Source organism: Vanellus vanellus (assembly GCF_965231255.1).
Source record: "Vanellus vanellus genome assembly, chromosome: 6".
Taxonomy (NCBI): Eukaryota; Metazoa; Chordata; class Aves; order Charadriiformes; family Charadriidae; genus Vanellus; species Vanellus vanellus.
Window position 1 is genome coordinate 58,277,974 of NC_138911.1, and position 71,152 is coordinate 58,349,125.

At 47.9% G+C, this 71,152-nt stretch overlaps 1 protein-coding gene across 1 annotated transcript; it reads right to left on the bottom strand.

Annotated features, from left to right (window-relative positions):
- Positions 1-4,024: 4,024 nt before the first annotated feature.
- INF2 (inverted formin 2) lies at positions 4,025-26,865 on the bottom strand. The gene is made up of 21 exons (XM_082485713.1): positions 26,457-26,865; positions 24,969-25,084; positions 24,269-24,428; positions 23,627-23,660; positions 22,431-22,572; positions 22,186-22,327; positions 20,662-21,654; positions 19,302-19,447; positions 19,154-19,215; positions 18,427-18,529; positions 18,257-18,342; positions 17,609-17,709; positions 16,235-16,305; positions 16,016-16,123; positions 15,075-15,145; positions 14,316-14,436; positions 13,583-13,747; positions 12,777-12,879; positions 11,766-11,924; positions 9,985-10,749; positions 4,025-5,299 (listed from the first exon to the last, which is right to left on the bottom strand). Exons 1-21 carry the CDS (start codon positions 26,848-26,850, stop codon positions 5,274-5,276), a joined length of 4,068 nt encoding a protein of 1,355 aa, XP_082341839.1. The 5' UTR covers positions 26,851-26,865; the 3' UTR covers positions 4,025-5,273.
- Positions 26,866-71,152: the final 44,287 nt, after the last annotated feature.

Here is a 71,152-nt window from a genome sequence, read left to right on the forward strand (position 1 = left end):
AACTGCCTGCACTTTTTGGCAGGTAGTGGGAAGGCAGGAGCCTCGGGATCTGCTGCAGATGGAGCCCGAACCAGCAGCAGCAGCAGCTGTGGGGTGGCAGACATTGGGGGAGACTGCGGTTAAGATCCCTTCGCCCCGCAGCAGAGTGGTGATGCTGTTCAACCAAGGAACCATGCAAAGGTGTATGTAGAGTACGGGGATTGGCTGGCAGAAGGTGGGTTGTAGGGCTAACTGAGGGCTTTGTAGAGAGTAGGGATGAACTCTTCAAAATAGAAAGGAATTTGAGCAGTTACTTTATTTGGGGCTTATATAGTTGAAGTGATTAGTGCCACAGCTTTAATCTTGGGATGTTTGCTAGGCTTGAGATATCTTATGGTTTGGAAGAGATTACCATGTTGGCTGTCCTTTTATCTACATGCTGTTATGCTGTGGTCTGCACCCAGACCTCTGCAGGCAGCTGTATGTGCCTTGTGGAGGTCAGCGTCTCTCTTCTGTCCTCTAGACCTCTGCAAGTGAAGTAGAGCAGTTGAAAGTAGCTGGAGGGAGAAAAATCCTTCTTTCCTCCTGTTGTCCATGGCATCTCTCCAATTAAAGAGGTATTTTAGAAAAACAAGCCATTTGTCTGTGGTTCAGAATGAGTTTGTAGACTGCTACTATGGTGAATGTAGTCACTACTGGGGCATAATCTTCTGAGTGTATGATAGCGGTTCACCAACGAGGACTAATGTATAGACCTGAAAGGGTTTTTGAGCTCCTACCACTCCTGTCTTTTTTTGAACTATGCTGGTTCTTGCTGAGCAGAGAATCATAGAAATGTTGGTTTGGGATGGACCCTGAAAATGGTCTTGTCCACACTCCCATTCAGAGGGCTATCACCACCACTATAGATCAGGTCAGCTATGGTTTAGTTGAGCTGTGAAAACCTTGAACAACGGAGACTAGAAAATATGGCAAAGTGTATAGAAAAAGTCTTTTGGCCTCAAAGGATCAATCCTGGAAATTGTATGCTTATTGGGGGTTTCATTTAGATTACGGATTCGAGTTGTGGGTTTCGAAGGATCACAGCAGCAGACACTATAGATCTGTTACCCTTTTTGCCTGTGCTGCCTCTTCTTTGGGCAAACCTCTGTGGTAGCTCTGACTTTCTCCATCTGTTGTGACTGATGGATTTGGTAATTAATTGTCACCAAGTCATGGCTAAACTCATTGCAGATCATGCTGTATGAAGCTGCATAAGTACTAAACAAACACATCAGGTTCTGCATGTCCAGAGCAGGGCAAACCGACCAGAACCGTAACGTAGGTGTCATCAGCAAAGACTGTTGATTCTGGAAAAACACTCCCAGCCTGTCAAAGGAGGTTATCTGAACTGACTTGATAGGGACTGACTGTCACCGAGTGATTCTTGTCTTCTGACTTTGAGTAACGTAAGCTGAGTCTGCTTAAAGTCTCCATTAGGGAAGAGCAGAGCTCCTGCTAATTCCTACTGACACCTGGCTCTGTGTGAGTTGTCACACACGGTTCTTGCAGGAGTTGTTCATGCCGCAGCAAAGAGAGCGTTGGAGTCCCTAATGTGAATTAAGGGCCAGCACAGCACGGCTGAAGGAGTGAGTTACACTTACAGTGCTGAATATGCTGATTAACGTGCAGTGATCAAATTCTCCACTGGTATTTAAGGTCTGGTATCTGCTCTACGTGAAGGAGTTGGAAATCTTTTTCTGTGCTATGGAGCTGCATTTCCATTGCAAATCCTGCAAACAATGTGGTTATTCTGCAAGATTGTCACTGTGTAGTAATTGCAAACACCTAGAGAGGTACAGTCACTATCAATGCCCCATTTTTAACCCTAGACATGGCAAAGCTGTTTTTCATATGCTGCCCACAGCTCGATTGTGAGGTGACCAAACAAAATGTGGTTCGTGATGGAGTTGGCTGATGACTATTTGCTTTCAGATACATTAGGTGAACATAACCCATGACTAACATGTTCACCCGTATTTCATGGCTGTGACTGTTACCACATAGACAGAGCGAGCTAGGATTGGTACAGGGCTGACTTTTAGCATTGGTGAGCTTGTATGTTGCACTCAGTTGACCGCTGTGTACAGAAAACCAGGAATATGAAGCCGTAGATCCAGGCTTTATGTTTAGACAGAATGAAAACTGGTTAATTTTGCTGAAACGGGCTCACACATTTTTATTTCAATTTGTCCTCTCTCTTTCTAACCAGAACAGAAGGTATTTCTCAGCCCCTTCTACTCTACTGAATGTAGGAGAGGGCCAAATGGTACGCTCAAACCGAAAGATATTAGCATAACTTTGGACACAGAGATTTCGGCCATGCTTTAAGTACAGTGCAATGCTGTGGTGGTGCTCATGTATGAGATATAGCTCCATTTATGCATCTCTGTTTCTTGGAGAGAAAACAATGGGGAGTTATTACTAAGCATATACAACAATTACATGCTTAGGTGCTTTATAGACTATGTGGAAAACATAGGATTTTGATGGACAAATTTTGGTGAATCATAGGTCTTTCCCATCCCCACAAGAGAAAGGAAACTTGTCAAGTACTTAATTTATTCTAAACTTTGAAATATTTTCAGTATTGAAATTAAAAAAAAAAAAAAGAAAAAAAAAACCCAAACAAACCCTGAAAATCCATCCCATTAAACATATCTGAATTCTGCTGTGAAATACTTGGAAAAGACCTGTGCTGATTTCTTCCACAGCTTCATTTTATCATATAGCCAATGATTAACTAAGAAATATGCAGTTATTTGGCCGTTAGAAACCTGTGGTGTTCACAGCCCGGTTTATGTCTTGGACTCCATGTGCAGTCGCTGTAATATACCACAAGAATTCTTTTTTGAGGTCCAAACTCACTGTTGGCATAAATGACACAGACCTGTTGAAGTAGCTGCAAGTAACGTTGTTTTTACCAGCAATTAATTTGGCCTTACAACCACTGAAAAATCTTCAGGATCACGAGCTTTATTTCAAGGTCATAAATGGAGCAAAACTGCACATCCCAGTTGAACATCTTTCTTTGACCTGCTCTGATTCTGTCCCCCTGTTGTTCTTAAATAATCACTATAATGGAAGCAGAGCTGCTCTGGAGTAATAAATTATAAATGGTGTGCTTCAGCCTGCTTACTGGGACGTGATTGTATAGATAATTTAATATAGTTTTCACAGATGACTGTGGAACAAAGAACCCGCAGCGGCTCTAAATAACCCCTTTCTCTGTAAACTCTTCGAGGGCAGTGGAAAGATAATGCCAAACGCTCTCTCTTTGAAGGCCAAAGTAAGAGCGCACAGCAATAAAACCTCGGGCTGTGTGAAAAGAGCTGCTCTCTCTCTAGGTGGAAATGGGGGTGGCTGAAAGACCCAGGTGGAGAAGTGGACACCTGCTGCAGTGTCTGAAGAGAGCAGCCTGCGGGGCATCGGGAGGTAAGGTTCCCTGGGTAACACCCAGAAAGACTGTTTGTTCCCACGTCCTGAACCTCCAAATGATGTTGTTTCTATTGAGAAAATGGTGGGGTGGGGAGGAGAAGGCTGGCTGCTCGCGGCAAGCCTGGGCTGCAAGCTCTTGCTGGAAACACGGAGGTTGCAAAGCCGCTGGGAAAACGTGTTTGATACTCAGATTTTTGAAGCCTGGGGTCTAATCCATGAGCAGAGAAGCTGAGTTAAAGAGAAAAAAGACTGACGCTTGGGTGACGTGCTCTGAGACTGGAATAAGGGGGGAAAAAAAAAAAAAAGGAGGGGGGACACACAGGCAAACCTGTAAATGTGATAGAGACAGATCTGCAAGTCAAACCTGGGGCAGGTTATGCGGTTCTGCCCGAAACGGTGGGGCTCTGCCTGCTTCTGCCAGTCGGGAACGGAATTTCAGCTGCGACGGGGCTGTGCCGCTGCGCGGGGTCTCCCAGGCTGAAGCTGCCCACGCATCTGCTCTCTTTGCTTCGGGTAACCGATTCTCAATACGCTCGTAGCGATGCTTTGGTTAAAATAAACCAGTGATTTAATTCTTGGTTTAATTTCTAACTTAGTCCATCAAAGTTTTCAGTGTTCCAAGGACATTACAAGTCCTGTTAAGCAAAGTAAAATAAGCTTTAGCCTGAACATTAGTCTAGCCACAGTGAGTTACCATATAAAGGCAGAGTTCTGAAACGTACCCAGCTCTTCCACTTGATTCCTGTTTCAGCACAGTATCACACCATAGATTCAACAACCATAGATCATTTTAAAGGGACAGCTATGTACAAAAGTATGATACAATGTTATTACAAAACTTGAGAAATAAAGCTCTGAATTTTGAAAACACAATACTGCACGTTCCCAGTTTTAAAGCAAAAGTAACATGAATCTACACCTTCTGCAGCTTGAACACAAAGACTTTTGAGTGCAAGCAGCTGACAATGGCATCCAAACCCAGAGATTTACTAAAGGATGAGCTGAAAATGTGTCCAATAGAGCAGTCTGGAAAACCTCTTTCTGGCGCTTTAACAGAAACTGGGGCCCTGGTTCTCCAAAAGCTGATGGATGCATCTGTCCGTGTGAGAAGACTACTGCAAGACTACTGATGAGCTTTAACTTTATTGCACATAAGCGTCATGTAGGAACCAGACACTGTTTATATGGCCATATGATTACTAAAATACATACCTTTTTTTTAACCCTTTTTTTAACCATTTTTTTCCCCTCTGTAACCAATTTCCCTTGCTTTAAATGATTGAGAGTAAAAATACATTTGTCTGATCTGTGTCTTGGACCTGGTCCAATATATATCGTCAGTGGGTGAGGAGAAGAGGGAGTAACACGCTTCCACCTGTGACGGTACAGCCACTGCTTAATTTATACCCTTAATTTAGTTGAGGCACTGCTATTTTTAAAATTTCTCTGAGGGCGAAACGCTTGCGGTCCTTTCTTGGGCCACACTCAGCTGTCGTTTCAAGAGGAGTTTGGCCTAAGAGCAGGTTGAAAGACTTGGCTTCCAGGCGAGCGGGCGAGAGGTCTGACCCTTTCACACCACCATGCACAGAACCGGCCCCTGTCCTCGTGGGTGCCCAGCGTAAGGCACGGGCTGAGGGTGCCAAAGTCTCCGGAGAGGCTCTTTGGGTCTTGGGGAGGAGAGTGAAAGGCTGCGCGAGGAGAAGCGGTGCGTCCTGGTGGGGCAGAGGTGACCATGATGGCGTTTTAGTGATGCAGAACCCAGCTCCTGGGAAGCTGGCAGCGCTCCGGGGACGTGCGAGCGGTTTCCTGGGCCTCTGTTATTTCTTCTGCCTTGCCATGACACCTGCAGGAGGAGGGGGAAATGCAAAATATTTGCAACTATAAAATGAAAAGTGGTGTGTTTTTGCATGTGTGTGTATCTAATGGTTGGGGTGCTACCAGGGAAACCAGTTTCATGTTCCTCAAATAACCTAAACCCAGGTAGAGCTAAATCTTTATGTACTTAATAAAAACCTAGCTTTTCCAGAACTGATCCTGACATTCAAGAGTTTGGGCAACTTTGCTTTTAAGCAGGGTGCTTGTTCAGTCCAACAGCATGAGTCTTGTGTTTTCCAAGCAGAATATCGGAATATGCTTCTAGATATTAACTTGCTGAACTTACTAAATCTAGTGGATTTAGCAGGACTGTCAGAAAGATAGGGCAGCACACTGTCAGTTTTAAAAGCCTATCCCACTCCATAATCAAAGCAAATATAATTTCTAATGACAGACATGAAGGCAAAGGCCATATAGGAAGATGAGCATTAGCTTGATGATCTTCTCATGGTCCATTAGAAAACTGCCCACAGACAATACTGAGTACTGAGTCTGCAGAAGGGGAGGTGAAGCATCTGGTTCTCTAGAATTAAAAGAAAACAACAAAAAAAAAAAAAAGAAGGAAAACCTTGACTCTCAAACCCTGCTGTGTCTTTGCAGGGGGAGGCTGATGTCTCACTGTGCCATGTGCACGTCATAGCTGCTGGCAGGCAGCGCCGTGTCCCCTCCTGCCCCTTCCCTCCCTCCTCACCAGGCTGCAGTCTTCCAGCACTGACCTACGCTCCCAGTTTGGTTTGTTCTCTTATTTTCCAGGGGATAAATCAAGTAGATTTGCGAGCAGGGAAATTGCCAAAGCCTGGTTGCTTAAGGACTGGTGCGTTCAAGACTTTCGTTTCCCCTCATCTTTCCACGTGACATATAGATGGGAGGAGAGGAAAAAGGGAGCAGCAAAACCAGATGTGAACATTTGTCTGCAGTGATTCACTCCGGTCTAAGACAAGGGAACTCAAACAGCACCTCTCCCGAGCCCAGGCATCTGCACAGTCCCTCCTCCGTTTGACTGTCAGCTTTTGTTAAAAAAAAGTAAGTGCTCTTCAAGCTCTTTTCAGCTTTGATTGGGAATGAGTTTGGATGTTACCGGGGCGCACGCAGGCCCAGTGTGACCGCCGGTGCCTTGGTTCCACAGGAAAACCAGCTAAAACATTTTTTTCAGGAATATGGAGATAATGTGGGATACCACTCTTTGGGTGTAAAAGCTGACTTTTAAAGGATATTGACATTAATACAGAAACTGTTGCATTACAAGTTACAGTCAAGGTGAGGGAATAGCTGAGCAGCTGATTACAGCAGTTCTTTTACTGAAATATTATTTCAGAGTCACAGGCTGTTCCTGGCAGCCCAGATCCTGCCCTTACTCTGCTGCTGTTACAGAAGCTCTAAAAACTGATAAGGGGATTGAGTCTTGATCCCTGCAGCTGGCTCTGCACATGAAGGAAGATTCCTGCGGCTTCACCGAGACCCAGCAACTTCCAGATCCAGCAAATCAGCCGGAGAGAGAAATATCCCGTACAAAAAAAAAAAGAACTGGTGCTGTGACCTGAACAGACCGCGTGTGCTTGGGTCAAAAAATAAAAGGTAATCTCTCTGCACAAACCAAAAAATAATCAGGTGGAACATCCTGGGACAAAAATATTGAACTTCTTTCGTGGGGCTCTCCCATCTGTTTGATGTCTCTAGGCTCGCTGAGGCTGTCACATCAAGAGGGACAGCCCTGAGCTGCGTTTGGCTGAGGAAGCACTGTGGCTGGAAACAAAGAGAAGCAAATGGGTTTTTGTTTCCGCTAATCTTGCCAAGGGATGTGAAGATGGGAGGAGAGTTAAAAAGGGAATTGCAGGTTTCAAGGTGCAGCTCATCTCTGCCCTCCGACAGAGCCACTTCCTTTTCCACTTGATGTAATCCTTCCTGTGGTACAGCAGGGAAAGGGCCAAGTGGAGGGCGGGAGTAGTCAGGACAGTCACTACCCAATTCATATCTCATTTTCTCTTCCTAGCATTGATGCTTCAGGTACAGGACCAAAAGCAACCCTGTGCGGAAATTCTGCCTCCCCAGGGGCCAGGAAGGGGCCAGGACCACCGGGCTGTGCGGGAGCAGGGCTCCCAGCCCCGGGCACTGGGGATGCTGGAGAATAAATACATTTCTTTCAGGAAATGCGACAGAGAGACATTTGACATCATTGATTCAGTTCATAAGGGATGCTCATCAGCATGGAAAGGACAACACGTAACTATGCAATTTCAGTACAGTGGGTGTTTCGATTGTTTCTTTTTCTTGCTTTTCTTTCCACTTGCTGGAAAAACAGGCAAAGCTTTGCAAATGAAAGTCTCATCCTGAAACGCCTTAAGTTTTCTTTTGAGGGGCAACTGTATGTTGCCAGCATCAGTAAAGGACGTAGGGAATTTGGTACACAGCTTCGCTAGAAATTGAGTTTACCTGTATTACTGCTTTTGGTGACAAAAGCCAAATGACCTAACCCCCCTCCCTGCCCCATCCCAGAAAGCTGCATGACTGCACATACGGAGTACGCATGCTCTGTTTGCTCCGATGGCCGAGTTTGTGTGCAACTCTGGAATTGAATTTGGCTTTGAGTTGGAGCTGGTATCTTGTCCCTGCTAGTCCTTCTCCCCAGGTCCAGTATTTTATTCCCTTTTCCTGATACTTTTATTTAAACGGTGCTATAGAAAGTGGCTACCCGCAAGCAAACAAAACGTTGCTCTTTGCAGGAGGTAGGTACTGAAATTGCATTTTTACAGTTTTTGAGAAAACAATGGGATCAAAGCAAGGACTTTGCTTATCACACGAAGCTGGATTCACTTGGTTAGAATAATGACTTTTAATTATCGGCAGGGAAAGGTGGTTTGGCTGCTGCTGACACAGAGGACAGACACGTGGGCTGCAACCCTGTGTCGAGGGGAGATCAGTTCTGACTCCACTCAACGCAAGATCAACACCCTGGAGCGTAAAAATCAGAGTAACAAATTTATTTTACATGTATTTGTGATTAGACACAAAGACAAAAAGCTTAGCTGATATGCTGAATACTGATTAGGTCTGTAAAGTCCCAATGCGGTGGTTAGTTCACATAAAAAGACCTTTGCAGGTTTACATACCTCATTGTACCACACAACCTTTTTTTGTTTTATTATCTCCAGTATCAGTCTCAACCTCTGCTTTTAAACAAAAGAGAGACACTAAATATATCTGATCATGGCAAGGCAAATGTAACAAGAGGGAACTTTTTATGATGAAAACATTGCCTAGTAGCAGAGACATTCCTAAGATGCCATCCCCAGATGTCCAGGGAGCCCCGTGGCTTTTACCGGGGGGGGGGGGGGGGCGGGGGGAGTTCCTTAAGCCAGAAATACTAATTTCAGATGTCAGGAAAGCGTCGCCACAGCTGGGAGTGTGGGGTGCTCCCGTTGCCGCAGCTCCTCCTGCTGTCTCCTGGGAAGCAAGGTTGGGAACCACTGCTCCAGGAAACCACTTCTGGTTGTGGCTTGTTTTTTAACTCGGGGAAAGTGGCGTGTTTAGAAACATAAATAACTACAACCCCAGGGTATGCCAGCATTATAAGGGTAAGTCCCTCTGTGGTAGATGCTCAACCCATGCTGTCTTTCTCAACAGTGGATATTCAAACCCTGTTTTCCTTTCTCCTTCACCTTCCTTGGAAGGAAAAGCATTAAACATTGATAAAAAGAGACTTCCACCATTTTCCTGCCCATTTGTTTGACCCCAGGATCTCACAGAAAATGGGCTTTGGACAGTATATTGCATCTTTCTATGGGCTGACAGACCCACGTGTCTTCCCTGAGGCACTTCTAATTTGGGGTTAAAGTACCCACCCAAGGGTGGCTTCAGCTCGGTAGAGTCTGAGGGACTTGGATGTGCTTCCCAGGTTTGGGACCGGCTGTGGACATATGCTATGAGGCAGAGACCTGGGTGGCTCCACACCTTCGGCAGCTGAGCTCTCTCCCAGCACCAGCCGGCCAGACCAGTGGGAGGGACTGGTCCATCTGGCCAAGTATGAGCCTTCACACAAGCATCAGCAAGATGCTCTTCTTTAATTCTTGGCTTTCTCCCTTTACCCTGCAGCGATGGCTTGAGGGCCTGACGTTCAGGAGCCACCTAAAGCACCCCTGGGGCAGGTTGTCAAGTCACTGCAGGTAAAGTGCTCTTGAAACGAGGCTTAGGAGAGGAAAAACCAAACAACCCCACGGCAGCACTAATGCTGCTGCCTTTATGTGTTTTTAAGTAGTTGAGAGAGGGCGATCGCTGATTAAGTACCCAGTATTAACTGCTCTTAATCACTGCTCTGGAGTCTAATGGAGCTCTTGTTTGCACATAACCGTGCCTTGTAGCTGTCTTTAGCACACTTGACAGATGTGCTTATTGCCATCTTTACTGCATATGTGTAATGGGCTTTTTAATTATTGATTCATCATTATCCCTTTATAAACTACTTATAAATGCCAAGAGAACAAACAATGATTGTGTTTTTCTTTTCAAATCTCTTTCAGGTTTAAAAAAAATAGCAGCACGGCTCTAGGGGGAGGGGGTGTTGGACCTCGAAGTGAGGAGGAACAGACATACACAAATATACGGGGAAGCCTCCCCAGTTTAACTCCGTCCTCAAAGGCTATATATGAAATAGGCTACCTGAGTAGCTTTTGCTGTGCCTCTTCTTCTTCCTCCGTTTCCCAGATGGCCTCTGCTTTTCCCTGTCGGTGTGAGTTTGCCCCGGGGGCAGTGTTGCCGAACAAGAGGAGTCGGTGGCTGGCTCCTCCGAGAAGGACTTCTCTTGAGAGGTGTCCAGCAGCGAGTCTGTACCAGGGTCTTCATTTTCCTTCACCATCTCTTTCGACTCTGCCCGATGAGCCTCATCGCAGGGAGCGTAATGAGCACTCCCAGGGTCAACTCCGGTCTCGCTCAGCCGTGTTTCTGGCTCCTGCACCAGCTTGTAGCTCTCCGAGCCATCAGCTGGGCATTCCTTCTCCTGGCCTTCTGAGATGGACCCATTGAGTTGGTCTCTCAGAGCAGTGCCCGAACTGCTGCTCCCAAACCTTATCCCTGCGCCTATGTTAGCAGCAGAGAAGGCAATGGAACCGCTCGTTGGGCTGGGCTGGAGGCTCGCCCAGCTCTCTGCTTGCTCCATCCCAGCACCTGGCGTGGGCTGACTGGCCCTGTCAGCCTCCACCAAGCTTACCAAAGGGCTTTCCGTCCGTGACGCTGGTGGCAAATTTCCTCCAGCATTGTTTTTAGATAACGCCTGGTTTGAAGCTGAGGCATTTGTAACATCTCCACTGGTCTCCATCAGGGCAGTGGTTGAGGGGGGAGTGCTTTCCAAGGGATGACCACTGTTGTTTTGCTTGGTCTTATCACCGATCTGCTTTCCTGCTGCTGGTGGATCCTTAATGCTTTTTCCTTTAAATAAACAAGATGCAATCAGCAACAGCTGCAGAGTTACACCTGGGATCAGCCAAGGTGTTTCTGCCACTGGAAGAAGCAAGCAGCTGCCTGTGGAGAGTACACTGACCCTAAAGCAGCTAAGCAGAGGCAGCACCATTTTATCTTCTCTGTCCCTCCCTTCCTTATACCTGCTGTGGTCATCAAAGTTGGACGCCAAAGCTCCAGCTCAGCAAAGCCCCTGCTCTGTTTTCAGCAGGTGTTTATATGTCTTTGCTGCCAACCAGCTGATTTCCATGGAAGCCCTTGGACTCATGAGGGTGCCTGAAAGCCTACGGCAGGAAGAGGGCTCTGCAAGGTCCGGAACCAGCTGGGACTGCTGGCTTGGTCTGTATGAGAACTTCAAAACTGCCCATCAGCCAGCTTAATCCTGCCCTTGCAGAGCCAGTTGAGGAGAGCCACAGTGCACAAGTCAGACTATGGTAGGCCAACGTCCGTGGATTTATCTAGCGTGCACTGACACCAGGGTCAAGAGACCAAAGAGAAGCTAAACCCATGGGCTGTCTCCTAACAAGCACCTAAAGGACTTGGGGCCTTCTGCAAGTAGAGTTTTCTAATCTTTTTTTAAGGGCTTCTTTAGAGTCCCAAATGTAGACTAAGACAGGGCACAGCAGTCTCCAAGGCAGTGACAAGCTGTGCTACTGAGACTTGATAGCACAGAGGGGACTCGTGGAGATGACACCAGCGCCCCATCAGCATGGTTCTGTGGCTGACCCGAGGGCTGTGCCTCTCAGAGGGTTTATCAGCACGGGTGCAGGGCCATGCTGCTCCAAACCGCTGCTAATTCTGGGACAGACCTGGCTGGCAACAGCTCAGGCCTCTCTGCTCCTCTTCTCCATGGCACCGGCTGCAAAGCCTCCTCAAATAAAATGCCCCAAATGCAAACGCGAAGGCTTCTTGCTTGTGTGCTTGGCTGAGGCTGAGAGGCAGATGGGAATGAATAGCTGCAGGTACAGTCGGGTCTGTGTCCTTACCAGACTGGCTGTCCTCCGGGCTCTCCGCAGGCAAGGTTTTAGGAACTGCATCCGCCTCCAGTCTGTTCTTTGTCTTTCTCAGCGTGAACCCTTTCCTTATGTCGGCTAGCAGCGCATCAATGACGCACACCTCCTCCTGCTTCACCACCCCCTTCTTAACTGGGATAGAGAGAGACGGGTGTTAAATCTGCCCAGGGGGTGGGGCAGAAGGAGAATCTGCAGTGATGCTGGTGCTTGGGCTGGGTACCTCTGTCCTGGCACAAGCAACCACTGGGCAAAAGCGAGGCACCGATGCCAGGACTGGGAGCAGCCCGTGCTCCGTGTCCCTGTAGCAGCGTGTCCCGGCTGAAGTCAAAGGGTTTACCCCAAAGTCTGGGTGCTACAGGCTGGCACCCGTGGCACCAACTCTGCCTGGACTTGTGCCTGGTGGTACCATGACCTTGAAAAGCCTCTTGTTTGCTATCCGTGTTGGTGGGGGCTTTTTGGGGGGGGAGGGGGGTGGGTGGGAGAGGGGATGGAGGGAAAATAATCTTGATTTTTCTCTCCTCTCAGCTTCTTCCAATTGTACTTTTCAATTCTGCCTTTCGTTTTCGTCCAGAGAAAGGCAGATTTAAGTTATCTGTAAGATTTTTGGGACATCACTAATCTTGTGCTAAAGAGAGTCTATTCAAGTGTATATGGGGATTTTGGAGGGGGGAGAAGTCAAATGTTTCTTGTTAGATTTGGATTCAAAAGTTATGTTTAGAAACCAAAAATGTTAACTGAAATGTTCCAAATTGATTTTATTTTTCTCTGCTGTTCAGTCAGAAAACCTAAAATTAACTTCTCTGCCCAGCTGCAACTGTGAAAAGTCAATTCTTAACTATGGCTGTATGACACCTAAAAGCCTTTAGTCAGCCAGCACCTGGAAACCCACAAAATAAATTACCGTTACTGGTCCATTAAAGCAGGACCAGCAAAGAGCTCCTATTGACTCCGTCTCTCTTTTTTGAAGCCCGTTCAGATACTCACTGACTTTTCCATTTTCTCCCTTCTGTCTCTTCCCCTCTTCCTCTTCCAGCTGTTTCTTCCTCTTCTCTGCTTTGGCAGCTTGCTCCTTTCTGTCCTTGTTTTCCTGCAGTGAGGTAACGGGGGCATGAGAAGGTTGGCTAAAAGTCTACTAGAAAAGCCGATGAAGAGAAAGAAGATCTGCAGATGGCTGCAAAGGAGGAAGAGAAATTCTGGCCTTGCCCTGCGCCATAAATAAAATGGGCATGGGGAGAAAGGGCTGTGCTGCCAAGAGGGTAAGAGGGAGAGCGCTGGCTTGGCCAGGACTCTGCCACATCCCACTATGAGGTAGCAATGCTGATGTGCCTACAAAGCTACCTACCAGTGTGCAGATCTTCTGCGTGAACTTTACCGGAGGCAAAAGTGGAAGGTACTGAAGCCACAATTTCCTCCAAACTGGTGGCTTTTTTACTACACGTCCCCTTTTTGAGTCTGCTTGCTCAGGCTGGAGCTAAGGGTTAAGTTTATGAGCCCGTTCCTCTAAAGCTTACGCACTTGACTCCAAAGCATCTTTGTGACTCTACAGCTGAAGCTGCACCAAAATTGCACATCACCAGCATCTGGGCCAGGCCAGGAGCACCAGCGCTGCATGAAGATGCACTGGAGCAGGGATCAGGCCCCCCTTCCCCAGGTGACCTCATGCCAAGTGCTGAAAGTAGGTGGCCATAACCAGCACCTTCCCCCCACCAGATTTGGGTGCCCATCCCACCCCTGTCTGTCAGAGCGGAGGCATGCACCAGTACTAGAGCTGCTCAGCATCACGTGCCAACCTTCAGGGCTCGGATGAAGAGATCTCTGAAGGTCTTCATGGTGCTAAATATGTCCTCTAAGGACAACTTGCTTGGGTCTTCACAGAGATAATTTGCAAGTTCTTCTCTCTTCCTTTCAATGGTTTCAAATTCTTCTTCCAGCTTTCTGGAGGCATCAATGCTATCCTGAAATGCATTTAATATACACAGTAAAACACCATCCAGAGGACAATATGTGAAGTGCACTTAAAGAAAAAAGGATGTTAACATACGAGCTTGGAGCAGAACTCTGGGCCCTGGCTTTTAACTGCAGCAGAGGTTATAAGGTGGGAAGAAACTAAGATCTGTAGACAACCTTTGCTCCCGGTGACTGTGCTGTGCCAGCTTACAGGGGTGGCTTGAGCGAGACGTGGAAAGCTGAACGCAAAGCTTAATCCCAAGAGAAGGGCTTTACTGTGGTGATCCATACAGAGGGTAAACATCTTCACTCAAAGCGAGGAGTCACACAACTGACTGTAAAGAACAGCTGGGACAGGGTCCTTAAGAAATGGCCTCACCAGAGATATCTAGGCTTGGGGTAGAGGTGGCAAATGACGACTCATGAGTTGTGTGGCATCACAGGCTGTTTCCAAATCTGAGAGCATGTCTTGTGGCAATATTTTCCACCCTCTCATGAGCTTCCTCGGCTGCATATGCACTGTGCACTGCCTCCGTGTGTGTAATGTGGGAGATGTAAGGGAGCTCCAGTACTGACCTGGATAGGTTTCTCATACTGTTGTTTCACATCGTCATTTGATGATAAGACTTTTCGCTGAAGCTCCAGCAACTTCTTTAAATTGGTACTGGACTCCGTGTGTATAATATCAAGATTAATTCTGAAATCACACAGAACCCCCCTGTTAGTTGTTGCTCTAGCATCCTGTGCTGACAAAAGAGAGGACAAGTCTGAGCTGGTGGTTTCTCTGTCCCTCTGCTTCCCACCACTTCACTGAGCTGAAACCTGAGCTCTGAACTCTATACAGTCCAAACTGATGAAAAACAGACTCTCCACAGCACTTACGAAAAAGCTGCCAGGTCTACCTACAACTTTGTGTATTGAGTAGATGAACGTCCCCCCCAACTCCACCTATTCAAAGGGCTGTTCTCCACCCTCAGACCTCAGCATTAGCTCACTTCCCCTGGTTGAAGGCACTTCAGAAATGCTTCTGGGTAGTTGGCCTACAGAAGCTCCTGCTATCACAAAGGCAGTGCAGATTTTGGAATAGTTTGGGAGGCAGCATTAACTGAGTGCTCTGCAAATTTCAGCCCTAAGTGTTGCCAGCTGTAGTTGAACTATTATATATTAAAGGAGTTTCAACATTCATCAACCAAATCCTTCGGTTAAAACTAAAAGTAAGATGTCATCTTGATAATGTGTTCTACCAGCTGTGTGTGCGCTAATTTCTGGTACATTGTTGATGTGTATGGGATTTATTTCTGTTTTTAATTTGAAGGAAGTGACACACAATTTTACCCTGCTGCTTTTGAAACATATTCAAGATCCTTTGGCAGTTCCAGTAGGTCCGTGTGGCTGTTTTCTACTTCCTAAAGCGGAAGAGAGAAAGAAGTATTATTTTCTGTGTGGCAGGACCTGAGAGGAAGCTGGGGGCAAGAGACATGGGCAGATGTGCCCGGGAAGGACAACTACGCCATGTCCTGCTGCCCCCCCCCTGCAGTTTGCTCTGCCTCGCAGAGCTGAGCCGCATTCAAAACAGGATGGCACGTTCAGAGAGGAAAGGCATTGTTTCCAGGCTAGAAAAACATACAAGAGGGCTGATTGTTGAGAAATACTCATAGTTTAAAGCAAAGCTGACCTGCTGCTGAGCTCTTCTACCCTCTTCTGAGGGGGTAGTTGCTGAAGCTACTGCCAGCTAAAGCGGGGCTTGAACATGCCTAACTGGAATGGAGGGACCTTGATGAATGAAGGTGGCAGAGCAGAGCATGGAGAAAAGAGAAAATACCCCAGCAATGCAGGGAATAAGAAAGCTCTGGGGGCTGGAGGGGAACAAGAAAAGCTCAAGCATAGCCGGGGGGAAAAGGGAGAGGCCATGGAAAGGCAGAAGGGCTGAATGGGTACAGACCAGCCAGGATAGCTTTGGTAGCCATGTGCTCTGTGGTTCGCAGCTGATGATGTGCAGATTGCACAAATATGAAAAAGGAAGTTCAGCCATTGCGGGGAAAGATGCTGGAGGAAAGCAGACCAAGTCTTAAAGTAAAGAGCTCCCTGAGTGGTGCCCACAAGTAGCCTCCACCAGCCTTAGTGATTTGAACGCTCTCAACTTGTGACACTCTGCGGCTGGCCAGGGAGGATACGGATAGGAGCGTGTGGCATTAACTGCAAGTAGAATAGGAGAAATGGTTCATCCATGATAAAATCCTCCTGCTTCCCTATTGCCCAGGACTTGGCAGTAGTACCTCCAGAATATGGTGGAGCAGCGTAATGCGGGTTTGGTTTGCTTTGGTTTCTGTTAGTTTGAGTAAAGTGCTGATTTTAAACCCATCGGCGTCGCCCGTGTGACTTCCCTACGACAGAAAGAAAGCAGATGTAACTCCTGTGTCCACCCAAATTACAACCCTAAAGGAAATCATCCATGTACTGTAATGGGGGGAGGAGAAGACAAAAGAAGTCCTTACATAGTTCAGAAAGTTTCCAACTTTGAGAATCAGTTGACAAAAGAGCGGCAGGCGATGACTGTTCAGAAGATCTGAAAAACATAAAGGACAAAAGCCTCTGTTACACCAGAAAATTTCTTAAACTGCATTGGAATTGGGCTTCTGAATTCCACCAAACTAAATCTGGTTTTTCAGTTTTGCAGCCCAATGGCCTGACCTGCAGAGAAACTGATTTAATTCCATGAGTTGGGCTTAATAGAAGTTTTTGTGACTTACGCTTCCTTCTTTCTTTACATCTGGTCTCTCATCCCTAATGGAAAATAACCTGGAGTTGGACCCTCCTCACTAACAGCCATCAACTTGCTGCCGTCCTTGGAAGTACCCCGATTTACCCTGGTGTGGGTGAGGGTAACTGGGCTGTAATTTTAATCTTGCAGACTCTGTTCAGCTGTGCAGTGAAGCCAGTTTTGACGGCCCTGCGATTGTCTGCCAGCTGCTAAAACCAGACACGCTTGCCCTGTTCTTGGTCTCGCATGGTGGAGATGATTATCAGGGCATGAAGGGTACAGTCCTGTCCTTGCTCTTACAACAGGGTGCTGCAGTGGTGTGCTTTCTGAAGCACTCAGCTCTGAGGCAAGAAGAGCTCCAAAAGGACAAGTGGGCTGCTGGGAAAGACACTTTTTTTGGGAAGCTTCAATTTATCCCAGCAGGCAGCTGTAATTCCAGCTGGGGAACCCCCCAGCAGGAGTTGGGGGAACTGGCTCTTTAGGACAGGTGGCACTTGACAGTGCCAAGAAGAGCATCCTTGCTCTTAGCGGAGTGAGACCTGAGGTTTCTGCCACAGGAAGCCAAAATCTACTGCATAATCTCTCCAGGTACTCACAAAATTGGAGCATCAGCGATTTATAGCCCAAAATAACAAACTTTTTCTTCTGCTTCCATTTGTAGGCAGGACAAAAAACACTTTCTGGGGGAAGTTTGGGTTGTGCTTTTCTGGCAGCGGAGAAAATTGCTGTGTGAAGGTCTCAACGTGGCAAACAATGCTGGATGAATTAGCTGTATCAGGGCCAGCCCCGCTGTCTTTATTCAGCTTCTTGCAAAGGGCTGACAAGCTTCCAGTGCTTCACTGTTGAAAGTGTTTCAGAGGAATACAGCTGCTGCAGAAAAAGAGGCCTGAGGGTGAGGGAAAATGATCTCCGGTCCTATTAAGGACTCTGATCATCAGTGGAGATACCTAGGGATGCATCCTGTATACTGCAGCAAGCCGGTGGATGGACCAAAGGGGAGTTTTTTAGGGGCTGGAGAGACTCATTGCAGAGCTCCAGGAGAGTTTTTTTGGGGGGGTTACAGCTTCCTGTCATAAATAAGATCCAGAAGTAAGGTCAGGTCATTTACCTTCGCAGGCTCTCCGGATGGCTTCAGCTTTCGGCTGAATCATGTCCAGCACAACGGTGGTCTCTTCACAGATCAGCATACATTCAATGCGCAGCTGGTAGCTAAGGACGGAGATTGATTCAAAGCCTAAAGACACCGTGATCTTGGCCATCACAGCGGCCCTCTTCCCGCACTACCAGTAAGTCTGGCAACCCCACAACATTGCTGTCAACCACATCCACATCAAAACAGTATCTGTGGCTTGTGGAGGGAGGCGAGGGACTTCCGCTTGCCTTGGGGACTAGTGGGGATGTAGTTTCTGCTGACACTGGGACCAGCAAAGAGAAGACTGACCACTGTGTGAGATATGGGTTTCCCATTCTTGGCATTGCACTTAGCACTGCCTTTCAGTAGGTTACGGGGCCTCCTTGAGCAGGTCTGACCTGGGGTCTGGGCCGGCTTCTGCTGCTTCAGAGGGAGAGCAGGTACTGGAACAGCAACACCCCTTCATCTAAGGGTAACAGGGAAAGGGATGGCTTTAAGGTGGAAGGGGGAATCCACTAGCTATATCCATCAGTATCTGTCTGTGACGCTTCTAAAAGGAACTTTAACTCCCCACAGGTAAACCCAGAAAGAGATTGGGCTGAAGTTCATGACCAACACCCTTACCTGGGAATCTGAAGGAGGAGAAGATAAAACTGATCTGCATTTGCTAGCTTTGATTTCTCTTCTTTGAAGGCCTTCAGGTTTTCTATCTAATGAGAAATAAAGAATCAAGACTGCAGGACTGCACTGTGTGTTCAGCTCTGTGAACTAAGGGTGCCATTTTTCTTTCTGACCTCATGCTTTTCAGGCAGCAGCTTCAGCAACTGCTTCAGAACCTCGACATCAAATTTGGCCCGGTCGCCGTTCTGGACCATGGCAGTCACCTCTTCGTTGGAGCTGCAGGGAGAAGGAGCAGAATCAGCCATCACCCAAAGCCCCCTCTTCCACAATCGCATGCTATCAAGACATGTATCTGTGCAAGTGCTCCAAGCTTTCCCTAGCGCAAGCCACAATAACCCAAAAGATCTGTCCCCATCATTAACTAAGAATCAGGACCTGGATCCCTGCTATGCCCCAAATTTTGTTTCTGGCCCTGGACAAATGACTCAAGGCCAAAGATCAATCTTCCAACTTGGATGATTGTCTCTGGGCATTTGATTCCCTTAAAAGAAATATTTAATTCTTAACTTTTCCATTGGCCCTGTTTTGAGGAGGGTTTCAACCTCCAGAGGTGTGTCACAGCCTAAGTCACCCTAAGAGTTTGTGCCACAACTTCATCTGTAACATGGAGATGTAACGCCTTTTCCAACTTACAGGGATGTTGCAGGTTAAATTGCAATTAAACCCCTAAACCAAATATTTCAAAGACAGTATAGGAGAAAGTGGGAAATGTTCAGATGTTTCAGTAACACAGACTACCAAAGCAGATTAGCTGGAATAGATTTCATGAGGACCTTCCAGATACTATGCAAAACCTGCTCAAAGTTTTGTCAACTGTCACAAAAATTGGCCATATCTTACCATTTAAATTGCTTCAAAAATATGTTCAAATTGAGACTTTTCTTGGAGTCCAAAAATGTGATCTTCATTAAAGAAAAAGAAGATATCTCGTATTAGATGAGCTGTCTGCAGTGATCTTTATTCGAAAGAACGAGAGGGACCTCCTCACCTCCTTCGGTTCTGCCTTCGCTGGTGCAGCCGTTTTCTCCTTGGGGGTTGGTTGTGGAAAGCAAAAGAGCTGCTCTATGCTTGTGTAATTGGGCTCTATGGTTTCCTCGCTGCTGCTGCTCACTGAAGCCCACATTGAGTGACTTTCTGAAAAAAAGACAAGGTGTTCAGACTGGCTACAGGGACAGCTGAAAGCTCCCGGCTTTGGGGGCAATGTCAGCTGCTAGAAGGGAAACTTCTCATAAGATGAATGAAATAAGAATAGGCATTTCAGTCCTGAACAAACGCTAATTATTTAGGAGGGACAAGTCCCACAAGCAGGATCTAAAGGGCGTGATGGGCAATTAAACCTGGTGCTTTACCCCAAGATGCGCTGGTAAGGGGATGCAGCACTGGGCACAAAGAGGCCGTACAGTCCCACCCCTCCCTATACAACTGCATTCTCCTCCATGGTAGGCAAACCCGGTCAGCATGAGAAGGGTCAGCCGTTTCTTTCCTAGTCCCATGGCTGATGTTATTTTTGCTTCCTTGCATGCTGGCTGAGGGATTGGTCACAACCTGTCTACTTTCTGACTGTGACCTTCCTCCATTTTACAATCAAGCCTCCTTGTATAATGCTGGCTATAGGGCTGCTTGAATTAATTCCCACTGCACTTTCTTAAACATCCTTTTGTTAAAAAAAAAGTCACCCAAACATGCCTGTAGAAGTCTCTACTGAAATAATCCCAACAATTAACTGCTCCTGTGATTGAAAACATGCCTTATTTAGACTTCATCTATGCCAGCTTCCGGGAAGTGGATGCCTTGCTTGTCTAGGACAAAGCTGACGTTGCCTGTCCTGGCTTCTTCTCACATTTCATGCTTCTCTTTGGATCCACTAGGACAGGAAAATGTAACCCAAAGATCAAGAGACAAGTCAATGATTGTCATGGGTCTCCAGTTCTTTCAATGTCCTGCTTGAACTGTGATGTGATCCTTACCTGCACTCTTTAATATACTTTAATATGACTTTAATATACCCGGATGCAAGTATAGATGAACTGGAGAATGAAAGTCTGGGGAGTTGAGAACTGAAGCCTAAGGCATGTCATGGTGAATTAGGGAAATATTCCCATCCCTCCCCTTTCTTTTAATTTCAAAATATTTTAGTTATAAACAAGCTATTCCAAACTACTGATTTAGCTGGAATGATTATTATATTATATTAGTAGTTTCATGACACTTTTATTTATTTCAGCTCTCAAGTCAGAGTTAATGGAAATCAAGGAAGTTCTGTACCTAAATGGAGTCAACCACATTTGATAAACTCAAAGATAGTGTCACCCCTAAAGCAGCAGTGACTTTATGACAGAAGAACCCACCTCTCACCACGTTGGATGGCAGCTTCTGCCAGTTCAGCTTCTTCATTCTCAATGTTGGCGTCTTCACCGTCTTGTGGGGAGGCCTGCCCGAGCCAAGAGGGCAGCTGAACTGGGAGGCCACCATGGCTTCTATATGATCTCCTGCCATGCCAGGTAGGAGGGGTGGAGGGGGAGGGATGCCACCCATGCCAGGCAATGGGGGTGGGGGTGGAGGGATGCCCACCATGCCAGGCAATGGGGGTGGAGGAGGAAGGATGCCCCCCATGCCAGGCAATGGGGGTGGAGGAGGAGGGATGCCCCCCATGCCAGGCAATGGGGGTGGAGGAGGAGGGATGCCCCCTGTGCCAGGCAATGGGGGTGGAGGAGGTGGGATGCCCCCCATGCCAGGCAATGGGGGTGGAGGAGGTGGGATGCCCCCCATGCCAGGCAATGGGGGTGGAGGAGGAGGGATGCCCCCCATGCCAGGCAATGGGGGTGGAGGAGGTGGGATGCCCCCCATGCCAGGCAATGGGGGTGGAGGAGGAGGGATGCCCCCCATGCCAGGCAATGGGGGTGGAGGAGGTGGGATGCCCCCCATGCCAGGCAATGGGGGCGGGGATGGAGGGATGCCAGGGAGTGGAGGGGCTGGAGGTGTATTCATCATGGGGGATGTGGAGGTCATGGCTGCTGTGCCAGAGGGTGGGGGTGGAGATGCCGGGGCAGGAGCAGTGTTGGGTGGAGGGTTAGATGTCTCTGGCAAAGCAGAGCAAGTTGTGAGCTGGGAGGATGAGATCTTCTTTTCATTGGCGGGTGGCCCTGAGGGAGGTGCTGGTGCATTGGATGGGTTTGATGATCCCACTAGGCTCCGAGCTGCACGTGCACATGGTTCTAACTCAGCCTGGACACCCCCATTAGCGCTCCCAGACAGCCGGTTTTCAGCTCGCTTTTGCTTGTTTGGATGTTTCTTGACAGATAGCAGTCTCTCGATGACTTCTTCAACTGTGTTCCCTTGGACTAGAGAAACGAGTCAGGGTCAGAGAAGGGGATGGTGCCCAAAGGTTGGTTCATGCTATTCAACCCTCACCAAGCAGCAGATCTGGAGCCACAGAGCCTACTCCCTGGTGTAACTTCACACAACTGCACTTTTAGCTTCCAGACAATTTCCTCCCCATGGTCCTGGCCCACAAACACTGTTTTGAACACGCCTGCCAGCAAGACTAGTCAACACCAGCAGCAGGATGCCATTAGGACAGAGTCCCACTGACTTCCACAACCCAACACTCAGGGCTTAACCATCAAAGCAACACCGTGAATCCCGAGCCCACTGCTAAATGTGTCCAGCTCTCACTGGTATCTGCATGGCTGGGGCTTCACATCAAGACTTGACCCTATGCAGGAGGTGTAGCTTTGTCCCAGCTTCTGTTCAGCTTTTAGCAAGTCCCACAGACTATTTTCTGCACATGCGGGAAGGACTTTTGTGGACAGTGAATGGGATGAGGGAAAACGAGAGGAGACTGCAAGGCTGGATGGATATGTCATTCTTACTGTCATTTGCGAGCAAAAGGGCTCTGTTCACTACCGCATCCAAGGACTCCCACAGCAGGAGGCTGGAGTGATGAGATGGTTCCAAGTGCAGCAGGCTCTGGAGGATGGACAGCAGCTGGATGGAGACTGGAGAGCGGCTCACCTGGAATACAGGGCAGCTTTCCATCATGGCAAGGCTGGTTCCAAGCAAAGTGTGTTAACTTTGCCATCGTGTGACTTTGTGCCCCATGTGAGGATCTACTTACTTTATTGAAGAGAGATGAAAAGACCTCATGATGATCGTTCATGTTTATCCCATCACATATCTTTAATAATTCCTCATCATCTTCTATCTTGAACTCCTCAAATGTATCACACTGGATAAGAAGATCCTCCTCCTCTATGTCTCTGCAATATTACAGCGTTCATTTTCACTGGAGAGCCCTTCACTGATTTTCAGATGATTGCTTTTGTTTAAATGGCTTTTATCCCTTTGCCTCAGACTCAGACAGTCAGTATTGAAAGTAACTCTACCTTATTTATAAAGGATCAAATGCCATCAGTGCATCCTTTCTTGAATGGAATATACCTCTTTCTACAGTTGACACGTACAAATGAATGGGATTTTTCAGGGCATAACCTGGCCCAGTGTATGCTTTGTATGGACTTCTCCTTGGAGCTGTAACAACAGAGTGGCATTTCTACCTTTTTGAAACTGGGCCACCTTCTTTTTTTTTTTTTTTGAAGTCAAGACAAATTGAAAATATTCCAGTAATGTTTCTGTTTGACAATCTTCCTTCTCTGTTACTCAAAATTGCATTGAAAAAAACCCAAACACTCTAAAGCTGACTTTTTCAGCACTCTTGAGACCACTCAGTGCAGGAACTCTGCCCTTGCTAGCTGTCAGTATTGAAAGACCATCTCTTCCCTAATTTTTATGGGGTTGAATGGAGTAATTCCAGTTACAAGTATAACTGCAACTCACATATAATGCATTCTAGAACTTATCATGGGTGTTTCTAACAGAACATCGTTTTTAAATGAAGAAACTGTGAAGACAGGTATGTCCAGATAGGCATTAGTAAAATTTCTTAGCTGAATGTTTGTGGGACCAATACCAGCAGTGAAGGAGTTTGGATACAGCAAACTGCCCAGTGAGCCCACAGCATCACTACAGGTTCAGTCTGAAACACGTCCTCAACAAGGATGTCACTGAGCCTTGCTCCATCTGTGCCCAGAGCCTCTGTCAATGCCATCTGTGCCAAAAACTGTCCCCGTGACACCGTGGTTGGCAAGAGCATCTTAACGCTGGCCTAACGCCTCCAGTTCCCGTGTAACAGGTGCATACAAGCATGGTCCGTTCCACCTGGGTACACTTCACACAGCTGAAGGCTGATAAGTTTCCACAGCTACGTTACTGTGAATCTCATTTATAAAAGAAAATGTAAACAGTGATCCTTACCTTAGCTTGTCTAAAATATCCAACAGCTGAAGCCCTGGGAGAAAACAAAAATGGATATATTGGCATTATTACTTACTTGGCACTGTTATAATCTTTATTTAGAGTTATGCTCATAAAGACTTTCTGCAGATGGAAAAAGTGAACATATCATAGAATCATAGAATGGTTTAGGTTGGAAGGGACCTTAAAGACCATCTAGTTCCACCCCCCCTGCCATGGGCAGGGACACCTCCCACCAGACCAGGTTGCTCAAAGCCCCATCCAGCCTGGCTTTGAACACTTCCAGGGATGGGGCCCCAACAACTTTTCTGGGCAGCCTGTTCCAGTGTCTCACCACCCTCACAGTGAAAAATTTCTTCCTAACATCGATTCTAACCAGTTCAAAGCCATTCCCCCTCGTCCTATCACTACATGCCCTTGCAAAATGTCCCTCTCCAGGTTTCTTGTAGGTGCCCTTCAGATACTGGATAAGGTTGTTGAAGAGAATGGAGACCGAAAAAAAAGGACTCTGCCTTTAACATTTTTGCAATTTTGCTCCCCAGCCCTCTTTAGTCACCTTACGGATACACCTGAAAATAAAACTGCCCCGTGCTTGGCAACTGATTTTGTCCAGAGAAAGTTAGGTGCAACAAATATCCTCACCTATGAACTCGTTTCTGATTTGTGTCCTTGTTCTTAGCTCTTCTTTCCCCAGTATGATGGCATTGATAGCACTCAGCAGTGTCACCATGTATGGCACATTATCTGTGTTGGAGAGCTCGTTCATTATGACGCTGAATCGATACTGCTGGTTCTTCACACTCTGTTAATAACACAAGCGATATTTCTGTTCAGACAGTTCAGAAATGTCTGCCACTTTGGTGCAGGTGCTCAGATGCAATTAGCATCTTAAAACCTCTTATTTTATCCCACTGTCCACAAGACAGGAAGATACAGGTAAAAGCAGCAGTCCTCCATCGTGGAGCAGGGTCTGGTCAGCAGAGAAAGCCAGTGAGACTCCTCCTGGATCCCTTTACGCTTTCTGATAACTGATGCACCTACCTGAGCTTGTGGCCAGTGAAACCCATTGATGTGGCACTATCTATTTTGCTAATCTGTCAGTGCTTTTTCTTCCAGAAAGGACTTTGTGGTGGGCAGTCACCTGTCCAGACGAGTCACAGAGCAGCACCGTGGACTTATCCTGATCAGGCCAAATTTCCTACAGTTTTCACCTTATAAATCCCTGCCTCTCTTACCAAAATGAAGCAAAATGACCTTCATTCCCAGCCCTTTTCTGTGGTACGTGGATCTACCTGCATGGATCAGAGCAGAGCCGTACCTTCTGCTGCAGCCCAACACTTGCCTTGTAATGGTCCAGGGCATCCAAAGCCAAAGCGTGGCCGTCTGACGAGTAAATGCACAGTGCAGCCAGGAGCTCAAAGACTTGCTTTTTGACCATGACATTAGTTGTGTCAAGTGCTGGAGGAAAAACAAAACAAAACAAAACAAAAAAGAATTTTTAATGACATTAATGTTCTGTAGTCTCTTCTGCTACATGGCTTATGACCAGTGGTAGAAAAAAGACTCAAGGAGAGGAGCCAGTACCTGGAAGATGGGAAGAGAAATATCCCAATGTATGGGTATCTCATCCCAATAGCATTATGTGACAGTAACTTCTAGTCGGAACATTAAATGCTGCAGGTACCCCATTGGCATTTTGGTGCTGCTTGTAGTTGTTCATCTCTTCCATGTACCAGTGGCACGCTGCAACAGCAGCCAAGATCTCAGCACTCACAGTCACACATTTTATTTCCCATTTTCACATATGGGTATTTTCTAGAACAGCAGATGAACCATTTTCCTCAATTAATGAGTCTTTATTTTTAGTGCAGAAACACCCAATATGCATATCAAGTAGGCCAATTGTTCTAACCAGTCCTCGTGTATTCCCTTTTTTCCACTACTCTTTCTTTGTGAGCCCTGGGAGCTGGGAGGGAATGGATTAGACCATCTTATTTTTCCTTTATTAATGTGCAAAGAAGCTCAACTGCTGAAAAGCCCAGGGTGCCCCCCTGTTTTTCACAGCACAAAAATGCCAGCTTTATATTTCACACTGATTAAGAAAATGCAGGGTGGAGAAGAAGGAAGAGGACTTCAAAACAGAAGAGGGGAGCAAGCTAGCTTTCACACTAAAGGCATTTCAGAGAGCTGATAATAAAGATTTCTGGGCACAGCTGTGATCTCAGCTCTGTGGAGCAGCACAGAAGTTATCACCACCATCACTAAGCGCTGTACAATAAGTTTTAGGAGATGCCCTGATGAGTTTCATACCTAACGACGAGCCAAGTGAATGGCAGGAGAAAGTGAGTGGTATTACCTACCACCTTCTAGAAAGAACAGAGTGAGCAGCACAGAAAAGGGGCTCTCTTGAGTCTAAATCATGCCACCCCTCTCCTCTTTACAGGCTACAAGTCTCCAAGCCCTTTCAATTCCTCTCCCTCTGCCCTTGGGGCTCACAAAGACTAAATAGCAAATGTCTGCCGACAACTGAAAGGTCGAGGACTTCTCATGCCTGCGTATGGCTAAGGGTGGGTTTATCCCTGGTTTCTCAGTGAACTATGAAGACATTTGTGTGGAAATCAGCCCATCTAAATGGCACTGAGTGGCAAAGGCAATGCCATTTCCAAGCAATATTATTTTAAAGAAAAAAACCAATCTCTTTCATTACCCAGTTGCGATCAACAATTTGCAAGAAGCCTGGTGCAGGGCAGGAAGATAAGCAACAGAGAAGTCCCCCGTCCCCCCCCCCCATGCTGCATGTGATGGGTGAAGCAGGAAGATGTCTTCTCACCTTGGAAGAGTTTTCTGACATAGCCCTCGTTGCTCACAATGTATTCAATGCCCTTGTGGGAGTTCATGACTGCTCGCACACAGTTAATGCAGGTGAGCTGGAGCAAGGCATCAGAAATCCTGGCCACTCCTCGCCCGGACAGCCTGTCCAGAGCCTCCAAGAGGAGGTCCAGCCCGCACAGCTCCAGGAATTGGACCATCCAGGCATCGTCGCTGTTCTCCAGCCGCTTCTTCAGCCCAGAGTAGTTCACCACCGATGGCATTTGCAGGAGACGGATGCAAAGCTCCGGCTCTGCATTTTCCAGGTTGGCCTCTGACTGGTCGGTCTCCTGGGGTCCAAGTTTCTCCTTCAGGGCAGCCCACTTCTTGTGGGCACCTTCCTTTTTGATTGACATTGTGAACAGTTTGTCCTGAAAGAAAAAGAAAAGACAAAGTGAGAAATTTGTCTGGCTTGACCAACAACCCTCGGCAGCCCTGTTTTTTCTCCTAGTGATTGGGATGTAAAGCTCAACTGCAGCAGGTCCCCGGCTCTCCAGCACGTAGGGCACACACTGGAACCAGTCCTCTGTTGCAGAAACTCAATATATCCTCTCCTTAACCACACGCATTACATTCAGGCCCTGAAAACTCTGTAGAGAGACTCTTAGCACATTGAAGCCAGCAAATACAGCTTTAAAAGTAACCAATTTACACCAGTCAATAGCCACTACCTATTTTCATGCAGCGAAAGGATAAGGTTGGAAGTGGCATTATCAGCTCTGAACTCCTTATACCCATTAAACCACTTTAAAATCTCACTGCGCTGGAGAGGCTGTGCAGTTTCTAAGCATTTGTAATGGGATGGAGAAGTCATTTTGAGCATATCCTGCTTATAAGAGCATCCGATTACCCTGTTATTTTTTGCTTTTGTTTCTTTTGACTGATGCGGAGGTTAGTTTTATAGCGCTCAATCTCTTCCTGTCTGCTGTAATAGCAAATATGTTTGCAAAATGCGGTGCTTGCGCAAAATGTGAGAGCCCCACAGGTTGCAAGCGGAGGGACAGCAGTGGGAGGCGATGAGAACAGCAGCGTGTCTATTCGGAGATGGGGGGGGGGGGGGGGGGGGGGGGGCGGCATCTCTTCAAGGCCCATCTCCCTGGATGACAGGGCCTGTCTCAGCCATGCGGTTAGCAGCAAGGAGGGTGAGGAGCTGATTCAGCACAAAGAAATAGCAAAGCCACGTCTAATTAACCCTTGGTGACAAATTTTATGTTTTTAGGCAGCATCCTTATTTTTCAGATCGGCAGTGATTAAGTTGTACAACGCAAGCCCTTTTCAACGCTGAATGCAATCGTTTCAAAGCTGAACTGCTCCCGGAGAGGACAGTGTGTCCCACAGAAAGGGGATAAACCTGGTGGACCCCAGGCCAGCTGCTAATGCTACCTCCCCTCCCCGCCATGCCACCGAGACCTCCGCTTCCCTGGGCTGGTGAGCCCACATGGAGCTCAAAATAGCCTGGGGGCCAGTTGGCCCCCAAAACCCAGCACTTGGGGGACTGAAGGGATTACAGGAGAATCTCTCTTTCCTTTACCAGCTCCAGCACAAGGGTTTCTGGCCCTGCAGCGTGTAGGAAAAAAGCTTGAAAAATCTAAACTGAAAAATCTCTGAAAGGTTTTATTTGCTAGAAAGCCAAGATAAAGGATGGACGGTTTACAACAGTTGGAAATAATCTCTTTATTTTAAAGCCTGCCTTGTGATTTTTCCTGGGGAGTGCACTGTTGAGAAAGGTCCTGGCTGCTTCGCCGCAGCTCAGCCGCATGCGCCGTGCTACTGCCTTCATGCTTACCTGAAAGTCTCATTTTGGTAGTCATACCTTGGGGACTACACAGCCAAAAAGTTTGCTCACTCATTTGCGGTAGGCATTTAGGGCATGATATTATAGGCCTAAGCATGCCTCTTGGAAAGATGGAAAGTGCGGTGAGATGGGATATTTGAGAGAGCTCCAACAATTCCCCTGGGGCAAGGTGATGGTGGGACTCTCTGGCAGGAGCACTTGGCTCACAGCATCAAAGACTTGAGCTGGGTCCAAGTGTTGAGTAAGGGTCAGAGCAGTGGTGGAGTTAGCGGGATACAGTCACAGAAAATCCTTTTAGAGAGCTCTGGAGAAACCCTCTTGCAGAGTTTCCCTTTGCTTCAAAGGCTAAAGAACTGGCCAAGAGCCCAGTTGTTCACTGTTCTGTTATCTGAAAAAAATGATGGTCATGATCAAAAAACACGAAGTTGCAAATATACCATCAGAGAACACACTGTACAGCTGAAAAGTAATAAAAAGGACCGTATAAAAAAAAATACAACAAAAACCAAACCCCAAACAACAAACCCGCCTGCAAAAGTACAGGCTCGAGTTTCTAAGATTTGTCATCACTGTCTGCAGCCCAAAGCCCTTACTCACCCTTGGCAAAATTCTTGTTGGAGATAGTCACCCCCAGTCACTCCTCTGCACCCAAGTCCAGGAATTCGGGTTAGGCTCAATGCAAAGGAGAAGAGAAATTGTCCCTCCTCGGAGGGAGAAAAGTGAAAGTGTGCTGCCCCAGGGTCACAGCCCTGGTGATGGGGAAGCCTTTCGCTGCAGCAAATCTATAGTCACAGGGCTGGAGAGGTGCTCCTAAGGAGCTGCAGTCAAATCCTGCCCCATGCTGTGCATTGAGCCCAGGGTTCCTTTCACAGTGCCTGTGGGTGAAGACCTTCAGTGTGGGGCAGTGATGAGGACCATCTGACCAGGGTGGAGCACAGCTCATCCTGCCCAGCCCTGTTCTTCGGTGGCTTCCCCAAAGACTCAAGATCACTCAGCCTCCTGCTGACCTGAGTAACCGGGAATTGACTGTCCTGGATTTTTTACTTCTGCACAGGGGATGGGCACAAACCCAAGGGCAGGCAGTTGAGCCAAGCCCTGGCTCACTGGGTGGGACTCATCCCTCCTCTTGGCTCAGCTGGTAACCCAGATTCTTTCCTCTCCCAAAGTGAAAGAGTGCACCAAGCAGAGAGTCTGATTTTGGGCCCCGTGTGTGCACGGAAGAGCCTCGTGGCCCCACCAGGTGAGAAAGCCTGCAGGAGTGGCTGTTGGAGGAGGATGGTCCTCCCGGCTCAGACCGGAGCTGTGCCAGCGGCTGGCGCCGTTCAGTCGAGGGGCTGCAGAAGTGGCTGCCGACCTCAAGCTCCCTCTTTCTCAGTGTGCCTTCTTCATATACTCAGCAAATCACTTCTTTTTTTTTTTATTTTTTATTTGCATATGACCAAATACTTCTTATCGAAACAGATAACAGAGCGCACTGGCTTCTTGCTCCTAGTTGTACAAATACTTCATGATATAGCCTATCAGCTACAGAAAGTCAGAGAGATTATGATAGCATTATTGACCTCAGGCTTAACTTATTTCTGAAAATTAAGCTTAACCAGTGCAAAAGGAGACAGGAAATACCGACAGAGCATCCTGTTTACTGGCGGATTTGTTCTGAATTATCCTTTCCTCCCCACCTGCTCTGCACAGATGTGAAGAGATGAGAAACAAACCCAGGCAGGTACCTCTCTAAACAACTTGGGGTTTTATGCACTAAGCTGAACAAATTGGATTGATTAAATATTCTCTCCACAGAGAGGGCACTCTTTTTTGTGGGGAAGAAAAAAGACAGATAATGTATCTAATCGTAAAAAAGGAATAAAATAAATAGAAGCTGTACTATATAAATGGAAAGGAAATAAATATGGAGGACACCACAGTACGATTCTGCAGATGGTGTGATAAATCTGTTTACAAACACAGATATGAGCGATATATTATGAATGCAACATCTTTCCGTATTTTCCATGAAGCACAGTGTTGCAAAGCCACTCAGGTACATCCTTAAAGGTGCCGGTAGTTTTGGGTTTTTATCTCTAACCACAGGAGCTTATTAGCAGGTAAATGATCTCAGCAGAGTGAGACAGATAAGGGATTAAAATGGAGCGCATCTATCTGGCTGTCTCACAGAGGCCATTTAGACTACGCCGGCTGAGGGAAGGAAAGTCCCCTGGCAAAAAGAGACAAGGCGCTCGACTTAAAAGGCTGAATACATCTCGCCTCCTGCCAGCAGAAGGGAATGGGGAGCTTTGCTTTTTGCTGCCCAGGCCACAGAGGAGGACGGGATGGTGGAAGCAATGTCCCCAGCCTCTGTGTCCGACCGTACCTGCAGCACCCATGGCCTTCCCTCCCCAGCTGTGCAGACCTCCCCAGCTGTGCGCCCGGCATGGGTGCGGAGTGCTGCTCCCTAGGGCACATCCTGACGGTGCATCTGTGCTTGCGGCTCTGGGGACACCCACAGCCCACAACATTCACTGTGTTGAATGCAACCCCCTCCTCATCTCGCTTCTCCCCCTCAGAGGTTGGTTAGGCCTGATGGGGAATGAAAACTAAAGAAGTATCAATGTAAAAATACTCTTCATTCAAAGAGATTCCCTTGGGAAACATAAAGGCATCATAAAGGCTCGTCCTCTTGCACTCAGTCACAGCAACATTGCTGTTCACAGTGTTAACTTTTTGGATCATCGTGTTTCCAAAGCTGTGATGTTCCCTGCATCCATCCAACCCAGTTCATAAAATTTCCTCCTCCTTTCTTTCTCAATCAGGTGCTTCCCAGAATCAGTTTTCTGTGCCCCTCTGTCCTTCAAGTCAGCTCCTAGGGAGATGACATCTGTGGGAGATAAATCAGGGCACGTCAGTACTTTCCCCATCCTATGAAGCTGGGGAGAACAGAGCCGCGCAGCACAGCTTTCAGTCTAAATTATTACATGCCTCCAGGATGACATGGATCACAGCAAGGACCTGGGAGGACAAGTAAAAAGACATTTCTCAGGGCAGCTAAGTATAATTGAGTGAAAACAGAAGGGAGAAAAATTATAGGTCAAAAACATTTTGATTTTTTTTGCAGCAGATCCGCTGCCCCTGCTGCTGGATGGGGGGCCGAGAGGGGGAACAGCAGCTCCTTGCTGCCCTTTGAAGAAGCCTGAGCGCATCCCGACCCCACGTGCTGCCCTCCGCTTCCCTCTGCAACGCTGCTGGGGCACACCGCCGGTCCTTACGAAAAGCTCTTTTTTGCTGCTCAGCTCCTCCCGCCTTCCGTGCCTGTTCCTGGCACTCAGGAGCCCGTTCTGCCTGGCTGACTGCTAATGATAGGTTTTGCTGCTGGGTAGTTCCAGTTTTCACTCTGCCGCTGGGAATATGCCGAGCCTTTGTATTTTGCAACATGTCAGACTAGTCAGTCACTAAAAAGAAACAACATTCTGGCTTTGTGCTTTCCAAAACCACTTCAAGAAGCGCGACGGGTTTGTTCCTCCCCTCCTCTTGCTTTCATTTCCACTATTGTGTTTTCCCGTGCAGCGTCTGAGCAGCTCGCATACATACAGGCTAATGAAATCATCCTCCCGCGCACCGAAAGAAGTGGGGGGGACCACAGGTCTCTATTTTAGAAACCAACCTGACCCCTTGGTGTGGGCCCGTTAGCATCGGTAGGAACCGGCAGCGTACTCAGTCTCCCTCCCAGGGGAGCTGACGGTAAGGGTATGGTGGGAAACTGAGGTGTGCAAAGAAAAGGTATGGTTTGCCCCACAGACGACAGCAAAGTTAGCTGCGACCCAGGCTCAGCACGCAAATCACCTGCTACTCCGTCCTTTTTCTGCCATAGCCAGTAGCTTCAGTTGCCTTCAGATCTAATTATTCTTGATCCTCAGCTGTACCAGAGGCAGCAAACTCCCAGAAAAGGATTTCGGTGCATAGACAAAAAGGACCATGGCCATACTGATATAAGTGTACGTGTTTTATGCCAGTATAACTTATTCTTTTACAAAGAAAGGAAAACCATTTTCACCTAACTCAGTCCCACCACTATTAGGATGCTGTGTGCCAGCCCAGCTTCCCTCTCCTGGGCAAACAGAAGCTACGATATCGAGTGATGCCTTACGCAAGAGGTAAATTTGTCCATTCAAACTGTATTGGTAGTGGTGGGGTTACACCAGGATTAACTACACCGGTAAAAATAATCACCGGCACCTTCTTCCTCCCCAGTAAATAAACAAGTAAATAAATCATCAGGCTGCTACAGGTACCACATACAAATCAAGCTCAAGCGAGATGCTCAAGCATGTTTATGTTAGGATCTTCAGTGGCATCTAAAGCCTTATTTATATTTAAAGGCTGCACTAGCTTAGCTTCAAATGGGTTTAAAAACACTCTTTGTTATAACAGTAACACTGTCTGAAGATGCTCAATAACCAATTTACCTTAACCCAGTAAGCCAGGTTTAAATCAAGCTGGTGCAGCTGTCAGACCTTTGCTTCAGAAACAGCCACTGCCACCGGGGAGACCTGGCCAGAAGCAAGGCACGAGCTTTCCCTATGACTTTGAGCGCCAAGTCAGCCAAACCAATTTAAAATGCTTTCCACGGTGGCTACGAGCCCTGCAGCATCCTCGCATGCTGCCGCAGGCCTTTGGAGGCACGGCAGATTTGGGGTCGGAGGGATGCCAGGTGGTAGCCAGCACTTGCCCCACACAGACAGAGGGTGCCGGCTCCCACCTGCGCTGCAGCAAATGGGGCTGCAAAAGCTTCGCCCCGGTCTCAGCGGGGCTTTCTCCCCGCTGTCACTAGCAGACCCACAGGACCCAAGCCAGAAAGGGATGGGACTCGGGTCTGGATCCCACGAAAATCCTGATGGGGCATAAGGCAGGTCTGGAGGCTCCCCTGCTCCCTGCTCCAGGGCCCGCATGCTCCGGCATCCTCCCTGCAGCAGCAATTCCAGCATCATTCGGCATTCTGGGATGCAATCTATTATTATGATTTGAGGGTCATGTGAGGAGCAGAAACTGTCACTCAGCAACATGGACAGCGTGGCGGTAACTTTCTAAGACTCTCCTGGTTCCTGCTCAATGGGAAGCTGTTACACAAGCAGATATTATGAGAGCCAAACCCCTTTTATTACTTTTTTGTTTGTTTTTAAACACCTCCACAGGGTGCCACGAGGACAGAGAAAACGGACAGAGGAATGAATTCCTACCTCGGAGCTGAAGCCAAATTATTCTCTTGTCTCTCTCGCACGAAGGATCTTTCTCCATCCACTCCCCAGCCAGCTCATTTTCTCCTTCTCTGCCAAGCGACCTTCAGTCAATAAAGTCTAAATCCCCGAACGAGCGTGTCTGCAAACCGCACGCTCTAAGAAAACTCAACAGGATGTCGGCATCTAATAGTATGTAAATACAAGTCTTCGGAAAGGTGCAAGCAAGTGACTTTTTTGTAGCCTCCAGGGAAGGCATTTGCATGTCATTTGTCACCTCCCCTCCCCATTCACTCTGCGCTGGCGGCTGGGATCACTGGGATCCCACATCATGGGCTGGGAAGGAGGGAGGCTTGCACCGCACCACACTGCACACCCATCCGCCAGCATGGGAAAGCAGTCCTGGCATGGGGTGACTCAGAGCAGGGAAACGATCAAAGCAGGGAAATGATCTGGTGAAGGAAAGGAAAAAGAAAAAAAAAAAAACAAAAAGAAAAAAAAAACCAAGACAAAAAGAGGAAGAAGGCTGGCTGGGGTGGGCGGGATGGAGAGCATGGGGGTGGCAGGCGGAGGGGACAGCACCTTGCATCAGCCACACGTGGTTTTCTGGCTTCATAGCACCAGGTCTTTGAATACGGCAAGATTTGAGAGGTCTTTGAAATGCTGGGAGAGCCAGGACAGCTTAAAATAACGAGGATGTCCGGCCCGAGTCTGCTCACTCCGGCATTGGCAGCAAGGAGAGGGGCGGCACAGCAAAGGTCGGAGGCTCAGGCAGTGTCTCCCCAGGCAGGGGCTCCATGACGGGAATCCTGCTCTCACCGGGGCACCCCTAAAGTCCCGCTGAGCTCCGGTCCGGTCCGGCTTTTATGGGCCGAGCAGGCTCTGAAGGCTTTAAAAGCTCTTTTATAACGTGAAATGTCTCTGTGACTTTCTGCTCAAGATTTCACATGGAAACTAGCTTGTGAGCCACAGCTGTAAAATGCATCCATTCAGCCTCTTGGGAGGTGTTAACCGAAAGCCAGTTATTATTAAATTGTGAATATTTCAACACGGCCCATTTTAGCAGAGGCCTCCTGCCTGGCTCAGGGTAGCAATTAGATTTCAAACAGTGTTTTTTTCTTACTCTATGAGGCCTCTACCCTGAATCGAACCCCTTAGATCAGAAGTTGGAGCCCACAGCATGAGTCTTCCTGCCTTAGTATGGAAGCTTAACCCCTGTGTACATGAGCACAGCTCCACCAATATTAGAAACACACTGATTTGTCTGCCCTTCGGTCCAAATTCAGCTGGCCTTTAAGAGACCAACTTGCCCACGTGCATTCTAATTAAGGCAGTTTCACCATAACAATTAAACGTCCAGGGAAATGACGCTGCACAGCTCCCCATCCTGCTGTAGGAAGCACTCTGAGACCGTGTTTATACAATCCAAAACAAACATTAATTCATGATGGGTTTTACAACAGCAAATGAATTTCACTTTACGTCACCTGCACTCCCGAAGCGTAATCCCCAAGTCCTCAAAAGATTAGTTGCTAATCTGGTTCTTGGGAGCAGGATGGGGCTCACAGCAGGTTTTAGGGAAAAAAATAAAAAGTTAAGAAAAAAAAATCCTGCAAAGAAAGGATTGTTGGTGTTGCAAATTCCTGTCCTTGCAACCACGGAAGAAATTTAAAGGGCTATCAGCTCCCATCAGGTTCCATATGAAGCCTGGACCTGTGAGATATGCCAGAAATGTCTTTGTTCTTTGAAAGGCTGCATCGTCTCCCACATAAAAAATAAGCATAAGCAGAGAAATTGTGCTAAAAAGCAGAAAAAAAACACCTCTAGGGCTGCAGTGTACCTCTGCGGGCCCCGTGGCACATGAACAGCAGCAGCAATGGGCAGCAGTTGAGAAAAATGAGGGGGTTTGGATCCCAAGCTCCTGTTCCCGGCTTGTGCATCACTTATCATAGAATCATAGATTGGTTTAGGTTGGAAGGGGCCTTGAAGATCCTCGAGTTCCAACCCCCCTGCCACGGGCATTAAACCAGGTTGCTCAAAGCCACATCCAGCCTGGCCTCGAACACCTCCAGGGATGGGGCCTCAACAAACTCTCTGGGCAACCTCTTCCAGTGCCTTACCACCCTCAAAGTGAAAAACTTCTTCCTAATTAATCTGAACCTGCCCTCTTCCAGTTTAAAGCCATTCCCCCTCATCCTACCACTACATGCCCTTCTAGAAAGTCCTTCCCCAGATCTCCTGTAGGCCCCCTTTAGGCACTGGAAGGCCGCAATAAGGTCTCCCCGGAGCCTTCTCTTCTCCAGGCTGAACAGCCCCAACTTTCTCAGCCTCTCCTCATAGGAGAGGTGCTCCAGCCCTCGGATCATCCTCGTGGCCCTCCTCTGGATGCGCTCCAACAGGTCCATGTCCTTCTTATGTTGTGGACTCCAGAGCTGGATGCAGTACTCCAGGTGGGGTCTCAAGAGTGGAGTAGAGGGGCACAATCACCTCCCTTGACCTGCTGGCCACACTTCTTCTGATGCAGCCCAGGATGTGGTTGGCCTTCTGGGCTGCGATTGCACATTGCTGGCTCATGTTGAGCTTCTTGTCAATCAGCACACCCACGTCCTTCCCCTCAGGGCTGCTCTCCAGCCATTCCCCCCTGAGCCTGTATTTATGCTTGGGATTGCCCTGACCCAGATGTAGGACCTTGCACTTGGCCTTGTTGAACTTCATGAGGCTGGCATGGGCCCACCTCTCAAGCCTGTCCAGGTTCCTCTGGATGGCATCCCTCCCCTCCAGTGTGTCTACTTTGCCAAACAGCTTGGTGTCATCGGCAAACTTGCTGAGGGTGCACTCGACCCCACTATCCACATCTCCGATAAAGATGCTGAACAGCACAGGTCCCAGTACTGACCCCTGAGGAACGCCACTCGTCAATGGTCTTCACTTGGACATCAAGCCATTGACCGCAACTCTATGCTGCTTCCAGGTGCTTGCAACCCTGCCTGGCTGCTGCAGGCAGCTGCCTGCATCCTTGCCACACTCTGACACAGCTTGTGGGAGCAGCTTGTGGACAGGTCGATGCTTCTGCACCCTGCCAAGATCCATCGACTCAACTGTCTGTAACTCAGCCCCCAGCAAAGGCGTTTGCTTCTCATGGCACAACCAGAAATACTCCACACTCCATTCTCTGACGGAATGCTTTGGGCACCGCCTGGGGAGTGAGGGTTTCCTCGGCACCCCTGGCCTCCTCTCCCTCTGGAGGAAGCAGCAGCGGCCCCATGCTGATGGGCTTGGAGAGGCGTGCCGGTGGGGAGTCCAAAGGCTTATCGCCCAGGAGAGCTGAGTGCCTTCCCGGGGAGCAAAGATTTGCCCCCAAACCACAAGGATGTAGGGTGTTAAGGGCGTAAATCTTTCTATGGATCCATCCCCTTATGTCTGAGGTTCTGTCCCAGCAACTTTGCTTTCAGGTTGCTCAGAGAGGGCTAATGGTTTCCCCTCAGCAAATCAGCCCAATTTTACCCTGATTTTCTAGCAGATGATTTGATGGTTCTCTGAACAGTAATTACATCAAAATCAGACAGATTAAATCAAGAATGGAAAATTTAGTCCCATGTCAGGTAAAGAAGAACCAAGACCCTCTACAGCTCCAGCATCGCTCCGCTGCCTCCAGATCGCAGCGCAGTGGCTCCCCTGCCCACACGGTGGGTCCACAAAGTGCAGGAATCTAATTAAATAGAAATAAATACACATCATTTGCCCTTAGGAATTAGATTATTCCTAATTACAGCAATCAGTGTTTTCTCGCTGCTCCACATTTATGTGACAAGTAGCTCCCGTGCCAGTGGCTTTTCTTCTAAGTTGTGTCAAGGATTTTGGAAAGGAGACACCCAGCTCATTTCTGGCAGGCAGGGAGAGATGTCAGCCCGAAGTCTGCTGCGATGGCTCTTTTTCAGTGATCCTGCCTAAAATGCCTTGTATCAACTGCTACTAAATTACTAAACATCAGCACAGCCAGTATTCAAGAATTACAGGTATAATACTCGCCTCCGCATCTCTGTGACTGGTCTGTTGGGTACTGTGACTCCTATGGAGCCAGTGAAGACAACCATGTCTTTATAGGGCAAAAATTAAGGTACTGTGAAGAAATCTGGTTAATTCAACAACGCTTCTTCGTTCATGTGAGAACTGAACTCGGCGTTAAGCAACCAGAAGGGCCAGCGTCAAAGAAAGTGCTGAAAGGGGACTGAAAGAGGGTTTGGCCAGGGGAAGACATACAAATTTAGGGGCAGAGCCCAATCCTCCCCTTGCCCACAAGGAAGGGAGGGCGTGTGGCCTGTGCAGCGTGACCCTGTGCCATGGGGACAGCAGGCAACGCCAAAAGAGCTGCTGGGGAGCAGATGGGGTGGGCCAGTAAGGACCTCCCTGAGCACTGGTGAAGCGCAGTGAAAGGAGCCGGTTTGCTCCCTCCTTGGGGAGCAGAGACATCCGAGCATCCTCAGGAAGTCGTGGGAGCAAGATGGGAGCGGCAAAGCTGGCTGCTGGCTCTTCTGCTGACTGAGCTTCTCTGCCTTCCTCGGAGACTGACACCCCTCCGGCCCTCTTCTCACAGACCAGCTCTCTGCCTGCTTTTCTGCTGAATACATTCGCTTTAGATGATACTATAAGGAGAAAAAAAAAAAAAAAAGCCTTCTGAAGTAGTCTTTATCTGATAATGAAAATAAAGGACTCTGCTACTGCCAGCACATGCGTATTTCCAGTAACTTCGTATTTAATGGGGTTGATCTGCTTTAAACATCCAAAACATTTGCTCCGCAGCTCTCCTGGTAGGAAGCTTCTGCAACAAAAAAAACATCCTGTTTTGGGGAGGGTGCTTCCAGCTGGGTAGATGAAACCATTGACCATGGGGAACTCGGCACTTTCTTTGGAGAGGCGACAACAAAATTTTCTGCCAAACCCCCAAACTGTACTAGCAGTTGTACCCAGAGCAAAGGATGCAGACCCATGCACGGGTTTCTAAAGGATGTATGCGCTCCTAAGCACAGGCTGAGTAAAGAGCCTGATATTTATTCAGTTTATTTATCCGGCATACGTATATTACACCTGTGCTAAGGCTGCAGGGGAATCGCTTAGGAAGGCTTCCAAGGCAGCTGAACTCTGCTCCCTCGCACACACACTGATGCTGCAGTAGTGAGAAGATGTAATTACACAAAAAAGACCTCTGAAGCCTTTCCCCAGAGGGAGAGAGGCAGGCAGGTCCTGTGCAGGTTTTAGCTGTGCTCCTCTGGCACAGGCACAAACCCTCCTCACTTGCACAAGGATGAAGATCTTCAGGCAGGGAATAGCTCTTCCCTAAAAAACATTATGATGCAGGAGGTCCACAGGGGAAAGGGTTGTAGGCACCACTAAGCCGAAGAGCCATCTGGATCCATATTAACATTTACAACCATCCCTGTTGGAAAAAGCTACCGAGACACCGGAATGGTACACAAGGAAGCAGCGTTTTTCCAGCTGTTCTCCAAACAGGCTGCAAATGTGACTCCCTCCTATTGAGATCAGTTTTTCCATTCAACCGCTGATGAATCATGGTGGTTGGTATCTCACCTGGTGAACAGCCCAAGAGCAAACATCCTGAACGTTTTTGTTCAGATAAGGCCGAGCATAGCCAGGATTCCTAATGGCACAGGCAAAGTACATATTGCACACATTAAGGAGAACAGACCCAGATGCTGCCAGGTACTTTTCTGTGAGCTTGTCCAAATATGAACGTTACTAAGAGTAACCAGCAAACATGCTCAGCTACTAACCCAACAAGTTAAGCGTTTGAGCCATTTAAAATAAATTCTTGCAGAAGAGTGGCTTAGCGTGATTTCAAAACTAATCCACTCCAAAGATGCCTTCAGACTATTTTCTCTACTGCTGGATGAAAAAGTTTGAAGTCCCTATTTTATAACGCAGTAATCCTAGAACATTGATGGGCTTAACCCTTCACTTGCTACAGTACTTGGTTCTGCTGTTTTGAGAGGACCTAAAGTTGTCCTCCTAGATACTATCTTTCCAGTTCTAACCCAGTCTTGGAATTAATATGAAGGGATTTTAATATGGTTCAACCAGCTGGAGGTTTACGATAGGAAATTCTCATGTTGGGGCAAAATGACCTTACTATACATAGGTCTAACTTACACGTGGGATATCTTATACCAACACTTTGATCTCTTTTAGTTTTTCCTGCATAATCATTTAAATCACTTTGGAAACAAGTAGTTGATACTGTTTTTTATTTGCAAAGAATTCAGTCGTTCAGTCATATCCTCAGGTTTGCATAGTCCAAAGAGCTGCAGTGCTCTACGCCAGCTGAGCATGCGGCTGCCATTGATCTTCAAGAGGAAAATCACTATATTTATCTGATAAATAAATATACAACTAATATTAGGATATCATTTTATAAGTGATTCATCTCTACACATATGGCTTGCTCCAACACTTGCTTACAAGTGTTATCAGAACAGGGGTTTGGGAATTACAGGCTTGTAAATCAATTTAGCTTTGTGATAGTCCTTTCCCCTACCTTTCTTCTAGATAAATAGAGGCCATATTTAGGGCTTGGTAATGGTTGTGGAGGTTCAGTGCATTTCCAGTAACGGAAATAACAAACCCCAGAATTTATCCCCAGGCTTAGAAAAGGAGCCTCAGGACTGGGTAAATATGAAATAACTCATGAATATTGGACAGCTTGTTCTGAAATGTGGAACTACAGCCCATCGCTGCATAAACAAGCAAGCAGAGCCAAGCGGGCTGGAAATCAGCCTTCCGAGGGAAAAAGGAAGCAGCTCAGCCAGGCTTTGGATGCAAGCTACTCGAGGAGCCGGGTGCCACATCAGCATGATGTAAACCAGGAGGGGAACAAGTTATAAAACCTATCAGGGAATAAAAATATTTATTCCCCGGTTCACCTTCGTGGCGGGCTCAGCTTTGCACCACTTGTCATGTAAGTCAAAAAGAAGACATGTTCATGAGCGCATCCTAAATTGCAGAGCCCACTGCTGAAGTGCCAGGTAAATATCGCAACCCACGGTTTCTTTTTCCGTGAAAACTTTTGTGCTCTGGCTCAGGCCACATTTGCTTTACCGCATTGTACACGCAGCTGAAAGTTAAGCCGACCAACTCTAAAGGATTTCTTTTCTTTTTTTTTTTTTTTTTTAAATAGCAGAAGTAATTAATCTGCTTCAGCGAATGAATCAGCCTTTTCTGAGCTAGAAACGCACAAAAGAGGAGATTGTGGCTGTTTCTGGGGTGGGAGGGAGGCTTACTCTCACAACCAAGGCGGCGGAGGCAGCCGCCCGGCGTCCACGGCTGCGGGCAGCAAAGGGGCCAAAACCCCGACGCTGATGGGGAGAGCTGCTTTGCCACGGCTTGCTTCCTTGGCGGGCTTGGGGGAGAAAACCATCGCTCACAAAAAAGCTGCCGCCTTGTACTACGGGAACTTGTGTTCCCACCTGGGGCCTCTGTCCAGAACGTAACGCCAACGCTTAGCTGCTTTCGGCGAACGCCGCGCCATGACTTAACAGAAAAGGAGGATGGATGAGAAGCAGACGGTTTCCAGATAGGGGAAACCGGCACAGCAGAAGCTGCACGGAGATAGCTGCCTTATTAAAAATAATGCAATTTAGCCGACAGTGCAGAGGGTAACAAAGTTACTCCTTAGCTACACCGACACAAACAGAGCCGCTCACCCAAGTTATAAATAACTAAATAGAAATGATGCCATCCTCATTCATCGACCTGCAGAGAGAAAAGGGGCTCTGCTGCAGCCCGGGGCTGCTGCCGCTTCCCCCCCATCGTCCGCCGGGCGGGAGAGGGGCTGTGTGTCCAGCGAGGGCCAAGCTCGCAGTGCAGCTCCCGGGATGGGGACAGGGCTGGCACGTCCCCCTGCACAGCACTGGCCTTGCCAGGGGACGAGGGGGAGCAGGCAGCCCCGACGCCCCGTGGAGGGGCTCGCTGCAGCGCAGACGGGAGCGGAGCAGACCTGCGGGTCTCCAAATTCATCTGACCGCCGCTCGGGCCAAACCACCAACATTTTCCATTTTAAACTAGAACTAAATTTAGAGGTTTTATGGTTGCAGGGTGCCTCCTTTCCCACACTTTCCTGGAGCGATCTCCAAATTCCTCCACTGTCCTCGCTTGTTAAAACGTGACTCAGCTCTCCCAGCTGGAAATGTGGGGACCAACGCAGTCCTGAGGTGGCCTGCTGCCATTAGTGAGGTCCTGCTTTGGCATTAACCATCAGCTTGGGAGGAGCAGAGGCAACAGAACGCTTTGCAAGTCGTATTTGGGGAGAAACCAGTGTTACTGAACCTGTGGGTACTCTGTGAGCAGCTTCGTAACCTATCAACTGGAGTTTCTCTCATGTCCCCTTCGGGAAAGTCCTCCTAGCATCAATGGCTGATGGAGGACACCTGCACAACACAGTTTAATGGAGCAGCAATGCAAAGAGAAAATTCCTCCTCTGCACTTAAACATTCCCCCAAATTAATACCATATACACATCAGCCGAGGCAAAATAATGGTCATGGTAAGATAAAAAAAAGAGAAGTAAATGCAAAATAGCACCACCTGGTGACACCTACTATGACCAGGACAAGTTGAACGTTATTGGACATCGTGCTGGAGCAACGTCCCTTCTGAAGTGAGCTGTTACTTTTAGGATACTAAAACATTTTGGAATTGGCTGAATGACTCCAGTGCTGGGACGAGGACTTCATCCACTGGCTCTCGGTCTTCCTTCTGCCTTTGCCCAACCTCCTTTATCAGCTCAGTAGGTTTCCCAGAGCATCTCGAAGTGCACCATCAAATGCTGCAGAGCTTTTTGCAAACAGCGTTGTTTGCTTAAGATTTTCATTGATCTGTGGCTTCAGCATTCCCAACACTTTGAAATGTCAGCTCAGGTATCAAACTAATAGAAACAGCTGAATCTGTGAACAATACCTGTTCATTACATCAAATAGAAAAACTATCATGCTGTCACACCCTCTCCTGAAGCTTTCGGCAGATGTGAAAGGCTAGGTTGACAAAACGGCAACAAATGTTCACCTGCCACGTTGTACAACCACTTACTTTTAACTGCAGCCACTCTCGTAGATGCCAGGCTATGACTCAGGGGCTCACGAGCTCCACACACCCTCTTCCTATTTGTTTCCACATTCAGTTCCATAAAATCGGCTCCTCGTCTACCACTGACGACGCTTGGTAGCAATCACAAGGCTTGGCCATTGCTCACTAGTTATTTTTTTCCTAGGAAAAAGGAACCAGAGGATACTTGCCCTTCACGAGGGTCCTGAGCAGCACCAAGGAGTCGCATAAACATAGCGAACCCTTTTTTGAAGCATTCCCATCTTGCGCTTCGTTCCATGCCTGCAGAACTGGAACAACTGGAATGCTGTGACAACCCCACACCAGACCTACCAGCACAATGCGGCCCTCTGTTAGAAAGAGAAAGCCAAGGCTCAAAATTTGATGTAACTTTTTTACTTCTCCCAATTTGGTCTTAGCATCTCAGTTGACAGCATGGGACCCAAGAGCTCTCGGTATAATTAAAATACAGATAGTTTGCCCGCTCTGTTGCAGCACTTGGTGCTCTCAAGAGCTTTTTCTGCCCACTGGGAGACGAAGGCAGCCTCTGCAGCACAACGCTCGCAAGCACTGTGTGATAAACTGCTGCACATGCAATGCTGACAAGCACTGGAATAAACTTGAGTTTGGTGGAAAATACCAAAGGGATTCTAACACGTTAGGTCAGAAGCACGTAGTCATTCCTGAGCCTCCCTCCCGCACCGAACACCGGGGGTATCACGCTGCAGGGCTGTATCTACCTTCTGCAAAATATCTAGTTAGATAAAAAGCCACGTACAACGTTAACACATGGAACAGGGATAACTCCTCGTGATGTGTTCGTCTGCACCTCGCGACTGCAGTATCTTGCACTGAGAAGAAGTGGATTTGTTCAGAGCCACTGTGTGATCCTGTGAGTTGACTTTGTTGATTCAGTGGGTGGTATTTCCTCTGAATCATTATTGATAGACATTATTGCAAATATTAAGAGCAAGGTTATTCAACTGGGAGTTAAATCTGAGCTCAGATATGAGCACTGAGTTTGTCTGAAGTTCCCCCAACTGTTTCAGCTCTACGAATATTGTTCACTGCCTAATCTATGGCATTGTGTTGCTACCCGCTGCCGAATTACTCCCATCTTCTACTCATGGCTGGTTACGGTACAATGGTGGGATTAAAAATCGCTCGTCAACAGAATAATCGTTGCAGAAAAAATAATAATAATTGAAGACATAGAAGTAAATGGGGGGGAAAGAGGGACAAAATGCAACTTAGTTTGCTTTGATAAGACCAATTTTCTACTCAGTTGCTCCGGGAAACCTATCCGGCATACCTGGCACACAAGAAAGGGGTAGAGTTCAGCTTCCAACGCGTTTGAAGGGCAGCCACTTACTAGGCAGCTCAGGGAAGCCGGGAGTTAAGACATGAAAGATGAAAATTTGTAATAAATAGGGTACAGACCTATGAGGATCGGACAGCCAGTCCCACGGAAGGGGTCGGTCTGAGTTTGGCTGGGGTCACTATGGAAAGCGAGGGAGACCTCATCCTACATAGCATCACCCTCCATGACAGTGAGTGGAAGAAAGCTGGGAGAACACTGCACCAGCACGCAGCATGGGGATGCGTGATAAAAACAGGATTAATAAAAAGGCTGGAATGAGATCGGATCTGACAGCAGAAAACGAAAGCCAGACAGACACCTGGAGATTAAAATCCCAGTATCCCACCCCCATCACAGGGCAGGAGGAGCCCAAGGAGGAGGTTAATTGCAATACCTACCAGGTGAGGTATTTATTTCTAGGTGAGGTGTCAAAGCACGAGAGGCACCGGACAGAGCTCTGAGCCTTGCAGGTCTGCTCATCCGCTGGGAAGTGGGAGAGCGAGAAGCCCAGCGCAGGACTGCCGGGGATCAGCAGAAGCTGGAGCCTGCTTCATGGAAGCAGATGGCAAGTTCTAGCTTGTTTGGCATTGCACAGCAAAGAAAAAAGCATGCAACTCCTCTTTCTATACTAATAAGAGAGAAAAGCATGAGGATGGGAGAACTAAGCAATCATAGTGCAAATACAAAGTAAGAGAAAGCCATATATTGGGGGGAAAATAATAATATCAGTTCAGCAAAGTTCTGAAACTTCCCCTTCCCAGGAAACTGGGAACAAATGAATTACAGTGGTGTGCAATAAGGCGTAATATCATTCAGTGCTTAGATTTGCTGACCCGCCAGGTCCCTTCCTGTCCTACATTTAGATTATCTTTTTCACAATGGGTCTTTTACACTGCTTGCATTTTTTGAAGCAAAATTCTTGGACAACAGCCTAGAATGGTATTATTAACTTATAACGGGACAAAAAAAAATCACATATGCTCATAGGTTCCTGCAATCCCCCCGCCCCCCTGCCCGTAATTTTGGCAGCCACTGCTTCTCTGGAAAAACAAGTTTAAATGGATGGAAGAGAAATGAGATTAGTGGCCAGACAGCCCAAATTCTGAGCGAGTTCAGTAGGACGACTGCAACCTTACTGTAACTCTGCTGACTCCAACTTTTCCTTTCAACTGACTTAGGCCAGAAGTTTCCTCACAGTCTACCAGGGAGCCGGACATGTTTCCCAGCCTGCAGCTCGTCTAACTCAGAGAAATTCCCCAGTTTTAGGAATCCAAGAAAAACACTGTGCAGTTCACAATGCCAATCTGGTATGGGGAGGGAGGACCGTGAATACCGTTTTGGGGGATTTCTCCTAAGTTCAGTGTATCCGAGCACTCCTTCCCAGCCCCCAAGCTCTGGAATTCAGCTCCGGGTGCTGATGTTGCAAGAAGCCGCTTCATCACTGCAGAGCTCTTGAGCAAAAGGGAGGATGAGGCACAAGAGAAGTATGTAAGTAAACCCCGGCAGGACTTGGGAGACCTTGTCCGAAAACCACTGGATAACAGAATCTTTCAAAATAAAAGCCTGAAGCGGGCCCAGCGCCGGGAGCAGGCACAGCAGCCGTATGCTATGTGCTGGCAGATGCACTGTCACACCCAGGCACGGCAGCAGCACATCCCGCCTGCACATTACACCGTCACACCTGCAGTCCGGACCACGCTGCACCTACATGTCATACTGTTGCACTGCAATCTGTACCACGTCGCACCTATACGTTGCACAGTTGCAGCTTCGATCCAAACCACATCCAGCTCGTACACGGTACCTTCGCAACCGCAATCCAGATCAACTCCCACCTGTACGTTGCACCGTCTCACTCACAATCTGGACCTCGTCCCACCTATACATACACCGCACTGTTGCATCTGCAATCCAGACCGACTCCCCACCTACTCGACGCACCGCCCAACTGGCAGTTGGGATGATGTCCCGGAGATGCGATCTACTGTCACACCTGCAGCCCCAGCCCAGGTCCCACCTACGCCTCCCTACCGTCCCACCTGCCATCTCCCCTTGCCGCTTAGCCAGCACCTCCCTGCAGCGCCGAGCACCGTCTCCGAGCAGCCTGCGGAGCTGCGGGCTGGAGTCCGGCGGGGGGGTGGTGGTGGGGGTCTTCCCTCCTTTGCCACCAACCCCATCTCACCGGCCGGGCCCCGGATGCTCAGCCGGGCTGCAACCCCGGGAAGGGAGAGGATCCAACCCAACTTCTCCCGATCCAGAGGACCCCGTTCCCGCGATCGCCCCGGCGGGGCTGGGCCTTACCGCGGCGGCCTCCGTGCGGGCTGGGGGGTGGTGAAGGGGCGGCGGGGGGGTTGGGGGGAGGCCGGTCAGGCGCGGCGCGGTGCGGCGGGCAGCGACCCTCCGCCGGCGCCCGCAGCCGCCGGGCTCTGCCCGCCCGCGGGAGCCGCGCCCGGTTCCGGGGCGGAGCGCGGGCGGTGCGGCGGAGCCGGGGGGTGGGGGGGGTGTGTGGGGTGGATGTCGGGTCCGGACCGGCCCCGCCGGGGAAGTTTCTCCCCGCCCGGCGAGGCGTCCCGCCGCGCCGCCCCCTCCCGGCGGCCTGCCGGGGGTATCCCCGACGGCAGCCCCGCTCCCCTCCCGCGGGCTCGTCCGGGCAGAGCCTCCCCGGAGGAAGGGACCTGCCCGGAGACAAGATGCTGCGTCCCCCTCGCCCTCCCCCTCGCCCCGGGAAGGGTCTCCCTTCCTCCTGTCGCCCGTGGGCATCCTGGAGGGAAGCGCTGGCTCCCGCCCCGGCAAGAGGCGTCTTACAGCCCCGAGCTGCCCATTGCCCCGGCGTGTGCACCCCAAGCCCGGTGTGGGGTCCCTCTCTGTCCCGAGAGGCGACTTGAATAGGCGACCCAGGGCTGGGAGGTGAGGGGGGAATCTCGAAAGCTGGGGACAGGCTACCCAGGCGGTCAGAGACCCGAGGGACCCTGGGCCCTGGTCTCTGCAATTAAAACACTTCGCTTTCAGCACCTATGAAAAGAGGGGAGGGATGCCTTCACCTCTAGTGAAACGCGTCAGCTCTAGAGACGAGCACTGGGACAGTGGAGGTGAGCTAAATGTTATCAGCCAAGTGGGGAGACTTTGGTGGAGAAGTTTGTTTCCCATGGTGGGTCAGGGGTGCTGTCTCCTATAGGCATTAGGGGCCAAATGTGGTTCTGGTTTCAGGCAGAGCCACTCAGCTTTGCCATCCAGAGAGAAAACCTGGCAGGGAAAATCATGAGTCGGGGGAGAGAGGGATAGCTGATGTAAAAATCATGGTGAAGTGTTTTGCAAAGGACTGCTGCAAGCCGGTGAGAGCCGAGCTTAGACCACTGAGTGTGATTACAGGAGACTGGAGGATAGTTACAGGGTAAGAACACAGCTCTGAGCATCTCTGAGACTTCAAATTGGAAAATGAGACCTGAGCTTTTACCGTTTGCTCATAAAACACTCCTCTGTTTTTAGTGGAAGAGGAGAGAAATGGAAGAAGACTGCGTCTCCCAGGGGTGGCAGTTAACCAGTGTGGCTCATCAGTTATTCTTTTAGTCAAAATAAATGTTTCTAATTGGTATCTTATGCAATACTCAGGTGGGTACATAATTTGTTTTACAAATCTACACAGCAGCAAAAATAGATGTGTCCCCTGGAATCTTTCTCTGAGGGTACAAACCTGATTTTGAAAGAGATGTTTGTTATTTAGGAAATACTAATCATCTTTTGTTGCTGCTGCTGTTTTTGCTTTAGCCTTTTTCCCTTTTCTGCATGTTTTTGCTATTTTGGTGCTTGAAGAGGAACAGGGAACTGAAATCTGTCCTACTCCATTTTTCTTCTCCTTTGCGTTTGTCTGTTCCCTTTTCATCTTGGGGCAGCACTGGCACATTGAGCAGAGTTGGCTTAGGGGAGATACATTATAACTGCTGGGCTATGAAGGCTCTCACCATCATGTAGGAGTGAGGAGCAAAGCTCAGCAAAGACAAAGCAAGGAGAGAAAATGAAATTCTGTGTGAATGCCCTTCATTTTCACCAAAATCCCTTTTGACCGAATCAGATATGAGTGCGGGGGTGAACAGTGAACACAAAAATGCTCCTTTGTTGGGATAAAGCCACATAGTGCACGTGTGTCTAGAGCTGGATGCACACGTGATGTGGCCGAGGGGATGCAGGAGCTGATTTGCTTTCCCGGACCTGTATGTGCAGTGCGCTTTGTGCCTTGAAACCTCGCATCCTCGAAAAGCAGGCGGAACTCTCCCTGGGCTCTTCGTCTGCCTGCCTGGAGGGGATCACTGAAGCTGCTGTTGAATGTCTATCTGTGTTGTCATGCCTGTTTGGTCCTATCACTGCCAATTATATCAGAAATGTGTAAATAGAAGTCCACCACATGGACCAAACTCTTTGGATACACCAATAGCCACTTTTTCTCTTCTAATCCACAGCTGGCCACTTTTTTGCTTTAGTTCAGAAAAAGAGCTGATGGCAAGTCTATTTCTGTTCCACAGCACCCTTGTGCTGGTCCTTGGTTGCTCGGTCCCACAGTGAAAGGGATGGAAAGAAACATCACTGCAGCTGGAAGATGGGGCTTGGAAGCTGGGAAGCATTGTTGCCCTAGCTGGATTGAGCTCTTAAAAAGCAACTTTTTCAGTGGAACAAGCTACTTCCAAATCACTCTTAGCTTGTATTGCTCTGTGTTCTCACTACCTACACTAGGATAGGATAGGATAGGATAGGATAGGATAGGATAGGATAGGATAGGATAGGATAGAATATTTCAGTTGTAAGAGACCTACAGTGATCTTCTAGTCCAAACGCCAAATGTTTGGATCAAAGTTTTTTTCTTCTGATCTCTCTTTTTTTTTTTTTTGCTGTCCTGGGATCCATGTCAGGTTCCTGATATTTTACCTACAGTTGTGCCCTGCCCCTCAGGAGTTCTGAAACATTTGGGGCTTACGTCATGAAGGCAGGGCTGCAGTAGAGCTCAGGAATGTCTGAGAGACACGAATGTTTGTGCAGGCATTCCTCTTCCTACCAATTAGCTGAGTTTTAGATAGAGATCTGCCATGCCGAGAATGTCATTACTGCACAGCTGCAGGAATTGTTGTCCCAAGGTCTGATGACGAGAGCTGGTTTTGTGTTTGTGCCTGCTCGGATTAAAGCAGGACTTGTTTCCAGCAGTGGTGGAGGTTAAGAGCATGTACTGCACAGAAGGATTCCTGATCTTTTGTTTCTTCGCTTCAGCCCTTTGCAATGCTTACAGCGAAGGTCAGAACGCAGAGGAAAAGTGCTTTTTGGTTTCGAGTCGCAAAGCGCTGGCAGCAGTTGAATTTTCCTGAGGGAGGGGCCCCGGGAGAGTTAAGAGCCTCAAAGACAAAGATATTATCTGTAATATCAAGCGCACAATAATCTTTGTGTTTTAGTGTTCCCTGAACCGCAGGAGATTAAGTAAGAACACTGGGAAGCAATCTAGTATTTGGAAGTCAATAATGGTGCATAGATACAGGAGGATTTAGACACACATTTTCAGTTGTGGTAATGGAAGATAAAAAAACCCCAACAGTTATGAAGCCTCGAGACACAGAATGGGTGAAATGCCTCAGATTGTGTAATTTAGATAAAGACTCGCTGATGTCCTATTATACAATGTAGCTAAGCACAGTCAATTTTTCTAAGATGTTTTCAGTCACTCTGCCTCATATTTTGTTTTGTTAGAGACGACACTTGGAAAGCGAGAGAGTCCTTTGTTTCATAAGGGCTCATCTGCTCCTCTTGCCTACTCCCCACTCGAGAGCATTTTTTTCTTCATGTGCCATCATGTTTATTTCCCCAGCAACAGCGATGACATCTCAAAAGTGATTTCAAAGAGGTTAAAAGCTTCCAGAACAAACGTCCACTGCAGCTAAAGAAGAGGCTAAAGACTCCTTCCCCTCACCCCCAGATTTCTACCTAATCACAATTTAGGATTAATGGCTGTGTTTCCCGTGTAATGGATTTTTAAAGCCCTGTAGTTCTGGCGCTGATGTATTCAGGCACACTCAAAGCATGGACTCACGGGACATAATTTTGTACTGATTCAGTGCTCTGGCTTTCCTATAAATCTTTTACTCCTCGGTCTGCCTGGTACTCTTCCAGGTACACAGCAAAGCCACGCTTGCTGTCACTTGCCATGGATAAGGGAGCCGGTTACAAACTCAGGAGAGAATATTCATCCAGGGATCCCATTCTCTGGTGGAATTCGCTTCTGTCAGCCAAACCGGGGGTACAGGTGATGTGCGGCTCCCTGCCCCTATCTCTTATCCAGATGGCGTAAAGATTTCTAAGTCTGCCGGAGCTTGGAAATGTTTCCAGCTCTGGCAGGAAAGCCTTCTGCTTTTATGTCTGGCTTGCTGGAGTTCAGGTTCCCACTGCTAATAACTCAGCTAGGAGCATCCTTTGAAATGCTGCGTGTAATTCTCGATAATTCCCAGAATGGTGAATTTAAAGTGGAACAGATGCTGAGCAGGGGAACTCTAGTGGTGGTTTACAGCGTGAGATTAAAAGACTTTGGCTGATATAGTGTAACAAAATGAGGGTTGAGAGGGGATGTAATCATCTCTGAGTATTTCAGGAAAGGTGTCAGTGCCACGCAGGGGCAAAATCCCCCCAGCTATTCTAACATGCGTACTATACCGGCACAAGAACAAATGGGTGTTAAAGAGAAATGAACATATCTACACTGGTGATGCGAACGGGTTTTTTAATGGTCAGAAAAGTGATATGTCTGTCAGGAGATGAAAGGCCAAAAAACCTAGGCTGAGTTAAAAGGGAGCTTCATTGCTTTATGAAAAGGAATTGAGGAGGGGTCTGTCTACAAGAGCAGAAGCCAATTTCAGTGACCACAAAAGGGTTTGGTCCTAAATTCTCCTTCCCTTTTACTTAAAAGTCTTTCTGTAGCCTGAAGGAATGAAGAAAGACTGTGATATACAGTTTTGTCCCATTTTGGGTAGTGATCAAGGACAGCTACTCTTGCAACGTGGGATGGGGTGCTTTTGTATAGCCCTACTTTGGTTCCCTCTTCGTTCCTCAGATACCCACATCAGGCTCAGCCTATGTCTCATGCATTGGTTGGGGTTCACTGGTGGCTTCCTTTCTTCCTTCGCATCCTGCATGTCTGGTGTGTTTCATACGTTTTGAGAGAGAAGGTGAAGGTCCATGGGCATTGTAGGTTTGACTGTCTCTTGTAATGGAAACTCCCTCCATCAACCTTTGGATGACCAATCCACAACCACAGGAAGAAAGACCAGCCAGCTTAAGACATATGTTACAGGGACTAGTTATAGCCAAATTACTGCATTAATGACATAACTCCTACCTCTTTGCCCTCCCCAGAATACTGGAGGTGCAGATACGGCAAAAATACTGTTACATTTCTGGGAAAGAATTTTTACAAACCCATGGGCCATACAAGTTGAGCACTGCGGTTGAATCTGGCAAAACACAATACAGCTATTTAGTGTCTTTTCCAGCAAAAGAATTAGGACCTCAGAAAAAACTAGTAGAAGAAAAGTTCAAGGCAAATGACAAGAAATGGTTCCTCACACAACATGACATAAGTTGTGAAACTTCCTGCTGCAGGATGTTGTGGACATCAAAAATCATTGAAGACCAATTCACGGAAGAAGAATAGACTGAAGGGCTGTTAAGATAATACTTTTGGCTGCAGAAATCCCTAAGCTGCAAAATGCTGGAGACTGAGGAGGTGTTATGGGTGGGTATCATTATATGCTGTACTTGCACAGGACTAGCAACTGCGAGGCATCTGGTTTGGCCACTTACAGAGACTAAAAGTGGGGCTAGTTGGATAGAGAATTTGGTGTGGTCCAGTACAGCTGGCCTTATGTTTTTGAGCTTTCTTCCAGCCTGCTCCTCATACGTGGAAGTATTCCTGTACCCAGAACCAGAGCCTGGTTCACTATCCATTCTTTGAAACAATGTCTGCAAAAGTCCTAGCTAAGTGACTTAGCAAAAGACTGATTAAAAAGACAATCTTTTTAATGTCTGCAAAAGGCTGACTCACTTCATCCCCAGAAGGTCTTTGTTCTGGTTTTGAGCAAGGCATGGGAATTTTTGTTTCCAGAGCCAGCTTGGTGCTAAGCTAGCAGTGACTAAGGCTGCCTGAGCTGGTGGAAGGACGGAAGTACCATGGCAGGGCAAGGCCTGGGCCCTTCTCCTTTAGGATCACTATTTCCACTGTCCTAGCTTGCCGAGAAGCAGCATGTCCTGCATGTTGCGTATCAACATGGCACCGAATTTCATGCGCAGTTTTGATAAATAAAATCTGTGTTCTAAGTGAAGGCACCCAGACAGAGCCCCTTTGTGAGAGGAGACTTAGACCTAGTGTGTGTCTTTGGGAGAAATGCAGAATTCATTTTGGGGAGGGAAACTGATACAAACAGCAGGCCATTTTCCTTTACAAAGGCTCTCTTTCAGAGCTGGTGCGTGCAGCAGAACAAAGGCCGACCCCATCATCTGTACTCAACAATAGCTTGGAATATTTGATAATTTGGCTATTGTACATGCATACATCATGCTTGGCTGTAAATAAATAGGCCCATGGTTGGATCCACTGTGAAGATACAGTCAGCTGTTTCCCATTACCATTCTGGTGTCAAGGAAATGCTTATTTTGTGTCTCTGCCTGGCCAAGCTAAGTCCATCTTGCCACTGAGGCCAAAGGGTCTCAATTTCAAGCCTAATAACAAAGACACAAAAGATTTTGCCACCATTTTAGAGAAATATTCTTTATTCATGCCAAACTGGTTCATCACTTCTCTCTCCTGTCCCTGTAACTTCTCTTAAAGACCTCTTCTTGGCTGAACTCATGGCCAAGAAACAAGTAGCCCAAGAAGAACTTGGGCCTTACAGGTAACTTGAGGCCCATGCTATGGTAAATATATAGACTAACTCTCTGCACTTCTGTTCCTCATGTGTAAAAGGAGGAAGATGCAACTCCTGAAGCCTATCCTTAGGTGCCTGAGATACTCCAACGATAGAATAGTGGCACTTGCTCAGGCACATAAAGCAGTGGTAGTATGCAGATTAGTGATAGTTTTTATAAGTAGTCCGCAAAGTTCAGTGGGGATGTAACATATTTACTCAGTTCATTTTGTGGTTATGCTCATAATGCAAGGCAAATTTGGGTTGCTCTACTGGAAACATAGAAAATCACTGGCTTAAGACACAGTGTGTTTCCAGTGTAAACATTTAAGCCTTTGTTAATATAATTGGCTGTAACTGGAGAACAAAGCAACCAGAGTGAGGCTGTTGCAAAAGCATCAGTTGTTTTACTGGGTGAAACACTTTTTACTTGGACATTTTGATTGCATTCAGTTCATTGATTAGCATTAGGCGAGAGTTTTTGCAGTGGCAGTTGTCAGAGCTTGGCATGAATGACTCGTCTCCTATAGCATAAAGTCACATGGCTTAACAACACATAAACATTTTCTAATAACATCAAAATCTTTGTGTATGTTTCAGTATTCAGGCCAAGAACACAAAGATCTGTTCCAGCAGAAGAGCTGATGACGTGTGACTCAGTACATGGCGTTGCCTCTGAGTACATAAACACTTGACTACCATCCACGTTTGCTCTGAAGCTTTGTGACATTCCTATACATTGCCTTTTTTTCTTTTTTTTTCCTTTTTTTTCCTTTTTAGTATTTACTATTTGTATTCCTCAAATATTGTGAAGATGATGAAGGGGCAGATTTTCTGGAGAACTTAACAGCCGGGTCCCTTAGGTTAGGGGTCTAGAAAAGTGTAGGAAAACTATATGGGAAACTTCAGACTGTCCTTGGAAAGCTGGTAGAAAAGAATAACAGAGAATTAAATTATTGGTCAAATGGTAAATATTAAAGGAACAATCAATGAACCTGCAATAGGAAGCCGCTTCCATGGATTAATGACTGGTTAAAGCACATGAAGCAAAAGTTTTCACAACTGAGAAGGAACGGATTAAATAGACTGCTGTAGTGATTTATCTTGGATTGCTTTTCTGTGTATTCATAAGTGATCTGGAAGAGGAGTGAATAAGGAGGTGACAGCAGTTCCTGATGATACACAGTTTACTGAGAATAATAAAAATTAAATCTGACAGTAAAGATTAACAGAAGGATCTCATAATGGTTATTTGGCTGAATGGTAGAACAGCAGATGCAATTCATGTACTTAAGGAAAACAATACAATTCTAACCGTGCACAGCGATGAAGTCTAAAATTAGCTATTGCCACTCAGAAAGAAGAGCTTAGACTCATCATCTATAACCCTATGAAAATGTCAACTCAATGCTCAGCAGAGAGAAAATGGCAAATCAGACGTTAAGTATTGTTCAAACAGGAAAAGAGCACAAAAGAAAAAAACATAACAAGCTACTCTAGAAATGTTTTGCACTCATGGGTGGGATGCTGCACACCCAGAGCAGTGCATGCAGTTCTTAACTCCCTTGATGAAAAAAAAGATAATAAGCTGAAGTAGAAAGGATGTGGAGAAAGGCAACAGGAATTGTAAAAGGAACAGAACTACTCATGAGAAGACTTTTTACTGACTCAGAAGAGGGATGATTGAAAAGGTCTGTGGTTGAGGCTGCAATGTTGTAAGTACAATGGAGAAGGTGAAAAGAGAACAACATTATTCACTTTTTTTTCCCCCAAATGAGAACCTGGGGTAATAAAATGAACTCATTTTTTTCAGTAACACAGTTTTTAAACAAAAAAAGGATAGTACTTCTTTACGCAGTCTGTCATTGAACTGTAGAGCTGACTGTTCTGGTGTAGATGTGGAAGAATAAAGGGTTTCAAAAAATGGTTAGAGGAACTCAAGGGAGGTTATTAATCGTAAAGATCCAATACACACTGTGGGATCAGAAAGACCATAAGATGCACATGGATTATAAAAGTACTGGAATTAGCATGTGATATCCTTACTACCTAAGTGTTCACTGCTATCCAAGACAAGATTTGGTCCCATACTGTACATGGGGCATGTGTGGTCCCACAGTAAGTGTTCTTGCCTTTTACCCCTGAACTGTAAAGATCTCGGTAAACTGAGTGCCAAGCTTCTTTTAAAAACTGACCTTCAGATTGGTGCTAGACTTTGAAACTCTGACTTTTCCAAGGTTACAGAGGAAGATGGCAACAGCGTCTGCAAGAGCGCTCTGATCTCCTCTATCCCCATAGGATTACGTACCATGGGATGAGGCAAACCAGTCCGCCTCCCCACGTGCAGTTCTGCTTCTGTTCTTTACAATTAAGGTACCATTTAATCATTTGCTAAGATTTTCAAAACATTTATCCCCTGCCACTGACAGGTTTTGAGCTAATTGTGGTACAGCGAAGCTGCTTTTTCAGAGACATCTGAAGACAGCAGTCACAAAGCTGATGTGACAGGGAGTTTCCATAGCTTGCTCTTGCCGCACAAAGGTTTGCTTCTTATGACTCAGCCACTGATGCGACTTGGTTACTCATCAGAAAACTGCTTGAAAAAAAGGCTAATTTTGAGATGAATTTGATTAAGATCTGAACAGTGGAGCTGGGGCAGAGGCTCAGAGCTGGGGTTAGCAGTAGGACGGGGTAAGGAGGACCATCAGCTTTCCACATCTCACTGGTGCGAGCGTCTGCTTTCATAATAAACCTTTCCCTCCTTCCAGCCACGCAGCAGCTGCACTGAGCCCCAGGGGTTTGTGTTAACCTCAGAAAGCATCGTATTTAGCCCTGGAGCCTGCTTAAGGGACCTGCCTGCCTGTGTTCTCGGCCGCGTATGGACTGACGTGTCCCCTCCTGCAGCTAGGTGGGAAGTGTGGGGAATATGCCACGTCTCCACCCCGTGTTTATGGGACCGGGCAGCCGAGGCAGCATGAGAAAGGCTGTTATTTAACATTGCCGTGGGCCACCAGTAAATGCTTCTTTCGGTTGCAGGAGGAAACCAGAAAGGGAGTGGTGGTTCATGGCGAACCTGTGAGTCATGAGGCTTGCAAGGGTTATATTAGGGTAGGGCAGGATATACCCTACCCCTTACTTGATGGCAAGCCTTCACGTCACTATCTAGCTCTCGTTTCTCTGCTATTAGCAGTCTGTGCTGCCTTGTGCTTGTTTTGTTCGTAGTATATCTCCTTGCCCTTCTCTCGACTGTTTTGATAAAGAGTGAACATCATGTTCGTGGCCTTGGCGTTGTGCAGTGAATTGCTTCAGGCAGGACAGATCAGGCCTCTCCCCCCAAGGCCAGGCTCGGAATGAAGGATGGGACATTGCAGGGGGTTTCTGTCAGCAGCTGCAAAGCCAAAGCGACGCTGGTGCTTGTGTGACCAGAGAAACTCATCGCAGGTGCAATGAAGATCCATGGGTCTGGGCCTCCTGATCTCTTCTTCATAAAATTTTAAGTGGTCCCTGTCTCCTGAGAGTCTGGCAGACAGGAACCGGAGAGGACCTGAAGCTGGTGAAAACAGGAGGGAGAAATATGGCTGCAGAGGCTGGGGGAGCTTTGCCCTTTGCCTCGCCGGCAGCAGAAGTTGGCCTGAGAGGGAAAGCTGGAAAGGCATTTCCAGTGTCACCTTTCTGTGCTTGGGTCTCACACAGCTTTCAAAGGAATCACGCCTGAAGGGACGCAGGTGGGCTGGCAGCACCAGGGCCTGCTTTGCCCAGCAGGGCTTCTTGGTGTGGCTGGAATAAACACTAAAGACGGCTCATTTCAGGCTGCCAAATCTTAAGGATGAGCAGTCCATGTCGTGGCTCCCGGTTGAACAACACAGACCTTACAAACCACAGCAGCGCTGGCTGTTCTTAGCTGCAGACCCACAACTCTTCCCCAGAGCAGAGGAAGGCCTGAATCCCAAAGGCCATCCTGTAGGAAGTCAGACCGGATCCTGCCGATGCTGCTGAAAGCTGTTGTGGACTCCCTGAATATTCCTGTGGACAAGTATTGCTGTAGCTGTGATGCTTTAAGGATGTAAGCAGTGTGAGACATGCAGGGAGAAAGATCTTGTGTTATACTCCCTTCAGTTTTCTTTTATTTATTGAGAAATCTGCGCAGGGCTTAGGAAAACCGGTCTTTACATCTGTCATCGGCTTTTAAAATGACGAGCCCAAAAGCTTCAGCTTGGCATTTTCTGACAAATTTGTAAGACAAAAGCTGGGGAGGTGTGTAGGTGCAGAGCTCTATTTTCCAACTCCACGAATGGAACTGTAAATGAATGGGGAACGGATAGCTCGCATCTCCTACCCCCAACAACAGCTCTGCCAGAAAAGGGCCCGTTTCTCCACTGAGCTCACCCTACTAGAGGTAGTTATGCTGGTGTAAGGCAGAACAGCAGATTTGTCCCATCTCACGTGCTGGGCATGGGATTTACTCATTTGATGACTTCTTTCTGTTCCCTCCCTGCAGATGCAGCATGTTCATGGCCAGTATTGTACCACGGTAACTCCTCTGCATTGGGGTCACATCTGTCTGGTGCAGCTGCTCCGCTCGGTCTGTGAATTTCCCATCCAATGTGTAGAGGAGCTCCCAGACGGGAGGATGAAGGCAGGGTAACTTATAAGAACTTTGCACCCATCTTTCACTCCAGAAAGTCCAGGTGAGTAAACATCAGCCTTGAAGTGGTTTCTTATAGAAACAGCATGTTGTTTGCCCTGAAAATGAAGAGCCTTTTCTCATTTCCAGAAGCAGTATGATAAATATTTTCATTTCAATATGTTTTTTTTTTTTTTGTTGGAAATCACTTTCATTTAGCTTTTTATCACAGTGACTTGGGGGCTAAGAATAACTAGAGTCTAGCAGCTCCTAGCCGGTGAGACGTGTATTTGAGAACTGAGTTCAAACTTGCATTACTCATAAGCAAAGAAGCAAAAGCGGCTCCTGCTCTGAGCTCAGCTTCCTGTGGGCCTGAGAGGAAGAAGAGAAAGATCAATTTTCTTTTACCTCATCAAAATTAAAACCATTAGGAACACGCGGCTACTCCAGTCTCTGCACTGAAGGAGCTTGATAACAAGCAGGACAGTGATAACAACCTTCAGTCTTCCGGCTGGAAATAGCTGATATTTCCCGGATAGCCACTGCTGGAGACGATACCCATGTGAAAAGCTTATTAGTGGGGCGCTGCCTATTGTTCTGAAGGTTTGCGAAGATGCTGCGTGCACAAACCTCTGTGTGTTCGAGTGTGGAGAAGCCCTTCTCAGCTGGCAGGTTTGCAGTTCACTGGAGGCAGCTGGAGCCTTCCCCCAGCAAGGGGGCTGCCTTGGACCCTCGGAGAGCCACCGTACGCCAGTGCAGCAGTGTGCAAATGTGACTGTCTACACCGGCCAGCTTTTGTCATCTAGCAGTGGTCAAGTGAGTTGGGAAGACACAGCGGGGCACTGTCCACGGAGCACAAATCAGATGAAGCGTGTGATCTGGTGGTTTGGCTGTGGGATATGCTGCTTCCTCAGGCAGCTGAAGTAAAGCTGGTGCAGGTCCCTGGGCTGTGTCTCACCTCTATTTTACAAGGATGATCTCAAAATTGGTACACTTGATTGGTCTTGGAGATTTTTTTTTTTGGATCTTCTGATGGTCAGAGGAGGGAGAAGGGAGATAAGGCAAATGCTTTCCAATTAGAGGAGCTCAGCAGGGCTCTGTGTGCTCTGGGTGCTCTGAGTACCCAGCATGGGGACAAGCTTTCAACCAGGCAGCATGATGTGTGCCCTGGAGCTCCACAGCTCGGACATTTGAAAGGCTGAGAGAGCTGGGACTCTTTAGCCTGGAGAAGAAAAGGCTGAGGGGAGACCTTATTAATGGTTACAAGTATCTAAAGGGTGGGTTGAAGGAGGATGGAGCCAGGCTCTTTTCAATGGTTCCCAGTGACAGGACGAGGGGTAATGGGCACAAGTTAGAACACAGGAAGTTCCGTTCAAATACACGGAAAAACTTCTTTACGGTGAGGGTGAGGGAGCACTGGCACAGGCTGCCCAGGGGGGTTGTGGAGTCCCCTTCTCTGGAGATTTTCAAGCCCCGCCTGGATGCAGTCTGAGTAATGTGCTCTGGGCAATCCTGCTTTAGCAGGGGAGTTGGACTAGATGATCTCTAGAGGTCCCTTCCAACTCTGAAACTCCATGATTCTGTGATTTGCAAAGCCTTGGGTCAGGAGGTGGAAGCTCTGCTTTCTGAAGGGGAGAGTCTTGCCTTTCCCCCGGGAGCAGATGAGGACAGGGCAGAAAGGTCCGGGTCGCCTGTAACGTGGGAGGTGAGCAGAAATGCCGGAGGAGTCAGGCACTTGGAATGGGAGGGGGCAGATAAAGCCCGCAGGATTGCCCGGGAGGAGCGGGAGGCAGCGTGGGAGGTTTCGCTGCCATGCCAAGGGCAGGGGAATTGTGGAGGGCTACAGTTTTTGGCTTGGAGGTGGGATTGGGAACCTCAATCCTTTTTGCCTTCTTCAGGCCAAAAAAAAGTTTCTTTTTAAATTTTTTTTTTTCCGAAACCCACGTTTTAGTGTGAACAGGACATAAAAAAAAAGATTAATTTGTGTCAAATGAAAAAAAAAAAGGAAGCAGAAGCAAAGATGTATGTTGAAGTATCTGAAATATGGCTTGAAATGAACGGCCAGTGGCTGTTTGGAGTTACAGCTGGGTAAAGGCAGTGTCATTGCACTGAGGTTGATGAGGTTTATTAGATTTCTCTGCTGTGGATGTGATTACACCCCTGAGAAGCCAAAAAGGAAGCTGTGAATCTTGGACACTTTTAGAATCACGAATCAGTATAGGGGGGAGGAAATTTGGGCTCTGATTAAAAACAGAGCATCACAGAGCCTCTGGGAGCGGAGACTCACGCAAAAGCAGCACTCAGCTACACAACGCGCTGGTGGCCCAGAGATACGGGTATGACAGGATGCTCTTGAAATGGGAGCGCTGCCAGCAAGCTGTGGTGCTCGCTGAGAGGGTGCAGAAAGATGCTGATAGTGATCAAAAGCAGAGAGCTCTAAGAAAGTTTTCAAGGTTTTTACCTTGCGTGGAGGAAACGCTATCACACTCCTTCCTGTAGTGGGTGTTAGTGTGGTGCAGCCACTGCGGAAACAATGGGGGCAACCAGGAGATAACCAGGAAAGCCAATGTCTGGCCATACTTCTGTACCTGGATGGTGGCGTGACTCTGGTTTGAGAGCCCATTAGGTGCCTGAAGGCCTTTGGAGATGTGTATCTTTGTTCCCATGTCCTTCCATTAAACAGAGGCATCCTATTTGCCTGTGTTAAGTGCTTTGGGATCTTCTGGGCTGTTAAGCTCTGGGTTATGATCACTGCCAGCTTCTCTGTGGGATGTGAAAGGGGCTTGTTCACAGACTGTATCATCACTCTGCTCAAGCCATTACTGGCCCAGGAAGGGTCTGGGCATCCGTACTTGCCAAAGCAGGCACCAGGCACTGATGTAAGGATCACAGAAGGTAATGCACGTTGTCTAGACAAATGGCTGACTGTTGTTTCCAGGAAGATATAAAAGGGTTTCTGGCAGTTACAAAATAAACAGCCATGAGTTGTGGTATCAGGAGGCCTGAGAGGATGCCTGCACAATTTGTTTCTCTATTTTTTTTCCCCTCTCATGTTTAGTAAATACTAGCTAGGGAGACCTTCAGCCTCTGCACTGTGCAGGTCAGATATGGGCTCAGTGGGATCAGCAGAGACTCCACTAAATTCCCCTCTGAAGACTGATCTGAAAGCAGCAGGAACTCCAGCTGTGCTGGTTAGCTGTGGGCCAGGTAGGAATTTCTTGCCACAGATGGAAAAGTGAGCTTGGGAAAGGCTGGGCCATTGTTTCTCACTGAGATGCAAACACATATGCTTATTGTACCTGTAACTGGATGTGAATTCCTGCCTTGAATTCCTGCTGATTTAGAGGGAAGAAGCCCCTCTCCCACCTGTCCTCAATCAAGAAGATGAAAACATGCCTTGCCAGCTGTTTTAGCTCTTGCATGGGGTTGGAGGGGAGCTGCGTCCTCTCTGCTTCCAGGTCTCAATGTTGCTCTGCAAAGCCCTGCGAGTGCTGCGGCCAGCTGGGGAGCCAGGGGGACCGCAGGGCAGCCCCAGGGGCTGGGGAATGGAGCCCAGCGCCGTGCCTGCAGGAGACGTGGGCCTGAGGAAAATCAATAGCACTAAAAATGGGAGAGGATGGCTTGTGCCGGGCTTGCCATGAGAGCATCATGACGGGCTGCCAGTCTCCTTCCTACTCATCGTGGTCGTGATGCAGGAGCCAGTAGTGCTGTAAATGGACATTGAAATGGTGAGACCTGGTCTGCGGTGAGTGTGTCCAGGTGTGCAAGGAACAGGTATGGTCAAACCTTGCAGGAGGTTGCTGTGCCAGAGCAAAGAGGCTAAAGGAGAGAGCTGAGGATCAGTAACCTGCCTCAGCTCCTGACTCACGCTGTGAAGCCAAGTAGCTCCTGCCCACACCTACCGCGTGTGTGTCTGTGTGCGTGCGCCCAGTGATGGCAAAGGCAGAGCAACTTTACTTTGAGGCACACTATTCATGCACCAGCTTGCGTGCTTTGCTGGAAGGGACCATGGCTGAGTGGTTCACACCAAACTGTGCTCATGGTTCAGGGTTATGCTTTTCCCGAGGCCAGATCCAGTGTGTATGGAGCTGAGCTGGAGGTGAGGTCCCTGCAGTGTGCATGTAGGTTGTCATGGAGCACCCAGGACTCTTGTTCAGCACAGGCAAACCCAGTTCCAGGCTCAGAAACCTCCTGGCGGAGACCTGCAGGTGCTCGTTCCCCACTCTCATACCCATCTGCGCTGTAATGGCCACAGACTCGGTGCTTTCTTTCTACTTCCCATTTTTGCAACTGTGGTTTGGTTTCTCATGCTGGGGGCTGTGGCCACCCTGACAAGCCCCAGCTGCTGTTTAGGAAGAGCACCTGGACCCAGAGCTGCAGGAGAAGGCCGTGCTTATGTAGTTGGTGAGAAGGAGTTTGAGCCCTGTCTCTCCCTCTTGGGTGCAAGCTCTTTGTCCCCTGAGGATGGGGATGAAGGACACGGTATCTTAGGCCTGACCAGGAATGACTGAACACTTGCCTGTGAAGCTGGCAGTGTGACAGCCCCTTCTCCTTGGCCTGAGTAGAACTGTGCATTGGCTTTCTCATCAAAATTCCATTGCATGGGGCAATTAAACTCGGTGGAGAGGGAGAGGCTCAGAGGCATTCAGCTGGGTAAGAGGAAAACCTGGGCCTCCAGGGCCCTCAATGCTGCTCTGTGCTCTGGATCAGCGCTACCAGCCAGGAGTGAAATAGGGCAAACCAGCCACAGCCCTCTTTCATTTCTCCATTTTCTGAGAAAGGACCAAGTGAGGTCCCCAACCCTGGGGCAATAACCAAAAGAACACTCCTGGCCTCCTGAGGCAGCTCTCTGCAGGGTAGGCTGGGTTTCAGTTTGGCTGTCTTCCCTAATGTCTGTACGGATTTGGCTGTGCAGGTGTGAGGAGATGGGGGCAGTGGCCGCAGGGATGGGACCCCCGACCCCACTCGCCAGCGAGCTGCCCAAATGCCTGCACCGAGGGAGAGGAGGATGGCCCTTGCAGCAGCGGTCAGGGTGAACGCTGGACTAAAAGGGGTCATGAAATCCCTGTCTAAATCCCACCACTTGCCATTTAGGGCACATATGGGGCTCCATGAGGAAGCCAGGGCCAGGACATTGCGTGCTGCATGGAGAGACGTGGCACTCGGGAGGGGTTCAGGATTGCTCTTTCTGTCATTGCATTTTCTGTCATCAAGAAACAGCCCCATTTCCAAAATATTCCTTCACATCCTAAAAGTCCCCTTTTGCCCCCTGAGTCAGTAAAAAAGCTTAACTTCAACCTCATGCCTAATTGACATACCTGTGAGTTGGAGTGTTTTGCTGAAGATAAGTGGCAACTGATTAAGCATTCTTCTAAAATATGGCAGTTTGGCACCAGCTGTGACCTCTGGTAAACATCCCCTCCAGGGACTTTACTGCGTAGAGTTGTCAAATGCCTATATTAAGTGTGCTTCAACTTGTCCATCCCTTCTCCGTGTCAAGTGAGTGCCTACATCATTTTCCACACAGCTCGTGTCCCCGTTGATGTAGTGAAGCTCTCTGGGTACCACACTGGAGCACATCTTCCTGTCTCTCATTTGCAAAGGAGTTATTTATTGTCCCCCAGACTGCAAAATGGTGAAGTGACTCAGGGCAGCCATGTAAAGTGGCTTACAGATCATTGATTGCCACAGATGAGAAGACAGCAATTACACTATTTACACCACAGTTGTTTTGTTTTACAACCTATTTCGCATTCATTCTCCTGTAACAAACTCGCAAAGAAAAAGCACCCTTTCTTTGGTGTTACTCATCTGTATAATTAAACACTATGTGCCTGATCTGTCAAATAGATAGAGGCTCATTCAGGTTTTTCTTGCAACGTGTTTGCTCAGTGGAAGGGTGAAGCCCCTCAGAATTGGCACAGCTCCATTGAAATCAGCTCTGTTAAAGCAATTAATGGAAGTCTAGATAGTTACCTGGGCTGCTCTTACAAGGAATAAGAGTGATGATTTCAGACAACAAAGTGCTTTTTTAGGATTTTGGGCTGTATTAATATCCTAAAGCTTCCCACATTTGGTGGGCTGACCGTTCGAGCCACTTCAGAAAAAAAAGAGAACCAAGTGTGCCCCCCATCTCTAAACCCTCTCCCTTTCCCAGTGTACTGGAGAGCATGTGAGGATGATCTCTTCCTTTCTTAAATCATAGCTTGATAGTTTCAAAATGGGGCTATCTTGTAACCACTCTTTACCATCCATATCCTTTGCACTTGGATTGTGCACCGGAAGTGAATGACTCTGATCACACCTAATGGCACTGCTATTTGATTTTCTGGTTCATAATTGACTCGCATTTCCTAATTGCCATGTACTCTTTGCTCTTTACAGGGAAACAACCCAGTGGACCGAAGTGGGCACAGCTCCATCCCAGATCACCCTGTCTGTGAAATGTCCCCATGGGACACTGCATTGTCCCGCTGTGACCACATGGAATCATAGAATGGTTTAGGTTGGAAGGGACCTTGAAGACCATCGAGTTCCAACCCCCCTGCCATAGGCAGGGACACCTTCCACTAGACCAGGTAGCTCAAAGCCACATCCAGCCCGGCCTTGAACACTTCCAGGGATGGGGCATCCACAACTTCTCTGAGCAGCCTCACAACCCTTACAGTAAAGAATTTCTTCTTAATATCTAATCTAAATTTCCTAAATTTCCTAAATTTATCTAATCTAATTTCCTCCTGGAAACTCTGCTAATGCACATAGAAAACAAGGAGGTGATTGGTGACAGCCAGCATGGCTTCACTGAGGGCAAGTCATGACTGACAAACTTGGTGGCCTTCTATGAAGGGATTACAGCGGCAGTGACCAAGGGAAGAGCAACTGATGTCATCTACCTGGACTTGTCCAAAGCATTTGACACCGTCCCACACAATATCCTGGTCTCTAAATTTGAGAGACATGGGTTCGACAAATGGACCACTCGGGGGATAAAGAACTGGCTGGACAGTTGCACTCAGAGTTGTGGTCAACGGCTTGATGTCCAAGTGGAGACCGGTGATGAGTGGTGTTCCTCAGGGGTTGGTACCAGGACCTGTACTGTTCAACATTTTTGTCGGCAACATGGTCAGTGGGGTCGAGTGCACCCTCAGCAAGTTTGCCGATGACACCAAGCTGTTTGGCAAATTAGTCACACTGGAGGGGAGGGATGCCATCCAGAGGGACCTGGACAGGCTTGAGAGGTGGGCCCATGCCAGTCTCATGAAGTTCAACAAGGACAGGTGCAAGGTCCTACATCTGAGTCAGGGCAATCCCAAGCACAAATACAGGCTCGGCGGGGAATGGCTGGAGAGCAGCCCTGAGGGGAAGGACCTGGGTGTGCTGATTGACAAGAAGCTCAACATGAGCCAGCAGTGTGCGATCGCAGCCCAGAAAGCCAACCATATCCTGGGCTGCATCAGAAGAAGTGTGGTCAGCAGGTCAAGGGAGGTGATTGTGCCCCTCTGCTCCACTCTTGTGAGACCCCACCTGGAGCACTGCATCCAGCTCTGGAGTCCCCAACATATGAAGGACATGGACCTGTTGGAGCGCATCCAGAGGAGGGCCACGAGGATGATCTGAGGGCTGGAGAGCCCCTCCTATGAGGAGAGGCTGAGAAAGTTGGGGCTGTTCAGCCTGGAGAAGAGAAGGCTCTGGGGAGACCTTATTGTGGCCTTCCAGTGCCTAAAGGGGGCCTACAGGAGATCTGGGGAAGGACTTTTTAGAAGGGCATGTAGTGATAGGACAAGGGGGAATGGCTTTAAACTGGAAGAGGGCAGGTTCAGATTAAAAATTTGGAAGAAGTTCTTCACTTTGAGGGTGGTGAGGCACTGGAACAGGTTGCCCAGAGAGGTTGTTGAGGCCCCATCCCTGGAGGTGTTCATGGCCAGGCTGGATGTGGCCTTGGGCAACCTGGTCTAGTGGGAGGTGTCCCTGCCTATGGCAGGGGGGTTGGAACTCGATGATCTTCAAGGTCCTTTCCAACCTAAACCATTCTATGATTCTAAATCTACCCTCTTCTAGTTTAAAACCGTTACCCCTTGTCCTATTGCTACACTCTCTGATAAAGGGTCCCTCCCCATCTTTCCTGTAGGCCCCCTTTAAGTAGTGAAAAGCTGCTATAAGGTCTCCCCAGAGCCTTCTCTTCTCCAGGCTGAACAACCCCAACTCTCTCAGCCTGTCTTCATAGGAGAGGTGGTCCAGCCCTCTGATCATCTTTGTGGCCCTCCTCTGGACTTGGTCCAACAGGTCCATGTCTTCTTATGTTGGGGGCTCCAGAGCATGATGCAGTACTCCAGGTGGAGTCTCATGAGAGTCGAGTAGAGGAACAGAATCACCTCCTCGCCCTGCTGGCCACACTTCTTTTGATGCAGCCCAGGACGTGGTTGGCTTTCTGGGCTGTGAGTGCACACTGTTGGCTCATGTGGAACTTCTCATCCACCAACACCCCCAAGACTCTCTCCTCAGGGCTGCTTTCAATCCATTCTCCACCCAGCCTGTATTTGTGCTTGAGATTGCTCCAACTCACATGCAGGACCTTGCACTTGGCCTTGTTGAACTTCATGAGGTTCACACAGGCCCACCTCTCCAGCCTGTCCAGGTCCCTCTGGATGGCATCCCTTCCTTCCATCATGTCGAGCATTCCACACAGCTTGGTGTCATTGGCAAACTTGCTGAGGGTGCACTCAATCCAAACATCCATGTCGCTAACAGCGATGTTAAATAGTACTGGTCCCAGTACCAACTCCTGAGTAACACCATTCATCACTGTTTGCCACTTGGACATCGAGCTGTTGACCTCAACTCTTTGAGTGTGGCCATCCAGCCGATTCCTTATCCACCAAGTGGTCCATCTGTTAAATCCACGTCTCTCCAATTTAGAGACAAGGATGTCATGTGGGACAGTGTCAAATGCTTTGCACAAGTCCAGGTAGATAATGTCAGTTGCTTTTCCCTTATCCACCAATGATGTAACTCTGTTATGGAAGGCCACCAAATTTGTCAGGCATGATTTGCCCATTTGCCCTTAATGAAGCCATGTTGGATGTCACCAATCACATCTTTGTGGCTTCCTTTGAATCCCAAGAAGGTACAGCTATGAGGATCTAATCCTTGCTAGTCCAGCTTGCAGGGGCTGATTTATTAGTTTTGGACAAGCTTTCCCTGCTTGTGTTGCATTCCTTTAGGTGGTCTGCAAGGCTCAGTGTCTGCATGCCCAACTAAGACTGAGATCCTTTTTACGCAAGGCTTGTAACTCTTATTCTGCCTCTCATCAGGCCATTTGGGTGCCAATGAATTTACCACAACCATGCAACCAAAGGGTAGACTCCCTATAACAACCAGGGCTCCTTTACACTACTTCGTCCAACCACTGCTGCCTGTGTTAACCTTTTCTGCACTTCATCCCGTTGCTTGATTTCACCAGACCAAATCCCCTGAAGGGACACAAATCAGGCTACACTGAAGAACGTTTGCACTGGCAGAAGACCAAGGTTTCAGTGGAGGATGCTTTGTAAGAGCCTTCCAAGGAGGGTTTAAAGAACAGGCAACGTCTACCAGATGCAAGGAACGCGCCTTTTGCAGAAAATCAGAGCAGGAGCCGTGAGTACTGCATTTGTCATTTTGCTTTTATCCAGAAATAGTGAATGAACGTGCACTGACACCTGGGCCTTTGGAAGACAATGCTTCCTTCCCAGAATATGAGGACAGGCATACTCCAGTTTTTTTCAGAGCCTCACTTGTTGGTCCTCAAGCTTCAGAGTTTTTTTGCATTTGGGCATTGACAGTGCACATGCCCTTGACAAGGGTGAACAAAAAGCCTGTAGATCTGTGTCAGGTTCTGCTCTGGGCTGTGCGTGGGTGTGTTGGGTGGCCAGCCTTCGCTGTGAGTCAGCCTGGTGACAACATGCCACCTTCCTATTGCATGATTTGGATTTTTTTTTTTTTTTTTTTTTTTTTTTGTTGAGAGTCATTTATCTAGTTCTGTGTTCTTTTATGGTTTTTAGAGAAGTGATACCTTCAAGTTGAATCTTCTTCCTGTGCAGGCAGCACTGGGGACAATGGGTAGTAACTTGAAATAGGTATGAATCAGATCTGCTCTGCACTCCTGTGAATGCAGAAAGAGGAAGTAAAGCCATCTGAGACGGATCAGTCCTCCCTATGTTACCCACACACATCCTCCAAACTTCTGGCACCTCGGCATATGCTGCTTACCGTGGTTACTGCTGGTGAGTCAGGCAGAGAAAAGCAGTGCTCTCCCCCATTTAGGTGCGTGTACCCTTAGTGCAACAAATATATGTACTTCAGTAAGGAGGTATTTTAAATCTGTATATCTCTCTATGCTTCTATTAGATTAGATTCCTAATATGCTTAGATTAGATTCCTAATAAAATACTGGCTTAGGTGCCCAGCTTGGGAAAACTAAGCTTTCAGTTGCTTGGGGAGATATTTTTCTACTCAGAAATGTGGATTAGTTGGGTAAATAAACTGTATTTTGCTGAAGGGAGAAAAGAAAAAAAAAATAAGGTAGCTCACTCTGTTCTTGCTGATGGCCTGCACTTTGTAGACTTCCCTGTCTCTTTGCTTCTTTTGGACCCCAAACCTCCCAGACCTGCTTTAGGTGAGGGTGACAGCTCACCATGAGTGCTTGGGCAATCAATTCAGATTCTCCCCTCTGCCTGCAGTTATAAGATTTCCCCAGCTTTCTGCCATGTCTCCTCTTTGAACAGAAATACCTCCTAAGTGTATGGAGATTGCAAAACTTTCAGGCCTTTAGTCTCCTTCCTTTCTTCCAGATGCCCACAGAGCCTCCTGCCAATTTATGTCTTTTTTTTTTTTTTTTTTTTTTTTTTTTTGCCAGGAACTTAGGTTTCATCCAGCAGTGTCTGCAGCTTCGATTAGTGTTTAAGAACACTGTGTTTAAGAAGCTCTGAGGGTAAGCAAAGAACGGTGCTGGGATAAGGCCAGTGACCTTGAGGTTTTCCCCAGGCGAGCAAGAAACCCGTTGAGAGGCAGGGCAAGACTTCACTGGCATTACACTGCAGGGTCAACCTAGTGCTCCTTTGTCTTGGTGATTTTTCCCTTAATAACCTAGGCCACTCTGTGGTCAACTTGTGGGTCCGGAAGCTTAATTTTGGCTGAAATTTTCCCCTGGGCAGCAGGTTGCTTAGAGTGAGGGAGTGCAATGATGATCAAAGAAAAGCTGTACGGGTTGGGAGGCTTGGAGATTAAGGCCTCTCTTTTTTTTGGGTTTCCAATATAGGATGCTCGGAGGCAGCTGTCTGCAAAGGCGCTGCTGTCGGAAGTGTGTCTGTGCTCCGAGGGCAGCCTGCCTGGCTGCCGCCTGGGCTGTTTGGCACCGCTGTGGATGACAGCTGGGAGCGTTCAGGTCTTCTGCCCATCAGGCTCCAGGGTCCCCAGACAGCACCTGGAGAAGAAGGGATGTGCAATTAGTGACTACCCATTGAAAGCTTTGCTTAAATGGCCTAGCATGGCTGAGGGAGGGAGGAAAGCTAATTCCTGGGAACAGTGTTCAAACGCCTAATGAGAGGACACCCTCTCTCCTCCTGCAGCTTCTTTGTCCCTCTGCAAGCAGCAGCAAAGTCAGGACGTAACTTGTGGACCGGCTAATCTGGACAGGTTTTTATGGGCCTAGAAAAACCCACATTCATGCCCCAGAAGTTACTTCACGGCTTAGTTCCAGATCCTGTCTCTAAACCACACGAGAAAGAAAATTTGCATTTTTTTTTTTTGCATGGGTGAAGCAACATTTCCTCCACCTTAGCCTTGTTGGAAAGAGATAAGTTCCTTTCTGATGTGTTTCTGAAAGCCAGACTGACTCCCCAGATGTTCAGCCTGAAATGTGTATGCGGCGGATAAAACTTCAGCCCAAACAACAGATGTTTGAACAGTTATAAGGAGCAAACCCCAGGTAAGTATAAAGTAACCTTCCTCGAATCAGTCCTAGCAAGCTGATCAGCCCATAGCAAAGCGTTGCCGAATGTTCTCCTGTCTGGTGTTCTTGTGGGTAGGCACCACTCCTCTTATGTGATTAGATACTCTGTATCTGCAAATCCCACTAAGCACACATTGAAACAGCAGGTATCTTAAGAGGAGGAGCTTTATCTCAGTTCTCAGGTAATCTCTTTCTCTGGGTTCTTATCCCCTTTGATTTAAGACACGATGGCAGGAAAATGAGCCACCAGAGTTGTTAAATTTACATGTTAAGTATCACTTCTTTGTTGTGATTCTTGAGTCGAGGAAACCTGAAAAGATGGGTATGTTCCTGAGAAAACACTTCCTTAAAAACTAAAACTAGGGAAGTAGAAATTAGGATCTTCATAGAATATACCATCTCCCTGATGAGCTCAGTATTTCTGTTGTTGACAAAGCTTACTGAAGTTGACTCAATTCCTACTGAAATCTCTGAAACAATTTCTGCTGACTACAGGGGGGATTTGATCCAGGCCCCACACAGAAAGTCAAGCAAAACAGTCCAAGAGCCAACTTGACACACACAGAATTTTGTGTCCCACCTTCTGAGAGGCGTCTAAGGCTGCACCTACTCCGACTGTTTCATTGCTCCGGGGTCTTTGGCCACTTGCCCACACTTGCCCCCTGTTGCAACTTCTTCTGGCCTACGCACTAGCGTATATTTCTTGTGGAAGCCGAGCGTGTTTGTAAAGGGAGGGAAGGGCTGGCACATGCCCATGTCCAGCTCTGACAGCAAACTGGGAAGCGGCTGCAATCTGGGAGCTCCCAGATATCTCAGTTTAGATTGTCATAAAAGTACATATGCAAGTCAGCTTAGGGACTGCACTATTGCTTCTGCCCTGGACGTAAGCCAATGCAGCCATGCTGGTTTGTGCACCTTAAAAGAAAGAGAAAGCAAACAGAGAACTCAACCAGAAACCTGCCTTGCGGTAGCTCTGGAAAGGGACAGGTTATTACACTTGGTACTGCCAAAACAGGAGAAGATCTTAACTTGGAGCTGTGATAGATTCACCATCCCTTAAGCTCCTTAAACCATGGGAAGGGCATTTTGGGGAAGACCTGCTACAGCTCAGACAGCGGCGACAGATATTTTGAGGTGATGTTTTTTGTAACAGTCCAGAAGTTTATAACAGTAATTAAGTTATTCTCCCTGAAGGAACTTCAGGCAGGTGTGATGTTGTTCAGACTATTCTCAAAGTGCATTTTGAAGGCAGAGCTGAGAAAAAGGGGCTTTTTGGTGACTGCGTCCTTCCCTGCGCCCTGCTCATGCCTCAACCAAGACCCAAGCCTGTCTGTGTCACAGCCTCCAGGACCCCCCGTCCCGAGGAGGTAATACAAGGGGGACAGAGACTCTCAGGGGAACATGGCGGGGGGATGCCCTGCTTTAATGTCTCCACTTACCGTGTCCTGCCAGGTAGACCTCCCTCTCGGCTTCTCCAGCAGAGAAGAAGCATTTCAGGGCAGGGAGCTGGAGTGGACCAGCGCACTGGCCGGTCACGCTGGCAATGAGATGTGAGGAGGAGGATCACTCTGCTCCCTCGGCTGCACGCTGTGAGCATTAGGCTGTTGTACATACCCAAACCTCCTCT

Coding starts and splice junctions, on each gene's coding strand:
- INF2 (XM_082485713.1), bottom strand. CDS start 26,850: ATGTCAATCAAAAAGGAAGGTGCCCACAAGAAGTGGGCTGCCCTGAAG. Junction 19,448..20,661: donor GCCATCCAACGTGGTGAGAG/GTGGGTTCTTCT, acceptor TCTTTTTTTCAG/AAAGTCACTCAATGTGGGCT. Junction 14,437..15,074: donor TATGTTTCAAAAGCAGCAGG/GTAAAATTGTGT, acceptor GTGTGATTTCAG/AATTAATCTTGATATTATAC.